The sequence below is a fragment of the Falco peregrinus genome, chromosome 6 (genome assembly GCF_023634155.1).
Source record: "Falco peregrinus isolate bFalPer1 chromosome 6, bFalPer1.pri, whole genome shotgun sequence".
Classification (NCBI taxonomy): Eukaryota; Metazoa; Chordata; class Aves; order Falconiformes; family Falconidae; genus Falco; species Falco peregrinus.
In genome coordinates, this window is record NC_073726.1 from 52,104,340 (window position 1) to 52,176,428 (window position 72,089).

Consider the following 72,089-nt stretch of genomic DNA (forward strand, 5'->3'; position numbering starts at 1 on the left):
ACTTGCATTGAGGGACAGAGTTCCCACATTACATATATTTGGTTGAAAACTACTTTGCATTTGCTAGTAGAAGAGGAGCAATTTACATGGTATTTTAATATTTGAATAAATTTAAACTGAGATGACTATTCAGAAGTCATAAAACAGCTACAAATATTGTCGAGTTCCCATTTATTTTCATAATGAAGAGAAAAGTGAATATTACTCTGTAGATAAAACTATTTCATTTTACCTATGCCAATAAAAAGTTATTTGAATATTAATTATTCTCTAGCAAACTTTTCACTGATTTGATTTTTATGCCAAATACATCTTGAACATCTGTTAGGGACTGAAAAATTTTCCTGGTCCTTTGGATATAAGAAAATCCCCTCTTCATGGCATATATAACCTGATACAAAGCAAAAGGAAATACTTTTATGGACTTATGTCTTTGGGCTTATGTTCATAATGCCAAAATCAGGTTACTTAAAACCTACCCTGGCAGCAGGATAAGAAATCTGAAAGTTCTTTTGTTTCAGCTTCCCTATTTTTTTGTTATTTGGATGATTACCCAAACAAGGCTTTTAAGAGGCTCTGGTCCCTCGCTTTGTAGTTACAGCTCAGAGAATTTAGAGGCGTGGGACTGAACTGAAAATATGTGGGGTATTCCCAGAGTTGCCAGTAATAGGTAACCCATGGAATGGGCCTTTGCTTTGTTTTCTTCAGGCTTCTGTGACTACTTGACTAAGGGAGGAAAGGGGAATTGTAGAAAAAGAAAAAGTCTTTTTTCAGATAAGCCCTTATTCTGGTAGGCTCCTATTTAATCACATTCCCCCCCCACCCCCACCCCCCACCCCCTGGTTAATAGAACAATTCCCTATTGTGCTGCACCTTTGGGCAGCCACATAAAGAATTTGCCCTGTAATATGTGAGAACCAAGAAAAAAAAAAAAGGAAAAAAGGAGTGATTTACATCTAATATGTACCTCTTAAATTAACTGCAGAAAGTAGAGAGCTAGGATGGGCTAGGGCTGTGCTGGGGACTTCTCACCTGCCTGCTGGCCCAGGGACCTTCACCCACCAGCATCAGCCTTGGGGTACAATGGGTGCATTTTCACCCTACTCCTGATTGGAGGAAGGGGGGGGGGGGGGGGGCAGGAGGGGGCGGGAGTTTTCCCTTCTGAAACTTTACTCCAAATGTCTCGTTCTCAGGGGATTCCAGCGAACAGGAACTGTAGTGTGAGTTCATTTCCCTTCTGGTGCAGCCAGCTTAAAATAATAACAAAAAGGTCCTGCGACGTAGCATTAGGAACTTTCGTGTTGCTGCCTCAGTTGTGCTCTGCTAGGCCACGCTTAAGAGGTTTTCAGAGGTGCTTTTAGTCTGCGAAGGCTTTCATGCAAATAGGTTATTTACTTAAAAATCCAGGGAGGGCAAAGGGGCCACAGCGGTCTGACTTTTTTCCCTTCATCTTCCCATTACTCGTCCAACACCTTGTAAAAAGGTACTGAAAAGGCAGGTTATTATGTACTGAGAACTGGTGTGGCAACTGTTGCTTGCCCTTCATTACCGCCAGTGTTCAGCTGAACGGCTTGACCTGAGGTGGCTGGAGACTCCCGGGGAAAGTTTCCAGTTCTTCTGTTTTGTGTTTTTACAGAGTTCCCCACTGGAGAAAACCCCTTTCTTGCCTATTCGATGGCTGGTGCCCTGAGGGTGACAAGCCTGAAAGTTTAGCAAGTTCTGTGCATAACTTCACATCACAGGAGCAAGTGCGTATTCCGCCCCCCCCCCCCCCCCCCCCCCCCCCCTTCTTTTTCCTGCTCCTAAACGCCTCCTTCAAGTTTGCAGCTGGGCAGGACTCCAAAGGTGCAGCAGCAGCAACAACCCGGAGTTCAAAGTTAGCAGTAAATTGCACAACTTCCAGCTCATCGCTACGCTCAGTGACTATTAACAAGCTGGAAGGCGCTCAGGGAAAAAAATAGGGGAGAAGGGAACACCCTCGAATTGTTTGGGGATCGCTGATGTTATGCTTCTGCCGCTGGGATCATGGCTCCCTTTGGAAGGAATTTATTAAAAACCCGGCATAAAAACAGGTAAAGTGCGTGGGTACGCGGAGGAAAAGGGAGGGCGGTATGGGATGGATTTCTTTTATACTTTGATTGTTGTTCTGGGGGGAGGATGCGTTGCCCCGGTCCTTGCCGCTCCCTGCAGCTGCACCGCGGCGCTCACCTGCGGGCGGGCGCCGGGCCGGGGGCAGCGGGCGGCGTGTGCGGAGGAAGGGGCGCTCCCCCCTGCCCCGGGCCTGTCTCGCCCCTCTTCGCTCTGTCTCCTTTGACTCTCGGGCAGTATTTTCAGTGAGGAGAAAGGTAGCTCTTCCCGACTTCAAACCTGCCCCGTCTAAACCAAGGCGGACGCTGGAAGCCCCCCGTGTTAACAAGGTGAGGCTCGGCCGGGGCTGGGAGGGAGGGCTGGCGGCCCTGGCGGGGGGGTCCTGCCTGCGGCCGCAGGGGCTGGCGGCCGGGGCAGCCTGGAGCCCCTCACCCGTGCTGGGAAGAAGCTCCCCGAGTCTCTCACGGCCGGGCCGGGCCGGGCTCCGGGCCCTTCGCCGTCCGCTTTCCCCCCGTTTCCCTGGGAGAGCGAGCCGCAGCCTGCAATCGCTTAGGATCGACCTGTCCCTGAATTCGTCCGCTGTCTATGAGCCTGGGAGGCAGGAGAGCACGGGTCTTCCAGCGTGGGCAGGGAGCATGCCTGCTTTGGTTAGCCTTTAGTCTGAGCTGGACTTGACTGCCTATGGCTTTGGTGTATTGTTTATTGGGGGGGTTGGTGGGGTTTTTCTCTTGTTGGTTTGGGGTTTTTTTGCCTAGAAAACTATTCAGGGTGAGACAGCTGTGGTCCCTGGGCTGGCTCCGGCGAAGTTCCTTCATGGGGACTTTGCCCCTCGTGTTGTGCGTGCTTCCACATGTTGTGCACACCAGCTGTGAAATGAAGAAAAAGAGTTATGTAATCAATTTAAGTGCTAGGATGGCACTCGATTTATAAAGACTGTATGTGCTTGGAGTGGAGTAGGTTTGCTTGGCCCCTATGGAATTTACAGTGGCTGAACGTGTCTAGCTAAGACTGAACAGAAACTGGTCACTGAAGTTTTAGCTCAGTGGGAACTGAAAAATCACTTGTAATCTCTTCCCCACTTTGACAGGTGCTCTCCACTGAAATTTAGTTTGTATTTAAGGGTATGCAAGGGAAAACCTTTTCCAGAGGGAATATAACTGGATCCTAAAAAAGTCTTGTAAAAATGTCCTGATTTTTTTCCATGTTTGGCTTTTGTTTTTCATATTCAATATAGTGAAAGTTATTCTGGGGCAGCTGTATTTGTTGGGATTGTGTGAAAATACTAACTTAGCTTGTTACGTGGAATAGAAATCAAAAAGACTGCGACAGTCACAGTTTAAAAATAGAATACTATTTTAGAATTATTAATATTGTAGGTTACTGATTAAACAGTGTATTTTGCTAATGTGTCTGGAAATAGGAAAACTTTTATGTATTTCCCATGTGGCCATTTTACGTTTAGAAGATCTGGAAAGGTGGACATGAACTTTTACATGGACCTGCTTTTACCAAAGCTGTAAATTTATTAGTATTAAACCAGAAATTTTGTTACTGCCATCAATTACCTGAACGGTGTTAAATCATAAAGCACAGTTCCACCCTGTTCAGCAGTGAAACTGTTTCTCTTTTAGGACTTTGAAAATATCTTCATACTAATTGCATGAATCTCACTTGTTTGCTGATGTGACATTATATTCCTCAGGAAAAGAAAGTCATAATCTAAAGCTTTAAATAGGTAATACAAATTAACATACCAAAGGAACCATTACTGTGAACATCTAGCACTTTCTTCTCGGTTCACCCTCCTCCCCCCTCCCCCCTGAAAAAAATAAATTAATGCCTTTAATGGCAGAGAGGTGTTGTGGTAATAAGAAGGGGCTGAAAGTCTTGTGACTACAGAAAAAGGGGTGGTGGGGGTGGTGGCAGTGTCAAGAACAAAGCAAACTACCAAATTCTAAGATGTGTCATTATCTCAAGTATTTAAATTTCTGTGTATTTAACATCAGCTTTTGATTCTGAATTTTGAGAATGAAACTTTGCTTATGCAGTTAGTAAAAAGGGTCTTGTATGATTGAAGAGCTATGGAATAACTTTTTTTTTCTTTATAATTGTATCTTTGTGAACTTGTTTGAAACTTTGAAAAGGAAGTTAGCTTAAAATCCTTGACACTGTTTAAAGCAGAAGTTGGGGAGTTGGAATTTGTGGCTCATTACTTTGTCTTGGTCTGCCTACCTGTAAAGAGGGACCAAAAAGGGACATACATATATGTATATCTTTAATCTGCTGCTTTGTTTATTAGATCTAGTGCTTGTACATCTTTTTGAGAAACTCGAGGTTTTTGCTTTTTTGAAGAAAGATATTAATGACCATTTGCTACATGCATATATAATTCTTGAGAGTTATCAGATAAGCAAATGAGGAATAAAATCTGTGCTTACAGGAGGAGGGTTTAAAGCTAAGTCAAGGCAGCAAAGGTAGTTGGAAGAAGAGCCAGAAGCAGAATGAAGACTTTACAGTCACTTGCTCAGGTAACAAGATGACACCTCTGTAATTAGTGCTTGTCTTGCAGCATTGCTCAGAGGTCCCAGATCAGGGCCCTGTTTCACAGTAGACTCTTCACATCCAGATCATAAAATGTCAGTCTCTACCCCTGAGACCTCAGAGTTTAAACAAAGAGGTTGGTCTAACTGTGTCTGTGTGTGTGAGGCATTTGAGCAGGAGGCGGGGGTACTTGCTCTGATGCCCCAAGCCTTTAGAAAAACTGAGATTAAATGTCAGGCAGACAAAACCTGTGCTGAACTGCTTCTAGTATTTGAGAGATCTTCAGCTAGTATTACTCTCCTGGGCTGCTGAAATCTCGCTCATGCAGAGGGACAGCACAAGGCCTAGGTAACCATTAGATCACCATAACGCCTGGTTTGGTTCCAGAAGAGCAGCTACTAGGAATGTGGCCCCAACATATTTTTCTTGGCCAGAAAGAGAAGAGTGAGATCTTGTTATCTTTTTCAAGAGTTATGAGGAGGTTTTGTACTGTTCTTTGACCTCCTGTGACAACCAGAAATAATCATAGTCCCCAGAACGTGTATGTGCTTGTCAGTGTGTCCCCTGGAGAGCAATACATGCAAGAGGTAGCGAGGCCATGCCGCACCCGCCTGCAAATCCCAGTGTGGTCAGCAGGGACGGGCTGTACCTCTGAGGCAGTGAAGGAAAAAGGACGGTTTCCTGCAGGACTAAGCCTCCATAACATGGATAAACTGAAAGGGATTTCTTTTTATACACATCTCTTAAAGGTGCTATTTGGAAGTGTGAGGAAAGCTCAGCTTGCATCACACTTTGGAAGTGCAGTGATGTGAGGAAATGCTCAGCCAAAGATGGAGTAAGGGGAAGGGCACAGACTGCTCTGCAGTTAAGGTGTAGTACTGATCTAGCACATTGTGCTGCACAGGGGCAGAAGAGCTCCTCATCCAAATACAAAAATAAATACAAAGCATATATACTTGTAGTGTTTACATACCAGGGTTTCACTTTGTATGTGATTTCCTGGTTGCTAAGTAGAACAGAAATTTATGCCCCATTGATTTTCTGTAAGATCAGGACTTCTCTGCTCTTGGGTGCTAGATTTGGTCACTTCTGAGAATGGGTCTTGGTTCACTTAAACACTTCAAACGTTACCCATCATCACAAGGATATCTGGATCTATCATTGTCTTATCTGCCCAGTGATGTCACGCGAAGAAAGCTAACTCCACTGCTATTTCTTCCACTGAGGCCACTTCCTTGGGTTTTTCACATAAACCTTACCCAAACTTGTCGAAGCTCTATTGTTTCGTGCAAGTTGTAGCTGGGGAAGTAGCAAACTGAAAGAAAGAGGGTATAGATAATCTGCCTTCTTCACACAGTTGCTCTTGATGCTGTAGGGCTGTCCTGTTTAGGCACAAATAGCTTGAGAAATATTTTTTGCCGGTGTAATTCATGCTGGCCCTATGTTTACCACAACCATTAGTATTCTCTGTTGACATACAATACATCTGAACCTGGAGTACTGTTTGATGATGAAACAGTTGTGTTACAAATCTGTTGTTATTTAAATGTATTTATTGTTTTTGCTTTTCCTTTCCAGTTTTTGACAGCTTTTACTGTCAATGTTTTAGTGCCATAGCAGTTAGCATAATGTTTCTATATGGGAGGCAAAGGTTTTCTTTGCCTACTCTTTATGTCCGCCTCTCTTTAATCGGCTCATCTCTGGTTCAGAGGTAGAAAGACAGACCATATATATCCATTCATGCGTACGGATATAGAGGGAGTTCTTCCCATCCTGACAGTCAGAGGCCCCTCCCCAGTGAAAGAAACATTCAATTATTCTCTCAGGTTTTATATTACAGTAGAGAGTAATGAATTAGATTAGAGACTTCATCTATCTGATACTGACCTTGCATTACCATGTTCCCTCCCTTCCTCCCCTCCTTCAGTAGTTTCTCATCACACCTGGTTAGCGCAGTGATTCGAGTATTAGCTTGAACATCTCTGCTGCTGTACAGTTGAGTACACTGCTGTACATTTTAAGCCTTGGTGAGGCAAAACTGAAAATGCTCAGCATTTAGGTTTGGACTGGAAAAGCTCTTGGAGATCAGCTGCTTATCTGAATGAACTGTGTATGACCTGCACTGTAAGTTTCATGGGATCATGTGAGATGTCTAATACTTGTCATCTTGGATGAGCATACTCGGAGAAAAGTCTATTTGAAGCTATAAAGGTGCTTTTTGATTCAGGACTACCAGGCATTTGGTATGTATGTTGGAGGGGGTAGATAAAACCTTGTTTAGAATCAGTGGTGCTATCTGTGTTAAATTTTTAGGTTGAAAAGATGGTGCTTGTTTGGTAATGGTGGAACCCATTCTTCTTTATATTTTTACTTTTCCTTGAGTGGGAGATGTATTTATGAACTATCAAAGGAGTTTTTACTTTTTGAGCCAGATTTCATGCATTACAATTTATTTTCTGGTCTTGCTTCTCAGCTTTGTCTCAGGGGTCAAAATGGTTGCATACCTTTTATAATAATCTTTGTACATATTTGTTCACTTTCAGGAAGAGCTTGTCATCTACCAAAACACAAACCTTATTTCTAAGGAGTTAATTATCTACTATTCCAGGAGGGTGGACAGCAATTTCATTCCAAAGGAGTAAATAAAACTAGTAATAGATGCATGTAATACTACACCATCTAAGGAAAGAGTATTACTTAGGTTAAGCTGAAGCTAATCTGAAACACTAATATGATGTAGAACCAGGCTGAGAAGATGCATTTCAAAGAAACAGTGGTGTTACAGAGGAAAATTCTTGCTGGTCAGTGAGGATTTTCTATTTTACTGATGAAAAATTAGTATTTTACCTGCAGGCAAAAGGCTCAGATGTGTTGCTGAATGTGTATTGATTTCAGCAGAGAGATGTAAGTTTTTGGAGATAGGGATTTTTAAAATTCTAATAACTTCTATTAAAGTTGGTGACAATCACAGAGTAGTACCTCTTGATTGACCTACACTCAGACAATCTTAATTTTTTTGTTTTGTTTGTTTTATATGACGAATAATGACAATTTAAGAGTATGGTCTTAAACATTATTATTTGCAAGCATTAAATCACACATGCTGTACAAGCCTTAATTAGTTCATCCAACTGCTATATTTAGTATGTAGATAAATCCTTATTAATGGCCACTGAGAGGATGATGCAAGATAAAGTTTTTCTTTAAGACCACACGCAAAGTGAAGCTTAGAATGGAATGTTGGACGTGTTGGAACCCAGTTGTGTGCATAGGTAACAGCTATTATTGTCGCTTCTATTGTTTCTCTTATGTGTTACGATACTCCTAAGATGGTGACTTTCTGTCTTCTGCAGTGTTACCATGCTAGCAATTCACCAAGTATCACACAGGACACAACAGATAAGAGTCAGATGGTTTCAGGATGAAGAGTGACCAACCAAATGGAATTAGAGGGGAAAATAGATGACTAAATTCATTTGTGTAACAAAGGCCAGAACCATCCTCTACAGAACACAGGTACTAAACAAATACAGTTCAGTGTAATTTCAGGTAGGTAAGTTATTGTATTACAGATGAATGTCATGCAGAGTTGTCTGAAAATTTCCATCAGATCAGTTTGCATCTGGTCTTTTTAAAAATCAAGTATTAAATACCTGTGTCCTCATTAGAAAAAAAAATTACTTAGAACTGAGTGCAGTACAGGTTTTATGAAAATTCTGGTGATGGCATTTTATCTTCCAGGGTTGTAAATTTTCCATGGACCTGCAAAACTCTTGCAATAAAAATCAGAAATTTTCATAAATCATTTATCATGCTTATGTGTTACAGATAAATATAAAAGTCAGGAGATGATTAGTGATTTTGGAAGTTGCATTTTTTTTGGAACCTTATCCAGAAAAAAACTTTTTTGAGCACCTTTCAGGAACTTGCCTCAAGTAGGCACCAGGTAGACCCACTAGTCGCCTTTTCCTGTCTCAACCTATCTAGAAACGCACTTAAGGTGCACGTGTTTTAATAGTGGTAATGATACCAACTCGTTTGTGACCTCAGACAACTGATAAGCATAGTTAGTTTTCCTTAGCTGTAATTTGGGTGATAATATTTACACGCCTCAGGAAAATAAATAGGGCATGACTAGACAGTGTAAAATCTGTAGAACTGCAGAGTGTGAAAGCCAGTTAGTGGGAAAGGTATGAATAAAATCTGGGAGTTCCTTGTTTCTAATCTTTGTACAGTCCACTAGAGCTGGCTGCTGTGCAGACAAATGAGAATACACTGGATTGTTTAGGTTTGATTTCACATGATTCGCTGTGGAATTTTAAATGGTCTAAAATTTTTCATAATGTTAAAAATGGCTTGTGAGGAGGCTTGCAATGTCACAGAGAGGGAAATATATTAAAAAATGCCATGTGTATCTTAACAGATTTTGAAGTGGTTTTGTGAGGTCAACATAAGGAAAGAAAGTTAATTTTTAAAGCTAAAAATCAGAAAGGAAGATTTTCACTGGTAATGATAATAAAATTGTCATGTAATTATATTTTTAATTCTATGAAACCTAAGTCCTGATATAATGTAGGAGGAATGAAAGACACTAAACTTGGAAGAAAATTTCTAGTGTAAGTTTAGCACACCTATCAAATGCACTTTATTTAAAGATGTGTTTTGCTCACCCAACTTTTCCCTGTTTCACTCCTGTCTGCCTGAGTATGTGTTTGCCTCTGTCAATTGGAATAATTTAATTTGTAGTTTAGATGATTGCTAGACATACATTTTTTGAGCATTAGCATTAGAGGAAACCAGGCTACCAAATTATTTCTTATGTTGTAATTTTGAAGGTGATGTAAACCTCTGTTTTCCTGGGTTGGGGTTGTTTTTTGGGTGTTTGGTTGTTTTTGGGTTTTTTTTATTTGGGTTGGTTTGGGTTTTTTTTCACATTCATCAGTCAGCTGCATAGTAATGCTAGAAGGAAAACATATTTATACAGAGGGTAGGTATTTGTTATAAACGAAATACCTAACCATAATATGTCTATTTTGACTGTCAAAACTGCCAGTCTGATTAATTATCTATCTTTATTTTCCAACCCTAGCTGTTCTCATTCATTAATGTAAAGAATTCCAAATTATGAATTTCTCACCATAATGGAAGATATAATCAGCTCTCTTGAAAAATAATATATTTATTTTGTCCTCCTTTTAATAATACAAAACTAACAAAGCTTAAAATAAATATGCAAAAGCATAACATTCCTGTGTTCAGGGACAAAAACAGGCTTAGAAAAATGTAATAATCTATTAGACCAAGTTGTGTTTTGATCAGGTATAAATATATTTACCTCACTTTAACTTGTAAGGATGCATGACCTTAGTGGAATGATGTAGTTGAGTGAAGACTACTAATTTTTAAGAGAGTCTGCCCTTGGGTCTTGAACCTGCAATTTGCTATGTGTTAATAGATTCCTTCATCCATGTGGAACACCTGACTTTGCTTTCCCCAACCTCCTCCAAATTCAAAAGCATTATTTTTACAGAGAGTAATTTCCACTTGTGGAAGCACATTTAAACTACAAAGTTTTTCAGAGCAACAGTTGGGGCACGGTTTTGATGACATAAAGGATGCCTCATTTGTCACAGGAAGTTACCAGATTCTGTTCACTTATCAAAGAGTGGTTTAGCGATATTTATAAATGCAGGATCATATGCTGATTTTCAGCTGCTTTTTTTTCTGTTGGTTTCATAATTTGTAAATTGGTGTTCTGAACTGTTGTTTCACTTGGGCATTGCCTGTTGACAGGTTCTGATTCCTACTTATTTAACTTGATTATTGCCTGTATCTCTCGGGGCCACCTTGTTGTCACTATCCCGTTTTACTGAAAAGCTCTGTACAAATACAGTTTTCTAACAAAAAAAATTAGGATTGGTATTGACTTTACTGCACTTTCTCAGACTTCTGGTACTTTAAGGTCTAGGTAGAGAACTAATCACATTTTTTTACTCATGAAGGTCACTACAGGTGTCAAAGATCTGAGTTATTTTTGGAACTGCAGAACTTATTTTTACTGAAACTCATACTGTTCATAAGATTCAGGTACATGGTAAAACACAAAAGTCAGGCCTCGTCTTACTCAACTTGAGCCATTGAGTATATATGTATCTAGTCATCTAGGTACTCTTTGTAGTTAATGGATACATCTAAACACTTCCAGAGGGCAATTCATTCAGCCTTAGACAAGCTTTCAGTATGAGACTAGTCACCCTTTTGGAGTTGCCTATCTTATGCCACTGATTACAGAGGAAGGTCAGAAAATTATCTTTGACTGCATATCTACATCTTAAATAGCTTAAAGTGGATGACATGAGCTCCACCCCACTCCCTTTCAAAGGGAAGGTCTTCATGGAGCATGCTCAGACTTTGTGGAGCACCTAATTAACCATCTTGTGCCATTCATTTTGGAAATTAAAAAGGGAATAGTGAATGGAGAGGTGAATTACAGGTGGACAATGTATGATTAAGGGAGAAGCATCCTAATAGCATGGATGTCTTCCCTGCCCCTGCCACAAAATTCCTACCTGATGTTGGGCAACTCACATAAACCACAGTTTACAAAAGTGTTTACTCACTGCATGTTCGCCATTTGCTAATTCAGTGTCCTGCAATCTGTTTTGCACAAGAGCTAAACAAAGGAAGTTTATGGATGTCCTGCTTTGGACATCTCTCTAGATACCAATTCAGTTAGCCAGAGTGAGAACTTTGAGTGGATAGCTTTGGCCTAAATCTTTTTGACATTTGATTTGTAAAAGGGAGTTCTCTCCCTACAAGAATATGTGGAGATAAATTCAACAGTGCGTCAGCTTGTGATGCAATTAATATCTGGTGACAAAAGACATATAACAAAAGATTAAATTAAAAAATGTGTTTTCTGTAAAAGGTAGTACCATACATAGGAGAGAAGATATAAAATGGGCACGTACTGAGCAAATGTAAGTAATAAGAGCTAGCTAGATTTATGAAGGAGATTTTGGTACTAAATGCCGTTGTAGGCACCTAATACAAGCTTTATGAATTCTGATGTTCACAAAAATACGATTAAACCTTTAGGTAGTAACATTTTAATGGGCAGCACTCCTCAGTCACCTATACTCCCATCATGTCTTCCACTGGTCGTGAATACGCTGCAGTTATGTGCCTCCCTTACACATTACCAAAATCAAGAAGGTGACATGAGGTCCCATCTCATAGCCCTGCTCAGAATGTGTGCAACAACACACAAAGGCATCCTGGTGGCCAAACACCCTGTACGATGCCCACACTAGCGTCTTCAACATATGTTTGTCCAGAAAGTCCAGTCAAGTTATTCTAAACTGAAATGCTTTCAGTGTTTCCTGTTGAAGCTGTCCCATTTTGTGCTGGCTTGTATGTGTCACAGTAACCCAGAGAAAGACGCGGATTCATGTTGAAGGTGTCAGGCTTTTGGTCATTGTTCTAATTAATATTGTATTCTTTTAATGCAGTGAACATCTCAATGCAGTCTAACAGTACCCAAGTCCCACACTTCTGTTTGTGTTTCTGACTAATTTAGGTCAGCTCCTGCTGAACTTGCTGGTGTCAGCAAATCCCGTTAGGAACTGAACTTTTCTGTAGCACTTTTTGTAGAAGTTTAGGTGTCCCAAGAGGGAATTATGAATTTCTGCAGTGGGGAAGACACCTGGAAATTGTAACACTTGGTGTCTGCAATGCCTCAGTACCTTCTGTGGATCTGGCAAAACTGAGTATGGTCTTCTGTATACATTCAACTGAGGCAGGGGTCTGATGTAATGGAAGGAACTCACCTTGCTGTGGATAAGCTGGAATCAAATCCATTTTCAGTGAACTAAGTAGCATGGTAAACTTTAATACCAGTGCTTAAAATTAAGCATATTTCTTTCAGCTGAAGTATTTGTGCATGGTAGCCATATATTCAGTACATAAATGCATATATGACAGTTTGTGTTGTATGTGATCATATAATGCATATGTATAGCACATAAGATAGTGTCACATATCTTATAGACCTAACCTGTATCATCTACATCTAACGTACAATAAAACATATTACAACCCCAAATCATCATATATATAAACAATATGTGCAGAAATAGCCATTTCTGTAGATTGCATACATATGCATCTACATATTACAAAACTGCATACATAAAAGAGTTCTTTAAAAGTCAGAAGCAACAAACAGAATGTGAACATGTCACAGAAGAATACTAAATATGTATATTTCTCCAAACATCACAGAATTGTTCTCATGGCAGAAGGAAGAATGCCTTCATTCAGCTGTTGCTGTGGTATTCGTTCAGCTTATAAAGTGCCTTATTAGAAGTAAACTGCCTTTTTATCCTCCCTGAGCTATGAAGTCATCTGCATTGCTCAGATGTTGAAAAGATCCTCACCTGCAAAGACATTTGGATATGTGAAATAAACACTGGATTAATTTGAATGTTGACTCAGTCTGACTTTCTGCACAGCAAAGACAACCAGCAGTTTGCACTGTCCTTGTGGTGTCATGGCCCTCTTCGGATAATCACTATCCTGCCATGGATGTGTCTTGCAAAACCAGCCCCATTATTTCTTGGCCCTGCCTTGGTCTTTAGCCACAGACACCTGGCCTTGTCTGGCTTCAGCTGTGCCTACTGCAGGTTTTTGGCCCACACTTGGTCTCACAGTCCATCACAAATCTTTTGCCAGGGGTTACCATCTTTTCAGCTGCATCAAATTTTTGAATTATTTCTTCCTAAACTGTTTAATCACATTCAGGTGGGTTATCTTAGATGGTTTAACAAGGCCTTTATCTTTATGGCCTAATTCATCATGACCTATGTAATCTGGAGGCCAGTCAAGCAGCTCTGTTCCAGTAGGAGGACTGTGGTGGACAACTGACATGGCTACAAGCCTCTTCAGGTGGCCCCAGCTAGAAACTCATTATCTCTGTTGTAGATCAGTTTTTGAGCTTAAGTCATGATCATTCAAATATTTTAGGATTCACATGGCTTTTTATCTGAATCATGGAATGTCTTCCCTCTGCAGTCAGCTTCCTTCATCTTCTCACAGCTAAAAATCATTTGCGTGTGCTGCTGGATGCTATTCTCTGCATATCTCTCTTGCCTACACTTTCTTCTTTACATTAATCCAGTGAATTTTCCATTACTCTTGATCTTTATGATCCAGCATTAACCTTGCTTCCAGACAGCAATTCCTCTCTTCTTGTCTTCACTGTCTCTATTGCTGAGCTGGCTAGAATGAGTTTCGCAAGCTCCTGTGCCACCTTTAGCATATTCCTTGCTAGGGCAGAGCACAGTCAGTAAGGTTAACAATTTATTTAATTTGTTCAGTAGCTTCTTTAGAGAGGATGTGGTGATATTTCAGCAACCCTATCAGCCTATGTATGACTAACTACATATTGAAGCATTAATTGATAAGCAATTTTAGAAAATTACTTGAAAGCATAAACTGCACAAATCTCTTGGATTGTGAATGGACACTAAAACACTTCAGGTTTCTTTTAAAAAAATTATGTCAACTCTTCTTGTTAGCATAATTATGTATCTAGTATTCAGTTTAGCTCTTTAGGGTGAAGATTTATGCAAAGTCCACTTAATCATCTCATCTTTTTTTCCTTTCATGTCTTCAGATGCTGTAAGTAATGGAACACATTTGTCACTGAATTATCTTCCAGAAAGTTCAAGAGGGAAATTTGGAGGGGGTGGGTGGGAAGAGAAAAATAACTGATTGTAAATGAGGTCTTGATAGAACCCCCTTTAGGTGACATCTTCAATATAATTTAATGAAAGCAAATGAAATGGGGAAGATCATACAGTACAATTTCAAAGTGGGGTGGTTCACTGTCTGCAAAATTTGTTGCAATAAATACAGAAGAAAATTAAAGCCTGTCCTTCCTTTCTCATTCCTGGCAAACTAAAGAGATACTCAAACTAGGTTTTATGATATACAAAAAAAGCTATTTTGAAAATCATTAGATGTCAAAAAGTTAAGAAAGGGTAACGTTTGATGAGTTGGCAGAACAGATCTAAAGCCTTGCTGTTGCACAAAGGGCAGTCCTCAGCCCCCTTTCCAGGCTCCTGACCACTCTCTGCCATTTCCTCTGCGCTGGTACTACTCTTACCTGATACATGGAACCCAACTCAGGGAGCACTGGTCAAAGAACAAAAACTGGGTTTCCTCTTTTTTTTTTTTCCTTTACTTTTTTTTTGGTTTTGTTGTTGTTGTTGTTGTTTGTTTGTTTTGTTTTTTCTTGTCTTTGTTTTCTGAATTAGCTTGCTACCAATTTATAGAGCTGGAAACCCTTTGGTTAAAGTAGCAGAGCTGGCACAAGCAAGGAGATGGGCATGTCAGGTAGACATCAGATTGCCTAAATTACTTAATGATATTTTAAGTCATAAAATCACTAAGCTATAAGACTAGATTTAGCAGTAAAAATAGTATTTGGGATGATCACTTTTCTAAAGTAGTAGTCTTGTAAATAATTTTGTGTGTTTTGGGGATGGCTCTGGGGATGTTAGGGTGTTTAAAAAACAGAAGATAAAAATACTGATTCCTACAATGTTCCTTTTCAGAATCATGAAGTACAGTGCCCAAACTCTGAAATTCACCACAGACTTCAGCTAACACAGCTACAAAAGTAGTTCCAATAGGTAGCCATCAGGAAAAGACTGTAAGGAAAGAAGAGATGCTTTGCTGAGCCTGAGCTCAGCTTGAAGATTGGTGAAAAACTAAGTCCATCTGGACTTTCGTTCGTTTCGTTGTACATGAGGTTAGCATCTGCCTCACACAGTGCCACCAGGAGTAGAGGTGCACTGAACTGTTTGAGCCATGCACGTTGTATAAGGGTTAATAAGGAGGTAACCATCCCAGCCTCCTTTAGCTCAGGGAGTATTGGAAAGGTGGAATGAAATCTTATTTCCTTGTCTGTATCTTGTTCTTTTCTTCAACTTACCTAATCATCACTGGTCTACAGGTAGTGTGCTTTATTCACGTTTTGGCAGTTCAGGCCCAACCTCAGAATGCTTTGTGTGTTTATTTCTTCACTGAGCAAAATATCAACAAACCCAGGGGAGGGAAATAGTATACATTTGCCTTTCAACAAAAGCTGAACTCAATTTCATGGGACAACAAAAACAATCATGCTTTCAGCCCTTGGAATTCCCCTCCTCTCTTTGATCTCAGAAGCTCATAAACAGCCAGGGTGCTTCTAAAACGCAATTATAAAAATTCTAATGGGAGAAGTTAGATAAACCAAATTTCTATTAACTGTAATAGCAGCTCTAGCTTTATCATTTGGAAGCCTGTATTCTGAATGTGACATAAAGTGTTCTGCTTCCTCTGTATTATTGCAAGTGTTGAAATTTTAGATGCATTCTGTACATTATTAATAGGAGCCCCATAAAGCTTGTACAGTGTAACCAGTGCTTACATTTGCATAGGCACTTAAATAGACACAGGAACAATACAGAGAATTGTATTTTTGCAGTGTAGCAAAATTCTTGTGGTAGATAAAAAGCAGCATCTTCTCTCTGTCTGCTAGCAAGAACTACTCAGTGCCCAAAATCAAGGTGTAACACTTGATGTATTGATATTCCTAAACTTTGAATGTTGCTTTCTAACACTAAGCTATTTGAAATTGCCCATCTTCCAGTTCCCCCCATTATGGTCTAGAGAATTACTGCCACTGAGTATGTCAGTGACTCTTGGTTCTGGAGTTTTCCCTGGATTTTCCATTCCAGTAGCACAGCTGCTTCCTCAGCAGCGGTTGCAATATACACATCAAAACATGTTTTCCCAGTAAAGCAAATTGTTAATGTTATTGTTGCTCGTCTTGGAAAATATTTTAGTGGACAGCTTTCCTCTGTTCTCAAACCTTTGCTGTGTCAGGCCAGCCACCACAAATACAGACCTGATACGATGAAGCTGTTACCTTCCATGGCATTTTGTGTACACAGAACGCTTGCTGATGTTACTGCAATTCCAAATATTTTTTTGACTAATATCCACTTACCAACCTTATGACTTTGAATATACAATGGAGGAATGATGATTTGTCTAACAGGAAGGCAGATTTAAAGTGTAGATGTAATTTATAGAGAATGTGTACCCTTAGGGAGAGAGGAATAATTTCAGATGTAAGACAGGAAGAAAAGGGCAGGGGAAGATGCAGTCTTCATCTGAATGGAGACTGCAGCCTTTGCTTTTGCGGGTAGATTAAGTGATTGGGAGCATAATCATGGTATAGGGTAGAGCTAATAAGTGGAGGACTTTGTAGCCTTTTGGTCACCTTTGCTGAAAATCTGCACTTGGGCTTTACAAATGAGATCTTGCAAAACAGTATCAGCCATGGGAGCAATGACACAGTCATGTCATTATTAAATGGGGGGTGCAGTGAGAGTACAGGGCAGTGTTCAGGAAAATCCGTCATAACTACCACTCTTATCTAGTGAGCATGATGTATAACTCTTCTTACAATGTCTTTTACTTCTTTCTGTTAGTGCAATGTTCTGACTTAGTGCAATGTCTTGGCTTATTTTCTACATCGTACAAGCTCTGCTATCCATCTACTTACCAGATGATAGAGTTATTACTCAGTCCTTGTTGCTTCTTCCTGTTGGCTTCTTTTATTTCTATCTGTTTGAAATACTGTCAGAGTTTTTTCCTTTTTTTATTTTTCTTAAATATCGGTGCCTGAACAGGCACCTGTGTCCAAGCAGTGCAGTTATGAGAATGAAGTGCATGATTTCCCATGGGATTTTTACTGGTCTGACATTTCAAGTCAGTAAGAGCTCTGCTGTGAATGACTTATTTGTAATAAAATAATTATCTTAGAGAATTATTTTTCAAAAACTGTCATAACTTTCATTTTATTTATTTTATGACAGAACAGTACTATCCCGTTCCGATTCTAATATAGTATAAAATGATTGATTGAACAGAAGTCTCAACCATAGGTCATTGCTGAATTATAATGTATGCAATTTTGTACAATATCTAGCTGAGGTGATGGCATTCTTTTGCAGAAGGGATTAAGGAACTAGTTATAGTTTTCAGTGCGCAAAATAATTGATATAGGACATAACTTTCAACAGCTGTTGCTAATTAAAATGTTTCATAAAGGCTTCCTGACAGTATGGGAGTCTGAGTTAAAAATTTATGCCTTTAAAAAAAAATTACAAAATGAACATAAACTTATACAAGGAGAAATGTGTTGTATGTAGGTAGTTAAAATAAACTTTGTTTAAATTGTTTTCTTGTTTAAAATATCTGAAATATTTCAATTAGAACATCCAAACTACTGTGTATATGTTTGAAAACTAGGAGTATCTAGATGCCTAATTTTTTTTTACTTTTAATAAATGCTTATGTACATTTTTGTAAAGGAGGAAGACTTATAGAGCAACATTAAATGGATACAAAAACAGATGGCAGAGAGAAATTAATTTCTTTTGGAATAATTATTTTGTTTTTGCAAGTTCTGTGGTGTTCTTTCCAAGTCCTCCTGCTGCATTGGGACTACTCTGATTATCTACATCAAGGCGTTTTATTGTTATTGTAGTCAAAGTACTAATCCTGCCTTGCCATGATGCTTTTCAACTAGACATTGCCCTGACTTTTGTGTGATGCAGAAGGGAAGAAGGACCAAGTTTCTGACATGTCATGTATGGACATTTCTATCTCCTACATAATGGACATTAACTGTGCCTCCATTAATACTGTTTTTGGGACAGGTGAAGGGGAATAGGAATGCAGTTAGTTAATAGGCTGTCTTGAATCCCTAAGGCTTTGGAGTAATTCCAGCTTCATAGGGTGCTTGATAGAGTAGATACTTCCTCATTGCTGCCCTTAGGAAACTCAGAAGCATGTAATCTACTTAGGCAGGAGGCATACTGAGTATAAGATTTGGCCTTTATTGCTTTTTGAATGACTTTACAGAAGGTGACAGAAAGTTGAGAAAAAAGGTGTATTAAATGTGGATAATCTGAATAAACTTAGTATGAACTTTTAATATGATCCATTTTTTTCTGAAAGGTTGAAATACTTCTGACCTTACCTTTCATATGGGCTGTGTAATTTTTTATAGCTTTAATGCTTAAACTTGCTGTACAAAATCTGTTTGGATCAAATTAAGTTAGTCTCTTCCAAGCAAGGGCTGCAACACATGGCGCCAATAATTTTACTTTTTTGCAAATTTCACAGATAAAAACCCCACAAAGCCAAAGTATCTTTTGATATTTTATTTCAAAATTATCATCGACTGTCTCATATATGCTTTTATTTTTATAGAGATATATATATAGTAACATGCTGAGGTTTTGAAAAATAAATAATGAAAGCAATATAATATTATCATTTATGTATGGAATGTGATGACTAATAAACTAATTAGCCTTTATACACCTTGACATGTAAAAGTCATTGGTATCCAGAGCTCTCAAATGACATGTAGTGTGTGTCCTGCACTACAAATGCAGGTTGTCTGTATGAAGTAGATATCCCTGTAATATTGACCTCTCCTTATTTCCAGCAAGTAAATAGAATTACAAGCCATCAGATTTCTTTGATAGGTAGCTATAGCCCAGATCTGACACATAGAGATAACAATGTTATTAGCGAGTGCTTAACAAGGCATGTGTTCTCTGGGCTCTTGCACATGGAAGAAACATCTATGGGTGCAGAGCAAAGAGAAGACCATAGCACAAATACAGACTTGCCAGGATCCAAGTGGGCAGATTTACATTCCCCAGCAGCATGCTCAGACACCACCCACCCCCTTGAAAACACTGGATTATTCAATGTTTTTGTGGCAGAAGTCTTATTTTCCTCAGATGTTTTATGCCATTGTGTCACACCTTTTTCAAAAGAGCAAGTGGCTCAGCAGCTCGGCATTCTTGGCTGGAAGATAGGTTCCTGCTGTGCAGCATGGTAGGCAGGAGATGAGGCACAGAAGTCTTGGTGATGGGCTGGGAGCGTACAGCTTGAGAAAGAAGGGGGAGCCTGTTGAGAGACGCAGGGAGTGCAGCCCTGCCTGGGTCTGCCTGAAAGTGTTATGTTTCTCAGTGGACTCTGAAAGTGGACTCAGGAAAGCACTGAGATTCCAGATACCAAAGAGCTAGGCAAGGACTCCACTGCAAGAAAGCAGTAGGCAGCAGGAGGGTTGTCTCTTAAAGCCTTTTTTTTTCCCCCTGGTTCTGTCACTTACCCACTTTCAGTTTCTCCATTGAAGAAGTGAATTGTTCTGGGTGGTATCGTGACGTAAGGTAGCAGTTTGCGTCTTAGAAGTTTAGAAGCACTTTGATCTTGCTCTGGGGAGGTCATGACAACAGCATACCTACCTGAGAGCTGTGGTCAGCTGAGGATCCCATCATGTCAGCCCATCAATCGTAAACCATAATTATCTGATTTGCTGTAGATTAGACTGTGTGTTCAAATGCACTATTGAGAGGGTTTATACTGTCAATAGGAGGCTGTATATAGATTATTGTTCTGTAGCTCTTCTTGCATTGCAAATGACTATCATGTCATACGGCTTTCTGTGTCTTCTGTACGTTGAAAGTACAGCATCAAAAAGAAAAAAATAGATTAAGAGAAGAAAAGATCTCCTCACAAGTACAAAATTTGATTAATTTGCTACACCAAAATGGTCTAAATTAGTTACATCATCTGCTAGCATAACACTAGAAACAACCCTTTGGACATAAAGAATTACTAATTACAGATTATGTGCCACTTACAGATGCAATAGTGAAAGAAAAAATGGTGACATTATTACGCTAAGTAATACAGGAATATTCCAACCCACAAACGTTTTTACTAACAGATATAACTTTATGCCGTCAACAGTAATTTAATTCATATATAATATGTAAAAGCTCTTCCATCTCTGAAAATTAAGACTATAAAATGTAATTTCTCACAAGAATTGGTGAAAAAAATGACAAAGATATTTCACACAAATGGCTTTCCAGAATGATCTTTTTGATGGCAAATGTATACATTATCAACAGTTGTACATATTTTCAAGAAAAAGATTAATGTATCGCTATGTGTGCTTTTATTTTCACCAGCAGATTTTTTATTCCCTATAATTTATTTTTTCCATATAGATTTATTTATCTGTATAAATTATTTCAGTGACTGGGAGGAGACAACTAATAAAATGTTTGTTCATAAACATAATCTCAAGTTTTAAATACCTTTCCTCACACAAAAACTTTGAGTTGGTTGCTCATGTTGACTTAAAATTGGATCTGTTGTTCATGTTGATTTAAAATTAGTAAAGGCATGTCCTGCTGTGAAATTTCTAGCAATTACCTAGGTATTTTTGAGTTACTCAGTTTCATTTTTCCTTGGGGGGGGTGTGTGTGGTGTGGTACATCCAGAAGTACGGTAATGTTGAGAAAATTTTATTTTCCTGTGGATATCTACAAAGAATTTATTACAGTGAAGGGGGAGAAGAATTTTATCTATGTTTTTTTCTCAGCAAAAACCAAATATTCTTTTAGTGTCAACAGCATTTCAGAAACACTGTGTTAAGCTGCTAAAAATGTTATATGTGAGTGATCTAGTCCCAACAGAATATTTACTGGAATTAGTAAGGAAAAATGAACATCTTATAGACATGAAGGTGAAATTCTAAAAAAGTAGGTGCATCCCCTTATCTGATTGGCATGATTGTTTGTAAAACTATATATCGAATATTTAGGAATAATGTTAAAATTTTTAGGAAAGCAAAAAATGTATGCGTTTGATATGTATGTTTTTGTGCTGGACATGCCTTAAATTTAATGAATATCAAAAGTGCCTTCCAGCATTTAAGCTATCTCATATTTTGACTTTGTGCAACATAAGTACATGTTTTTATTTTGTCTGTACATTGCTGGAATGTATTACCTTTCTTCCCTTAGGCCTGAATGGTAAATTAATGAAGTATATATCTGATGTGCAACAATCAGCTTGTGCTGAGGCAATCAAGACTTTGTGTGAGGTCTATAACATGATTAGAATATATTTTGGGGTCATCATGAAGAGAAGCAAAGAGTAGAAAGCATTAAACTAACAATAAAAACAAACAAACAAAAAAGATTGGAAATGTACTTTTGACCATTCTGAAGTTTAAATTTACATCTGTTCCTGAGCAACAAGTGACTTTGCAAAAAAAGATAGACGTGCATGTTGTTAACATCGAGGCTTTAAAATCATAGATGGATAAATGGAACATTTCAGTGATCAGTTCAAGGAAACAGAATTCAAGCCAGAACTGAAAGCTTTAAAGCCTGTTTACAGCAACAGCAGTAAACTTTTGAAAAAAATAAGTTGCCTAGCTAGTTTTGAAGAAGTTGCTACTGGAAATGTTTTTCAAGGAAGCCAAACATTTAAAGTGGAAAAACACTTTAGCTATTACAAATTCATATTACAAACTTTATAAGTTATTGAAAAATTATAGGTGTTTTTGTTCCTTTAGAAAACTCCAGGATGTGAAAGGCAAGGAACCAGTAAATATGAGAAGCTTGCCTCTTCATTAAAATGACTGTCTAAAAGCAGCTCTTGTTGCTGAATATTGACTATTTTACTATTACATCTCAGGGGAAAAAAAGTCGCTGCCAATGACCAACATTTATTCAAGACAAGGAGTTACAAACTGCATTACATTTTGCTTAGTACTGAAAAGACTTAATGGATTTCCATAGAAATAGTAGTAATAAATCGAACATCAAATGGAATAGTCAGCGTCTAAACTAAGCTGTGAAGTTGTAATGTGTAGGTCCCACAGTTATGTTTATTAAATCTACTGTTGTCTGAGCCATTCTTGCTAAATTTCTCTCAGATAATAAATGAGAATCTGACTGGCTTCCTCTCGCCTGTATGTAGCTACCTGAAAATGAGGAGTTTAGTTTAAGGGAGCCACATAGGTCTCCTGTAGTTAATGAAGGAGAGAAATAGCTTAATTTGAGGATTATCCCAATGATCATAAATGGTTTTGGCTGTGGTGGTATTCTCCTTGGAGGTCTACTCTCTCATGACAAAGAGGAACTTTAATGGTGAATTTATAAAGAAATCCTAACTTTCAGATCCCTGAGTGAGATGAATTCCACTTCATATATGCAGAATCTGCTCTCCACTTTCTATGAGGAAAGCACAGGTTAATGAAAGATGTTTCCTAGTATTAGCATCTTCTTGCATCCTGAAAGCAAGTCTTTAATAATTATTATGCTGTGACAGACACACTGAAGTTTCATTTATGTTTGGCACTACCTGAATTAACTATGATTAAAGAATTATACAATAAATTTTACTTAAAAGGTTCATGGTAGGCCACATCAGTTTACCATTTCTTTAGTGGAACATAATAAAGAACACTTTTGATTTTTTGGAAGGTATGAGAATTCCATGGCACTGTAGGATTATAAATTACTTGCTAATTCTTTTTGGTTAAAAAGAAAGATCAAAAATTTAGTGAGGCTACTGAATAAAAATGAACATAGTATAAGTTTTGACAAACACATGGAAAAAATAATGAAAGAATTTGCACTTTACAGTTCTGTTTTAATCCAAGAATTAGTGATGTTCAGAATTTTTTTTTCTTCTCACCTTTTCTGTAAATGTGACAATATAATTATAAGGTGTATGTTACATATGCTATATGTACATACATGTATAAGCTACTTGAGTTCTTTGTGTATCTGCACATGAATACATTATCCATTCATGCAGCCCCACTATTAGTTGTGGACTTCAGTATGTTAAATATGTTATAGATGAAGTAAAGAAGAATCCTTCCCCAAAAAAACAACACCCCAAAACACTGGGAGATAAACTGCTAAAAAATTATTGGTAACAGTAATTTAAGAACGTTGGCTTATATCCACATTGTTTGCACAGATCCTGTAGAGATTGCTTTACAATAAACAATGTATTTCCACCAGAAGATTCTTAACTCCTGCTGAAGTCCGTGGGAATTCCATTTAAAAAATGGGTATAATAAAAGTATTTATCAGTACACTAATACTATGGGATATTTAGAGTTTTTCAAATTTATGTGAAGATTTACTAATATCACAAAGAGAAACTGTCTTCATAAGAAAGCTTTAAAGGAGCCAGCAGGAAAAGAGACAACAAACTTCTGCTTAACTCATATAATCTGTTCACACTGAAAATATTGACTAGGAGAAAATATGGCAATTGACAAAAAACAAGAAAGAAAAGAAAGTAGGAAGAGTTTCAATGTGCAAACAAATTGTGTAGGGCTCCCAAAAGTATGGTAAAAGACTGAGATAACACTCTCTAAAATGTATTTATTGATTAAAAAAAACCCACCAAACCCAAAAACTAACCAGGAAAGACATACAGAATATACCGCCTTAAAGTCCCAATTTGATATTTCTTATATTTTTATGTCTTTTTTTCTTTTTTCATGTCAGTACATTTATAAATTGAAATTCAGTGACTGGTAATACACTTTTATTTCTAGGTCAATTATTTATGTATCAGGAGTGAATATGGTTTGAGACACTGCATTTTTGATAATTAATTTTACATAAATTTATGCTTAAGTTATAATGTAACTCTGTATTTTATTTTTTTATTCCTTTTATATCTGTAGTGTAAAAAAAGTTATTTTACAGCCACAGCTAACTTATGTTGCAATTGTCTATTTATGTAAGTTTTATTTAACTATCAATCCGTCAACAGATACAAATATTTCGATAGCATCATGTGTTCTGTAAACCTAAAACCACTTACAGATAGTGACTTTTAGCATGTGACATACTTAACAGTAATGCTGTTTAATCTCATATCATCTTTCACTCCCTCTCTGCTCATTTAAACTTGAATATTTCTGTTTCTTTGTGCCATTTTGCCATTTTCTATGTCTGTGACATATGCTTTCCTATTTTGAGAAGTAGTCTGTGAAAACATTGTTAATCTTCTGAACACCAGTTTTAAAAAATAATTACTGTAAAAATGATGGTCTGTAAGAGGGAGCTATTGAAGTGGGACAATGATGTCATTACTCAGAGTAATCTACCAAAACACAGATTTTACAGAGGAATGTTCCAAGACCTGGAGCAGCGCAGTCGGACAGAGATCTCCTGTGCGATGATACTAATAAACTCACTCTTGTAGGTTTTATTGGTATTCATTTGCAGACTCCTGTCTTTTGAGGATCATTGCCTTCTGGTCAGAGTGGCACCTAGAGCTGAGTCAATCATAGTTCAATTTATTAGATTGCAGTGTGTCTGTAGTGTTGTGTAATAATTCAGAAAAAGAAACAAGTTGGATTGCTTTAATAATCATAGGGTATAACCCTAATTAAGCCAGGTAAAACTCCATTCCTACTACATCTCAAAAGACTAGAAAAGTGCTGCAAATAAGCAGTCCCAGATAGAACCAAATGTCATTTTGCGCCCTTTGAATATTGTCCAAATTTCGTGAAAATTGTCATTTTCATTTTCAAGCTTTCTCTGTCAAACTGGGTTAAATCTCATTCATTCAGTGAAATGGAAGTGATATCGGAAAATCCAAAGAAACACCTTTTTCCTCAGGGATTTTATTGTTTTATCATTTTAGACAAGAGGCCAAATCACCAGGTTTGGGCAAGCGACAAATTATGCATGTGGAGGCTAGAGGGTGGGAATATCCTGGGTTTCGCAAGGCCACTCTGCCAATGTAGGCATATGGCGGTCCAGGGCTACTCAGAGGGGGAGAAACTGATGAGTTAACTGTGAACTTCTACATTTGGTCAGATGTATGGCTTTCTAGGCTCCATTGATTGTATTGATCAGACAGCTGCAGTAGCCGCAATGGGTTCTTAGACACCTGAAGTTAGGTATATCAGTGTATAAGAAGGCACTATCTGCTAATGTCAAGTTACACATTCATTGGAATTCATAAATAAATAATAATTAAAAAAAACCTTTATACATTTTCGGGCATTTCTGTATAATTACAAAGGTTATAAAATGGGGACCTATATAGGTATTCTCTTGCAGTTGGTATTCTCTCACAACTCACTGAAACTAAGGCTGTTTGGTACTTCAGGAAAAGCAACACATTTCTTGAGACTTGTCAGTGAAACATCACAGTAGAAAACAATGGTGTTTATGCTTGTATGGGTACAGGTGTGGCAAAAGAGCTATAGAGTTATCCTGTCATCAAGTTCTTTTAACTTAGATGTTCAGTTGTCTTTTCTCAGCCCATCTATGTGCAGTACATATTTGGAGGCATCGTTCTTTCCTTCAGAAGCCTCGGTGATATTAAGAGCTTACAAAAGTTTGTGCAGTGTCAGTGTGATGAGAACAGAAATGCAGATCTAAAAGCTATGTTATCCTAAAACAGTCTGGAAATGTAATGCAGATTACCAAAATCTATCACTGATTGTTAATAAACACTTAAGTGTACAAAACCTAAATTTGATAAATGACATTTTGTGTGAGATTCTCATCCAGCTGGACTAGTAATAATCTTAAAGCAGTAGCTGAAATAGGTGTGGTTTTCTGTTTCTTAATCCAATGATATTTCTTCATGTAATTTAAATAAGTATATTGTCTTGTAAAATAATATGGGAATTTTTCAACGTGGTAGTCATGTCGGAATTATTGTTATTATTCATACAGTTTGTGACATTGATATGTAATTTATATTTGGTCTCTTCTTGTTTTCCAGGTCTCCCAACAAGGACATGGCTTCAAATGAAAGAGAGATTGTGGTTTGGGTTTGTCAGGAAGAGAAGATTGTATGTGGCCTGACAAAGCGCACCACTTGTGCAGAAGTCATTCAAGCATTGCTTGAGGAACATCAAGCAACTTTTGGAGACAAAAAGGTCCTTTTTGGAAAACCTAGTGATTACTGCATTGTAGAAAAATGGAGAGGCTCAGAGCGAGTACTTCCTCCCTTGACAAAGATTCTGAGACTTTGGAAAGCCTGGGGGGAAGAGCAGTCTAATTTGCATTTTGTGTTGGTAAAGTCAGATGCTTTCCTCTCATTTCCATTGTGGAAGACAGCTGAAGCTAAGGTAGTACAAAATGTAGAAAAACAGTGGGATCTCAGTCCAGCAAATTACATGAAGATGTTGCCAATAGATAAGCAAAAGAAAATTGTGAGGAAGACTTTCCGGAAACTGGCCAAGCTTAAACAGGACAGTGTTCAGCAAGAGAGAGATAACATGGAGACACTGATTCATCTGATCATTTCTCAAGATCATACCATTCATCAACAAGTCCTTAGAATGAAGGAGCTAGATATGGAAATTGAAAAATGTGAAGCAAAATTCCATCTAGATCGTGTGGCCAATGATGGAGAAAATTATGTACAGGACTCCTATTTAATGATCAATCCAAGTGAGGCTGAGCAGCAAGGGAGTAGGCCAGATGATCAGAAAAACATGCATGACTATTTGAGCAAAAGTGATGGAATTTTACAGGTTGAAGAGAGACTGAAACATCACAAACAATTAATAGAGAAGCTATGTGCTGAAATTGAAAGAGAGGTACACGGTATATGCACAGAAAAAAGTGGAGACGATATTCACACAGAAGGAGCTGCTAATGCTGAACTGGAAAACTCAGATTTGGAAAGTGTAAAATATGAGCTGGAAAAAAGTATGAAAGACGGTCTGAGAATCAACTCATACCTGAGCTGCATTCAGAAAGAACTTACATACAGGGACTCACTGCTTCAAAAGAAGGAAAAAGAATATGAACTTCTTACAGAAGAATTTAATTTACTACATGTTAAAGACAACATCGAAACTAGGCTTCCATCAAATGAAGAACCATCCAAGGGCAGTGGCATGTCCAGTAACAGCATTGCTGTTCCTGACTTTGTTCATAGAGTGACTAATCTGGACATAAATGATACAGACTCTGACACTGGAATCAGCTCTACACACAGTCAGGACTCTGAAATAACTTCAGGGGACATGGTACTGTTGTCAACATAGTTGAAAACAGTCATGCATTTATGAAAAGTTATATTTTGGAGGATATTTATAAGAATTAGTAAACCTTGTTGTCTTTGAAGTTCAGCCCTTCAAGATGTTAAAACTGTGGCACCGCTTTAGCAAAGTAAACAGTGTCTATTTATGTACTTCAAAGTATACTTGTGCTAAAGCGCATGGGCAGTCTCATGGGTTAACTGCTAATAGGCGCAAGGTTGTTGACTTAGATAAACCAGGACAGACTGTTTAGACCTTGTAATGTTGATACTCAGTGAAACAGGAGCATTCTGACTGACTTGGACCAAAAGTCTGGAGATTTGATATCCCCTAATCTTTGGGTCCACTTCTGCGTCTCTTTAACTTTTTAGGAATGTGAATTAGAGATTAGATGAAACTAGACAGAGTGCTTGATTTTCTGCTCTGTTACATTAGCTTTATTCAGCTGGAGTTTCCCTGCCATGAAGCTGCTGTAAAAGAATATATAATCGAGCATATAATCTGTTAAAAATAGTTTTTATGATATTGTAGGACAAAAGAAATGCAATTGCATTTAAACTGTGTATTTAAATTTAGTTTTGAGTTATCAGGATGATATTTTCAGAAATACCCAAGCCCCATTTTAAAAATTATCTTACACACATAGGTTTTTAATTTCCAGTCTCTTTCAGCAGCGTTTAACTGCTTCTAAGATCCTTGAAACCCCTACTTATCTGTTGTTACTCTGTAGTTGCCCCAGTGATGCTTAAGTCCACATAGTTCCTGCCAGTGGGCATGTCAGAACTGCCTACATCCTGCTTGTGCTAGACACTTAAATCCCAAGCTCACACCTAACCCCAGGGGCATTTTCAGCGAGGCTTTCTCCTGCCTATCTCACCCGTCAGATCCAGTGTCAGGCCTCCTCAGATCATGACTACCAAATAAAGCATAACAGAAGGGACGGGCAGGAACCAGACATTTTTGGCTCTGGCTAGATACTGTTTCCCAATAGCCAGGTAGTTACCATTTTAACACAGCAGGTAGGTTGTCAAATCCTGCCTCATGCTGTTTTGGAGCAGGGTTATGGACCTGTAAATCCTACTTCCTCAGTGAGGACTTTGGGGTACAGCTAAAGCTGATCCACTTTATATAGCTAATTAAATATTGGGCCCCAGGAAAAAAAAAGATGGAATGCAAAACATGAGAATTTTACAACTATATGGTTAAGTCAAATAATTTCACTTAGGATGTATAGCTGGTCTCAGATCCTTCTCCAGCACATTGCTGTGAATCCAAAGTGAAGGTGTATACTCAGTTATCGAAAAGGATTTCTAACTGAGCTAGAAACTGTGCTAACAGAGAGTACATAAGTAATTTCTGGGTTGCCATGATTATATTTTGCAGATCAATCTGTTTCATGCTTTTGATTAAATGAATTCAACAGAGAAATAGTTACAGTGTTTCTAAACAAAAGTGAGCTCCAGCAAAATTCAAACAGATCCTGGATTTAAAAGCCTACAAAGTAAATGAACAGACAGTACCTAAAAGGTATAAATGTAAAATACTTTCAGATACACTGCTTTCCCTTTCTGTGTTTTTCTTAAATGTCTGTCATCCGTCTGTTTTCTAAAATGACCAAAGTGCTAGAACTACTGATTAGCACATATTTGATGCAGGAAAAAAAAAAAAAAAGTTAAAAAAAAGAAGGAAAAAGAAGAAAAAAAAAGAGAAAAAAAAAAGAAAAAAAGGCCTTTTCTAAAAGAGTAATTTTTGTGGGTTTTTTAAAGTTTTTTTTTTTTAACCTTGGATATTATAAATAGTTTATTTTCCAGGAAAGTGTGCTAGCTGCCTTAATATATTTTGTGTTGTGTTTTTGTCATACAATGTTATTTTAATACTTCAATAACAATATGTCATATTTAGACTCATCAGCTCCGATGGAAACATAAATATGTATCAAATATATTATCTTATCATCGTAATAATTTATTAACGCAACTCGGCATCTTTTGAACTCTGTGGTATCACTGACAAGTAGTAAGCTAAGAGCTTTGAACGTTGGGAGTAGGCTAATGTATTCTATGAGTTCTTGTGAATTTAGCTAACAGTTATGTCTAATGAGTTTTTTTTTAATAAATACTTAGGGGATAAAGTATTCAAACAGAATAAGCTGTGCAGGCTAGTACAAGACACGTGGGGGAATTAATTTCTACTCATACTCTATCAGATTTCTTTCCCTCATAGGAACTTGTTACTGGTTCTCAGAACTGATCTTTAACCACACTATGTGGTTGATTGTACATCCCCTGCAACATGTAGATCCTTAGAGTATTGCTATGTTTTAAGAAAATAATAAGAAAAATAGGTTGGGAGCGAGTATTTCTTCAAAAATAAAATAATATTAAAAAACCCAGTGTTTCAAAGCTTGTATTTGAAGCTTATACCTTGATATCTCAAACTTGTTTCTTCCAGAATTTAGATGAATGTGCCAGATGACTAAAGACTGTGTGCACTCTTTGCTGTTTATCTGACTCTGCACTTTCTATATACTTGTTAGACCTGGGTTTAGGATGCTAAAACTATACTTTATGAACCTTTATGCTCCTTACTTAATGATTCTTCCTTTGTCTCAACTATCTATCTTTTTTTTTTTTTTTTTAATTCCCATGAGGAAATGCGCAATCAAACACTTGGGCTAATTTCCTGACATTCTTTGAAGGCAGTTTCCTTTCCATCTTCACATTTTTGTTTTATCTTACAAAATTTTCCATGGACTATGTTATACTTACTGACAAAGAGGAAGATCAAAAAAGTCCTGCATAACAGGAGACAAAAATTCTACCCAGGGAGTGGAAATGTGAAATATTAAAGTGAAATGAAAGGAAAGTCAATCCATTACACTTGTCGGTTACAAAGGGGTTTTTATAGAAAGACACTTTTTGCACAGAGTCATGGAGTGGTTTGGGTTGGAAGAGATCTTAAAGATCATCTAGTTCCAACACCCCTGCCATGGGCAGGGACACCTTCCACTAGACCAGGTTGCTCAGAGCCCCATCCAGCCTGGCCTTGAACACTTCCAGGGATGGGGCATCCACAGCTTCTCTGGGCAACCTGTTCCAGTGCCTCACCACTGCCATAGTGAAGAATTTCGTCCCAACATCCAATCAAAATCTACCCTCTTTCAGTTTAAAGCTATTCCCCCCTTGTCCTATCACTACATGCCATGTAAAAAGTCCCTCTCCCGCTTTCTTGTAGGCCCCATTTAGGTACTGGAAAACTGCTATGAGGTGTCCCCAGAGCCTTCTCTTCTTCAGGCTGAACTACCCCAACTCTCTCAGCCTGTCTTCACACGAGAGGTGCTCCACCGTCTGATCGTTTTTGTGGCCCTTCTCTGGACTCACTCCAACAGGTCCGTGTACTTCTTATGTTGGGGGCCCCAGAGCTGAACAGAGTACTCCAGGTGGGGTCTCACCAGAGCAGAGTAAAGGGGCAGAACTGCCTCTGTCGACCTGCTGGCCATACTTCTTTTGATGCAGCCCAAGACATGGTTGGCTCTCTGGACTGCAAGTGCACATTGCCAGGTCATGCGAAGCTTCTCATCTGCCAACACCCTCAAGTCTTTCTCCTTGGGCTGCTCTTAATCCATTCTCTGCCCAGCCTGTACTTGTGCTTGGGGTTGCTCTGACCCACATACAGGACTTTGTGCTTCCCCTTGTTTAACCTCATGAAGTTCACACGGGCCCATCTCTCAAGCCTGTCAAGGTCTCTGGACAGCATCACCTCCGTCCAGTGTTTCAATCGCACTGCACAGTTTGGTGTCACTGGCAAACTAGTTGAGGGTGCACTTAATCCCACCATCTATGTTGCTGACAAAGATGTTAAACAGCACCAGTCCCAATACTGATGACCCCTGAAGAATGCCACTCATCACTGGTATCTAATGACATCGAGGAGTAGACCGCAACTCCATAAGCGCAACCATCCAGCCAATTCCTCATCCACTGGGCAAATGTGCCTGTACAATTTAGAGACAAGGATATTGTGCAGGACAGTGTCAAATGCATTGTGCAGTTCTAGGTAGATGACATCAGTTGCTCTTTCCTTATCCACCAGTGTCATAACCCCATTGCAGAAGGCCACTAAATCTGTCAGGCATGATTTGGCCTTAGTGAAGCCATGTTGGCTGTCACCAGTCACCTCCTTATTTTGCCTGTGCCTTAGCATAGTTTCCATGAGGATCTGCTCCATGATCTTGCTGGGCACAGAGGTAAGACTAGCCTAAGTTGCCTGGGTCTTGGTCTTTATTCCCTTTTTAAAAATGAGGTTTATGTTTCCCTTTTTCCAGTCAGTGGGAACATCACTGGACTGCCAGGACTTCTCAAATATGATGGATAGCAGCTTAGCCACTTAATCCACAAGTGCCCTCAGGAACTGCAGATGTATCTCATCAGGTCCCATGAAGTTGTATGCCCCCTGATTCCTTAGATGATATCAAACTTGATCTTCTCCTATTGTGGGCAGTTCTTCATTCTCCCAGCCACTGCCTTTGCCTTCTGTGGCTTGGGCAGTGTTGCTGGAGCGAAGCACTTGCTGGTGGAGACTGAGACAAAAAAACCTGCTGAGTACCTCAGCCTTCTCCATATCCCAGGTAACCAGGTCTCCCATTTCCTTCCAGAAAGAGCCCGCATTTTCCCAGTCTTCTTTTATCACCAATGTACCTATAGAAGCTTTTTGTTGCCCTTGATGTCGCTGGCCAGATTTAATTCTATCAGGGCTTTAGCTTTCCTAACCTGATCCCTGGCTGCTCAGACAATTTCTCTGTATTCCTCCCAGGCTACCTTTCCTTGCTTCCACCCTCTGTAGGCTCCCTTTTTCATTTGAGTTTGTCCAGGAGCAATTTGTTCATCCATGCGTGCCTCCTGGCATTTTTGCCTGACTTCCTTTTTGTTGGGACACATTGCTCCTGAGGTTGGAGGAGGTGATCCTTGAATATTAAATAGCTTCCCTGGGCCCCTCTTCCCTCCAGGGCTTTATCCCATGGCTCTCTGCCAAGCAGATCCCTGAAGAAGCTAGACTTTGCTCTCCTGAAGTCCAGGGTAGTGAGCTTGCTGTGCACTCCCCTTGCTGCCCCAAGGATCTTGAACTCTACCATTTCATGGTCACTGCAGCCAAGGCTGCCCTTGAGCTTCATATTCCCCACCAGTCCCTCCTTGCTGGTGAGAACAAGGTCCAGCACAGCACCTCTCCTCATTGGCTCTTCCATCACTTGGAGAAGGAAGTTATCATCAACACATTCCAGGAAACTTATGGATTGTTTAATCCCTGCTGTGTTGTCTGTCCAACTATCCAGGTGTTTGAAGTCCTCCATGAGAAATAGGGCTTGTGAACATGTGGCTGTTCCTATCTGTCCAAGAGGGCCTCATCCACTCAGTCTTTCTGGTCAGGCAGACTGTAGCAGACTCCCACTATAATGTCACCTGCCCCTGCCCTCCCTTTAATCTTGACCCATAAGCTCTCAGCCAGCGTCTCATTCATCCCCAGACAGAGCTCCATGCTCTCCAGCTGGTTGTTGACATAGAGGGTGACACCCCTCCCTTGTCTCCCCTGCCTGCCCTTCCCAAAGAGCCTGTATCCTTCCATTACAACACTCCAGTCTAGGAGCGATCCCACCATGTCTTCACAATGCCAATCAGATCATAGCCCTGCAGGCATGTGCACATCTCTAGCTCTTCTTGTTCATTCCACCATACCACCTGCTTTTGCATAGAGGCATTTAAGTTGGGCCCCCGATGAAGCTAACTTACTGGTTGGAGTGGCTGGAATTCCTCTGTGCTGCTCTTTAGGTTCTCTGCAGCTAACCTGTGATCCCTCTCCAGGCTCTTGGCATGTATTGCTGGCACTGGCATCAAACTGGTAGGAGTGGGATGGACTGAGGTTCCCCACTCCCCGGCAACTTTTATGTAAAGCCCTCTTCACCAGTGTGGCAAGCCTATGACCAAAGATGCTCTTCCTCTTCTCTGACAGATTGATTCCATCAGTCCCCAGCAGACCAGGCTTCTCAAAGCAAGTCCCACGGTCTAAGTAGCTGAACCCCTGACTGTGGCACCAGTCCTGTAACCACTCGTTGATTTGCTAGATTCAGCTGGCCCTTTCAAACCCTCCCTTCATCTGGGAGGACTGGTGAAAAAACTACCTGCACTCCAGAGTCCATTACCACTGCTCCCAGGGCTCTGTAAACCTTCTTGATATTCCTCAAACTGTTCCTGGTTGCATCACTGATGTGCATCTGAAAAAACAGCAGTGGCTAATAGTGGACTGTATGAGGCTTAGTAGTCTCTCAGTTACAACCCTGATATGAGGCCCTGGTAAGCAGCACACCTCTCTAGAGAACACATCAGGTTGGCAAAAGGGTGCCTCCACACCTCTGAGAAGACAGTCGCCTACCACTATCATTTCACCTTTGCCTAGTAGTGCTGGTTGTTCTATATGTAGCACATTGTGCTGCCCTACTGAGCTCCAGCACCTCTCCTGATGTGGTGAGTCTTTCCTCTTCAGTCTGCAGAGCTGTGAAGAGCTTCTGCAAGGGCACCTCAGGCTTTGGGGGAAGTCTCATCCTCCTACAGGTCCTTGCCATTGCAAACTTCCATTCTGAATTATTGCCCACCTACCCCACACCCCCTTCTGTATGTGCCAGTGGGAGAGGTTTTGGTTGGTTGGCTGTGTGTCCGCTACAGACTGTGCTTGGAACCAGCTGTCTCCTTGGTGCCCCTGATGTTACAGAAGCCTTCTCACCATCTCTTGCAGCTCAGCCACCTGCTGCAGGACAACCTCCACCGGGGCACAACTTTTGCAGGCAGGTCTGCTGCCTGTCCCTGCCCCAGAAGAAAGGTCCAGGCACGTCCTGCAGTCTGAGGTCTGCACTGCAGCCTCTTCCTTCAGCAGCTTTGGGTGGAGGCATCAGCCACTGCAGGGGTAGATGGTGCAGATCCTCCCGCTGGAGCTGCAGTCTTTGTTCTCAGACAAGTGCCCATCATTCCGCCTTGAGATAGTAGTGCCCTTGACCTGTGCAGGTGGTCACAGAACAGTGCCCTCTCTGTTTGCCTACTCTGTTCACAGTGCTCCTGCTTTTCTTCAGCGTAAGAGGAATATCGTGGTGACTAGGTGCCAGGCTTAGCCTGTATCATGAATGTTTTGGGTTGGGATAGGTTAGTCCCTGATGAGAATCTAGGCAGAGATCTTCAGTGACTGTCATTGGAGCGAACAGTACTGAAATGAGTGGACTTGCCTAATACAAAGTTCTTTGGATCCTACATACTTAAACAGTTTCACATATGTATTTATAACCAATATAACTCCAACAGTTTCCAAGGAACACAGTGTATACCCAGAAATCTCATGTTTCTGCCTGACTTTATTACATACTTTTACAAATTTGATGAAAGCAGATGAGTCAATTTAATTACCTGCTTCAGTTCCTTGATGACTCTTTCAAATATAAAACATAATTATCATTTGGTTATATATAAATTTACAGTATTTACCATCCATTTATGTTCCCAAAAATTACCGTGTAATTACAGAATTATTGCTCCCCCCAAAAAAACCTGAGCAGTCCCCAAGAACTTTATCGCATCAGACTTATAGATTATATATTTGTCTTCAGATTGCATAGTCAGGGATTGTTCTGCTGGTTGTCTTGTGCTCCATACGTACATACATACATACATGTTGCTAACACAGGGTATTGGATTGTATGATACTGACAGACTGAAATTCACAGACATGAAAGCTTCAACTTGCAGCTTTAGGCTGCTAAGATTAATAGCCTTTACATTTCTCTACATGCCCAGAATCATCACTTGTGAGTTTCTGCATATTTCCAGCTGTGTAGAGACACAAATGGATGCAATGTAACAAATCATTATTACAAAATTATATTGTTTCTATTTCTGATTGCTTAATTGTGTTCATCATTTTGGATGAAAATTTAGAGCAATGCACCTAATTCAGCAAAGTATTGATATATCTAACTTTAAGCAAATAGTAATTTGAATGATTTTGTGTGTGATTGAATTGGGTTTGCATGGCAAGGTTTTCTGGGGGACCTACAGGGGTGGGGTGGTGAAAACTTTTAAAATTGATTACTGCTTATGAAAAAGTTTCTGTCTTTAATTAGGAATTGTGTAACTTGGACAGTGAGCTCAGGGAGCTCAAGGGCAACTTTAATGAGCAGGTGGTGTTTGTCCTGAGCCCCCAGAACAAGCCAGATGTGGGCAGGACCATCCAGACAATAAATACTGTGTGCAGCTGTGTCATGACGGTAACTCTACCATGCTCGGGCATCTGGCCAACGTCCCTGGCGTGTGTGAACCTTACAAACCATGAGATAGTGCACGACTGCACTTAGCATAAACTTAAAAGTTTGCTTACACTAGATATGTAAACTGGTTTTGTTATTCACTGAGTATAAAGGTGGGTAAGCTCTGGGAATGGGATGCACCGTGTAGGAATTTTCCCAGTTACTGGCACCAGCTGCAACGGGGCTTCCCAGCTAAAGTGTGGGCCTGGATGATGTTAAGGTGGTAATTGGTGGTGTATAACACTTTGCAGTAATGATTTGATGCTTCACTCTTGCTGCTTTTTTATCATATTTTGCATAATAACTAGTACTGTTTCCTTTTATCATATTGCATGCTATTTTCCATTATTGTATTGTAATATAATAAATTGCATTTATTCTTGTATTTGATTTGGAATTAATTTTTGCTTGGTATCCAGTCAATCAGAAGAACAGGTGGCTTCTGTGAGAAGCTGCCGGAAGCTTCCCTCTTGTCTGACAGTGCCAATGCCAGCCAGCTCTAAGACGGATCCACAACTGACCAAAGCCAAGTCATTCAGTGACAGTGGTAGTGCCTCTGTGATGACATATTTAAGAAGGGGGGGGGGAAAGCTGTGCAACTGCAGCAGGAGACAGGAGTGATAATATGTGAGAGAAAAAACTCTGCAGACAACCAGGTCAGTGAAGAAGGAGGGGAAGGAGGTACTGCAGGCACTGGAGCAGATGTTGCCCTGCAGTTCATGATGAAGACTATGGTGAGGCAGGCTGTTCCTCTGCAGACCATGGAGGTCCACAGTGGAGCAGATTTCCATCTGCAGCCCATGGAGGACCCCATGCTGGAGCAGGTGGTTGCACCTGAAAGAGGCTGTGACCCCGTAGAAAGCCCACACTGGAGCCAGCTCCCAGCAGGACCTGTGATCCTGTGGAGACAGGAACCTATGCTGGAGCAGGTTTGCTGCCAGAACTTGTGGGGAATCCATGCTGGAGCAGTCTGTTCCTGAAGGACTGCACCCCATGGAAGGGGCCCACACTGGAGCAGTTTGTGAAGAATTGTAGTCTGTGGGAAGGACTCACACTGCAGAAGTTTGCGGAGGACTGTCTCCCATAGGAGGGTATCCACGCTGGAGCAGGGGAGGACTGTGAGGAATTCTCCTTGTAAGGACGAAGGAGTAGCAGAGACAACGTGTGATGAACTGAGTGCAGCACCCATTCCCCATCCCCCTGTACCACTGAGCAGGAAGATGTAGGGGATAGTCAGGAGTGAAGTTGAGTGCAGGAAGAAAGGAGGGGCAGGAGGGAAGGTGTTTTAAGATTTAGTTTTATTTCTTATTACTCTACTCTGATTTCATTGGTAATAAATTAAGCTAATTTCCACAAGTTGAGTCTGTTTGTGTGTGACGGTAATGATTGACTGATCTCTCCCTGCCCTTATCTCGACCCTCATGCTTTCCATTATGTTTTCTCTGTTCTGTCCAGCTGAGGTGAATGGTTTCGGTGGGCACCTGGCATCCAGCCAGGGGCAACTTACCACAGTGATGCATATTATATTTTCTTTAATAATACATGAACGTTCCTTGCTAAATTTTTAGTATTCTTGTGACTCTTCATTCTGTTAAAAAAACCCCAACACTTACTATTTTTTATATTCATCTCATGAAACACTGGTTTTGTAACAAAATATCTTTGATAATGATAAACATTTTCATTAACAGTGCAAGTGGAACATGCACTTAAGAACAGACATCTGTAATCCAAAGGGCTTTTTTCTAAACCTGCTTTAGACCCTCTTTTCTTGTCTCGCCAGTTTAGTTACCCTGAACATAAATGGCAGTTTTCTTCCAACAGTAACATGCTCATAATGGTTACACGCATAATTCTCCTAGAGCTGTGGTGTTTATCCTTCTAGGTATTTTACTACAATATTTAAAAGACAACTAGGTTATTTGGCATTTTATAACTTCTGAAAATTAAATTGCTGCTTGCTATCTTTCTCAGAGGTCCATCTGGCAACATAAACATACTCCAAAACAAATATGACTACATTTTCATTGTCCATAATATAATAATTTTTCCGTACATTGAAACTTTTTCCCTGAAATGTGTTTAAATGAGTATATATATTTTTAATATTGTGTTCGTGATAGTGTTTTGTGAAATGTAGTAGCCACATTCCAAAGTTTTTTGCTGTTTTTTTTAATATAACAAGCAACTCGGAATATATACTATGTGAAAATCACATAGTCCTTTCTCAAACAAAACTGTTTGAGAAAACAGTCCATGACTGAAATGATTATCTTCCAAAGAGAGGACTGCTGGTTTATAAAACAGATAAATCAAGATTTTCTTTCTCATGCTTAACATATTGCAATATATAGTTAGTATGTCTTACGTCAAGCATAGCTTTTCAGACAGGTGATTGCAGACTTCTGGAACCAGGTTTGTGGCTGCCTTGTATCTCCAACAGATCTGGTCCAACTGGAATCCAGTCACTAATTGCAATGGGAGCTGTTCATAATTTTTACAAACATTCAGGTTTACTTCAGGAAATATCCCCAGATAAGAACCTATAGTTATGATTGGGCATTATTTCACTTTTCCTGAATTATGAATTAAGTGCTTACATTTTGTGCTACATTAATTTTTCAGATGTTAAAAAGATAATATCCAAAACTTCATAACTGACTAGAATTCATGACAGTTTTCTATCTATCTTATTCATCTGGAATTTGAGGGGGTTTGCATTTAAAAAAACATATGATTTATCATTCAAAAACCAATTGATCATTATATTTTCAAAAATATTTACAGTAAGAAGTGTTAACTGCACTAGCTTTGTCAACTGAATCCCACATAAGAATGGGAAAATATAGTCTTTGTGCATGTAAATGCAGGTTTTTACTTATGAAGTTACTATATGCATATTTTGCTTTATTAGCCTGTTGGTTGAGATTTTAATTCACCCAAATATTTGAAAACTTAACTTTAATGTTCAATCCATTCACTGACATCTATTTTTCAGGAAGTAATAATTCTTGCTGGGGAGAGAGGAATTATTTTGTTAAAACCAATACAGGGATTATCTCGCTAGGATCCAGTTAAGATAAAGTAAAAAGCCCAGCTGGTACAAAAAGTTCATTGTCAACCAGAAGTTCAATTCAATCCTATGAAGTATCGAGGCTGGAGAGATTATATAATATTAACTGTGAGAAAGTCATGCCATTACTTGCGTTGATAAAAAAATTCTGTTGTTCCGCAGCTCAAAGCGTTACAGGAGTATGCAAGATACATAAGCATCTGAGCACTTTACCAGTGCATTCCTGAGAATACTACAGGCCAGCAACTCTGTTACAGATTACAGGAGGAAAGACAGAGCTATTTGCATGAGAAAGTAACTGTTAATTCCTTTCCATCTGTATTCAGAGTTTTTGCTAGGCACAGAGAGGGACCTTTTGATTTAGAGAGCTTTTGTCATTCATAACCTAGAAGTAGTGTGAACTCCTTTTGTATTAGACTATAGTGACAGAAAAATATACAGTGTTCATGGTAATTTTAATTCTTTTGCAAGTTGCCATAGACTGTGTGAATATAAAACTTATTTGACCATTTTCCCTGATTCTGATTTCACTCATCTCCATACTTTACCTAAATAATTACCAGCCTTACATATTTGCAGCTCCATGCAACTTCCATTATGTTCATATCTGCACTTTTTTGAGTTATTCAGTGGTTAGATCAGATTTTATTTAGAATTTCTTCCAACACCAAATATCATGCTCTTTTATTATATGTTCCTTGCTATTTTGCTTCAGATCAGCTGTATTTCAGTTCTTATATCTGAGTGCATGTATCTGTTTTTAACTGCAGATTATGTAGCTACTGCTTCATATTTTATTTTTCTTAAATATTCATGAAATAGGTATACATACTTTCTTGTGGAAGGAAGTTATTGCTGAAATCTCAGTTCACCAAGTTGATTAGCCTCTTAATAGTTTGCACAGAGCAAATTGCCCTTACTTTTGCTCTTCTTTATGTATGAAAAAGTTTAAGTGGATCAGAAGATGCTTTTATGTAACAGGAATATCTTGATTAAAATATTCCCTGCATTATTTATAGTTGCACTGAATTCTGACAGCAGAGGTGTTACATGAAAAAAAATCTGAACTGTTATTTCTTTTCTGGTATTTTATGTCAGCGGGGCCCGGTCAATCATAAACCCAGCCCTGTATTGCACTGTCACACATTTCTAGAATAATAGATTAGCAATACATGAATTAGCTAATGTTCACAAAACTGTTCTTGTACACTTAAAACTGAGAGCTGGAAATAGTTGTTATGAAACTGTTACTGATGATGACCCCAAGAGGCATAGTCTTCCTCTTAACATTTACCATTTTCAAGGTTGCTTATTTTTGCCATCTGGATGATTATTTTACTATGCTAACCATTTTGTTCTGTAGATTTGAACCTTCTTTTCTTTCAGGAGGACTTTGTATTAACAAGCAGATCTTTAGTTGTTTTTCATGTCTTTTTTTTGCAAAAACAGAATGTTATAAACAAATTTGAGCTCAAGTGTATTGAAATAAAAAAAATGTACTATTCCTTTTGTACAGATTAGTCACTTGCATATTTTTGCTGCTTTCAGTGTTCTTTTCTAAGACATATTTCATATATTTAGTTTTGATATCTAAAATTACAGGTTGAGAGTGTTTGTAGTTAAGTCAATATTTGAGCTATGCAACATAGGCATTTAGAGAAGGGCCAAGTCCTGTGCTTGTGTAACCATTTCATCGCTGTAAAATTCCATGAGATTCAGGAATGAGGAATTGTTTATATATGGCTGTGGAGTGGAAGAGAGCCATCTTACAGCATTTTCTGTAACATGAGTGTTCTATAACTGCATCTTGTTGAAGATAGCAAGAGAATGCTTTATGAACAGTAATTTCCTGATAAGAGAATTTCTTGAATCCTGTGGTTACGTGGGACTCTGCTTTCACTAGGAAAGTGAAGGGGAATAAACTTCTTGTTCTAGCTTTGTAGAAGACAGCCTGAAAAATGACAATGTGTCATTTTTGCTCAAACACAAGAAGCTAGTTCAAAACCAGCAAATTTTTCATTATCTTTAAGCTAAATCCATGGTCAGGAGGTCTTGATAATATCTTCTAATTCTTGGGTTGGTAAAACTGTAGTTTTAAATCACAGATTTGCCTCAAAAAAATTGTCCACCCCTGAATTTACTGAACCACAACAGAACCTTGGAGAAGTATATAAGAAAAGCATCCATCAAAATAGCATCCTGACATCTGGAACCTGAGAAATTGCTTTGATTCCATCATTGGACTCTCCCCTAAATTGTACACAAAACCCATAGGATTTTCCTCAGAAATACATTACACTCCTTATATTGAAGGACTGATACAGTAGTTCAAATTTATGCTGTAAGTAAATTCAGTGGAATAGAACAAGGAAAGAATACTCTCATCTGTTTTCTAAAAGTAGATTAATATCCTTATACTTCTGCATAAAAGCACAACAATTTGTTGTGATTCTCAGTTAATTTTCCAAGTTTTACAGTACTTTACTTCCTTTTTCTTTTTTAAACATATTGTGGTTTTTTTATATGCTACTGGATTAACTAATCTTTTTTGTTGCTAAGTAACAATCTTACAGTTTGTTTATATCTATACTTTGTTAATTAACATTTGCTTTTCCTTCTTTTTAGATTATAACTCTTCCTAAATGGCAATTTTACCCATAATCACTGAACACAGCTTTAGATGCTTCTGTTTGTTAGTGCAGCTACTACACGATTGAGATAGACTTTTTATCAATACTTTTAAAAATCTTCTTATGAGGCAAATCTATGATTTCTCCTATAACAGTATAGATTGAACTGGGAATGGAAAATCACTGACACATAAAGAACATAACTTCCTGTAGGAGTTAATTGTGAGAGAGATTGAGGGTTTTGTTCTTTTTTTTTTTTTTTAAGTATGGAAGTATGCTGGGAATGGACTTGTTATGACTTAGGCTTTTGTATGTATCTTTCTCCAATTTTATGTTTCCCTGTTACAGCACTAGTATTTCTGGCATTCACCATGTTGACAGTCTCCTACTGCATGATTCCATATGTCTGATGCAGTCAAGCAGGCTTAGATATGACCAGTTGCATCTGGTAGTTGAGGTCCTAGCCTGATTTATGCAGAAATCAGTAAGTTTATGCTTGGCAGATGCTTGGCTCGCAAAGCAGATAATTCTGAGTCTCATGACTGAATTGTGCTACCATAGTTTTTCTCCTAACACATAATATGAGTTAAAAGCAGTATCATCACACCACTGTCTGTTACATCCCATGACATACCAGATAATTCCTGCCTTCTCTTTTCTGTGGCCTAGCACAGCTTTTGTGAGGCCTGTGAGAGAAATTAATTTAAATGCGGTTTAGCATGAAATAGGATAAAAATAATGTAAGGGTTGAACTGGAGCCAACCATAATGTAAAACCCTTAAAATATAGTTATAAAAGGCCAGCAGATAAAGGGCATATGCAGATATAAAGTAGAATATTTTGTTCCTTGTTGTGGGTGTGACAAACCCTCAGGCCATACCCACCCGTATTATATGTCAGCCCTGTATTTGTTTCTGGTTCAAAATGAAAATTAGAAACAACTGTTCTGCATTGATAGTAATCATTCATTGCCAAGGAAGAAGGAAATTCATCATATCCAGTATTCCTTAAATTGAGACAGAATGTTTTTATGCTCTAGTAAATTGCAAGTTATTGGGCTTGACAGTATTCACTTACATTTTAGGGGAAGATGATATGTTCCACTACAAGAATTATTGGTGGAATTTTATAGCCTGTGTTAGGCAAAGATAAAACCAGATGATTCCTTATGTCTTAAAATCTGCCTTTAAAATTTACAGCTGCTCAGAAGCAAAACCTTGTCAGAAAATGATGAAGGGAAAGAGGAGGGCTGAACCACTGATCTAAATTTTTTCCTTATGATAAAAATTTCTATATAATAAGATAATATTTCCTTAAAATAATAATAAATAGAAAAATCCTTATAATAAAAATTAAAAAAAAAATGTTTCCAGAATGGGCAAATTTACTTGTTCTGGAATTATTATGTCCTCAGACTTGTTTGTAGCTGTAGCCTAACCGAAAAGTTCATACACAAAAAAAAACCCCACAAATGGTGAGTTCTCTATTTTCTCTTCTGGAAGTTGAAAGAAGTATTCTCTACAATTCCACAATGTATATGTCTCATGTCAAGCCATGTAGAGATTTACCTGCCCGTGCAATGACTATCTAAGCCAAGAAATAGCATCTTCTTACATGTGAGAAATTATGCTAGGAATGATGGGGTCACTCAAATTTGTGAAGTTTCTGTCAGAGCCAGGGAATAAATAGAATTAGGCATGGATCTATCATGCTACTAATGCTAAGACTTTCCCTCCTAGTTAGTTTCTGCCATCCTGCCTCACATCATGGAGCACTTTACCTGAGGAAGAGAAGCAGAAAGGTCATAAGGAATTAGACTGACAAAGCCCTAGCACTTGGTACATCTTCCCTACTTCCTCCTGCTAAAACTGTGATATGAGACAGGGCTGAAAGAGCACTGTGTGTGCAACACCTGAAAACAGGTGAAAAGAAGATGGGGAGAATAGATTAATGCAAAAGGAAAATCATTCGCCACATAAAATAAAAGAGGGGAAGAAATTTCTGACTTTTTCTTCAATGGTGCAAAAGACAGAGAAGGGAAAAACCATAGCCCAAAGGTACTAATTCTACCTTCTACTTTAGCTTTTAGCTGTATGCCACACCCTTTATTAGGATGAATTGTAAATTTACAAACTAATTCAACTTTAATTTTTAATTTTCCATTTACTATTTCAGTTTAGGCTTGGGACAATTCTGATACATGTGAGTACATGAAATAAAATTCTAAAAAATAATTTTGGTCTTATTAGGGTTAAAAACTGAGCTGGATTAGGCTGTTTGAACTTTCTGTCAAGTAATCACAGTCAAGTCTCTTTAACATATTCCTATAAAGCTATAGCTACAAAGATTACTTCTGCTTTTTTTTTCTTTTTTGCATTCACCATAAATCATGAAGCACACAAACAGAAGTGCTGTAATTATGTTAGGCTTGCACTGCCAGTTACATAGCTTAGTAAATTCTCAGTTTTTTGTAAGGTTAAGGAATAAGAAGTACATTACATGTACTTTGAACATATGTCAAATTCATAAGAACACAGTATCATAGGGCTTGGTATTAACATATATCCTTCTAAATTACAAACTATTGACCTGTTCTCTGGAGGTCACATGGAAAATAGAAATCTTGTGCCAGAAAAGGGAAAAGGTTTTTCATCTTTTTCAGGATGCTTCCAGCAGTTTATGCACAATGGACTCTTCAGGTGACCCCACCCTAGAAAACTGTAGGAAAAACATTCTTCCATCCCTTGTCCCTTTCCTTCCAGATACCCCTACATCACAAGCTAGTCATGGCTGAAAAGGCATCTAAGGTGTATTTCAGAGGAACAGCATCTGAAAACTGATCCCTGTTAAGAAAAGTGACAGATCAGAACACTGACCAAATGTGTGCGTATGGTCGAAAACTAGAAAAAGTAATAAAAGGTGAGAAACTTGGAGTGTTTGAAAACCTCCATTTACAAAAGCATGAAATTTGACCACCCTCAAAATCATGCTTTAAGGTACCTGATAGGACTATGGGCAAAGGAACTTAATCAATAAAAGAACAGATTGAGAAGTATCAATCTATCATTCTATATTTTAACAAAAACATCCTGTGGTATTTCTCACTCACGGCCAGCAAAGAATTTTATTGCACCAGCAGTGATTTAACTGAAACTCATTTAGTATCAATACCTGATCTCCCTTCCTTCATCTCTACTGATGTGTCTAATAGCTGTATTGGAAGCAAAAAGCCTTTAGTTAAAAGGGACAAAGTGAAGCAAACCAAAGTAAAATCTTTTCCATCAAAGTATAACTTCCTGGAGTTCAAAAAATAGGTGTTAGCAGAGTCTACCCATCTTTACATGATCAGCAGAATTTCCTTGGGACAGCAGGTTTTCGTAAACACTTGCTGAGGTACATCTTGTGATTATGCCTGTGCACTTAACCACAATCCATCATGTGATGTTCAGGTTCTAACACATGAAGGATTCGATACAACAGAAGTTCATTATAAGAAATTTTCAGTATAATTGCATCTATCTTGAATGACAAAAGTAGGATGAAAGATCTCATTTAAAGTATGAGAATACACCAAGTAGAAATGCTGCTGTGCATTCTTCAGCTTTAGTTTTAGCAAAGGCAGCAGCTAATAAAATTCATATGGTCCTGCATGAGACATCATCTAATTGCTGCACTCCATCTGTTGTAATGGGAATTGGATAATTTACAATATAACAAAGTTGATAGACTATTGGTGCAAATGTGCTTTTTTGATAGCAGCCTCTGGAAAGTAATTTTTCAAATAGTCTTTTATTAAATAAAGTTATTTGAAAACAGCCTGCTTCCCTGCAGAACTGTGTGGATCTTTAAATATACACACCCATACTGAGCAGCAAATTACATGTGAAAGCATAAGAACATCTGCAATTTAAGCTCAATTTATTCCTTAAAGGAATAGCTATTTCATATGGAGTTGCATGACTTTCCTTGCTAGTAAGTTAAATACACCTTTCCTCACCTAACTTGGCAAATGATACAATATTCTTGAGAACAGACAAGTAGAGACCAAAAGAGGAACAGGAATTGCTGCTTTGATAGCCTTTCAAAGCCTAGATGTACTTGGTAACTGTATCATGAGGCCTGCAAAAGCCATGAGGTTTGGAAAAAAGAAAGAATTGCTCGAGTGTTGTCAAGGTGGAAATAGTGATCTGACTTCACGTAACTGGCAAGGAACTTGGTACACTTAGTTCTCAAATAGGCAGGACTGAATCTTCAGCAAAGATCATGCTGCATCTTAAAGCAATTTCAAGGTTGATATAGCAAATACAGTCATGATGAATGCTATATGATGCTACAAGCATCAAGAAGTAATTTCTCTGTTATTCTGTGTGAAAGCATCATGTGTTTGTGCAGGATGCAATACAATACTCTCCCAGTTTAGGATGCGAATAATCCAGAACAAGTAATTTATGAAATTGTGTCATTTGTAGGCCTATACTGTGGATTTTTTGCTACAAATGGAAAACTCTGGTAGCTTTTCTTTCTTTCTTTCTTTTTAAATAATGAGTTCCTTGTATTTGCATAGACTGTTGGGTTTTTTTAATAAATGTCAGGAAATTTGCATGTGACTTAGAAGTGTAAAATTTCTCAAGAATATTGACAGTGAAGTCGTTCATAGCAAACTATTGCTGCCAGGCGAAAGAATTAAGGAGCAGAAGGTATTATATAAATAAATCAAAGAGAGGAAGTGCAAGAGAGAAAACTGGTCCCAGAACAACTATTCAAATCTAGTTAGGGCAATGCAGATTTAAAAGGAAAAGCATTTCACAAGGGAGAGAAGTAACAATGGTAAAATACTGAAGAATACTCACTCTTAGTTCAAAGTCTGCCTAACCTCTTCCGTTGCTATTTGCTTTAGACATATCGTCTAATCTTGTAGAAGGATATTGTTTAATAACAAGGTACTATGCAAAGGTCTATGTTACAAAATCTGGATCAGTTATAATCCAGACATCCAGCAGAGCACAGGCCTCTGTTGAACTCTTTGGTTGAGAGTGGATTTTGGACTGCAAAGAAGAAATGAGAAGGAGAGATGAGGGAAGGTGTACCAGTAGTGAACTTCCCTCCATACTCTTCTGCTAGCACTAGGATGTGGGAGAGGAAGGCAGAATAATACTTTTCACGTGGATTTATTTCTTTCAAAATGGGGTCCCTCAGCTCGCACAGGCAGGGAAACTGCGATTAAGACTTATGCGTAATGTGGCCGGCAGTGCCCCTGGTTCAGAGGAAGAAAAATCACTCTCTTGTCATTTTCTTCTAGAGCTAAAGCTGGCATTTCTCCATCTGTGGAGCCTAGTGCCTGCACTACAGCTGGTCATGGGCCCCAGGAAAACTCTGTATTGATTATCAATTAGGTATGGAAAAAAACCAAGCCTCAGCTTTAGAGCAGATCATTGCTTCCTCATGCCAAAGGCGTTATTGCACATTTTTCAGTGTTTACCAACAGCCATTTTCCAAAAACAATAGGAGGGATTTTGCCAAGTGTGCAGAAATTACGCAACAGTGTATTATATTTATAGAACTGCTTAGTTTTGTACTGCAAAGAACATGCTGTGTGTATGAGTTAGGAATAGCATGTAGGATTCACTTCAAATTTTCTGCCTTACAATACGTTGTCTGAGGCATGGTTAAGAGTTTCCTGCTGTGGCAAAAAATGATATAGGCTCTGCCATTGCTACCAAATTTAATAGGATATCATGGCTTTTTTTACCACCACAGGATCAAGTCTCGAAACATTTTCAAAGGAAAAGCAAGAGACAAAGCTACTAGCGTTAGTCATTGCCACTTGTGACTGTGACTTGGGTTGATTAAGCAGTGACTCTAGGGGATGTGCTCTCATATACTAGCTGGACAGAAACTGCTAAGAGATCCGAGTTCTTTTGTAGATATGTAATGAGGAGGCCAATTGACCCACAGGAGTGTGGGGATGGATTCATAAGCAAGTTTTTAGACATGCAAAAATTATGTATAGGTGTAAACTGGGGAGGAGGAATGAGGAAAAAAGGTAAAAATTAGAATGCATGAATTTTAATTTAACATGCAGCAGCAATTTAATTACATCTGACCATTTCAGTGACAGCTTTCAGGAAAGGATAGCTCTTCTAATGCTTTGCGTCTTGAGATCTTACAACACCTTATAAAATATGTTAATATTACAATTTCCAAGGTAAACCAAGGCAGAAGAAGAAAATGGAGTTAACCAAGATCACTTACCAGTCAGTCAGTGGTAGATTTAGGATTTTTAATGAGATCGCTGAGTCCTAGAATAGTCCTCCATCCATTATTTTCTACCCATTCCCATTTAGGGGAATGAAAAGATCCACAGTAACAGTTATTGCTGGGGCCAGCAGTTTTTAACTGTCTTCTTTCTGGAAGGTTTTTTCCTTCTAATCCAGAGACATAGTTAAGGGCAAATAGAACAAAGATAGTTTTGAGGGGGATTTCTGGGATTATGTAAAATAATAAAAATTTGTCTGTAAAGAAACCCAGGATTTCAAACACAAAAGTTTCTTAGCAACAAACTTATGTTAAATGATAATTTATAGAATTTATATGAAAAACAAAATAGCTACCATGTTGTTTTTCCCCTCTGTCGATGTGCAGGTACTGTATATGGAAAAAGATTTGTAACTTTTAAAGTAACATTTCCCTTTGTGTAATGGAAATAGTTCTTCAATCAATAACGTTTAAATAGTTTCCTATTTTTTTTTTTTTTCATTTTTGTGTTGTTTCTGCATGGAGATTACAGAGGCATAGCTTTTATTTTAAAATGTACCAGCTAAGAAAGCTATTTTAAAAACATTTAATTTAACCATGATATTAAGCATTCAAATATCAGGGTTAGTTTTCTTTCACAAAACGAATCCACTTCCTTCAGCTTCATGAATTACAATATGCAGGCACCAATCACATTAAAATATGCTATTTTTCAGCAGAACCCTCGTTTACCCAGTGCAGGAAAAGCTCTTATCACATAATGGATCACTGTTTCAGGTATTATGCTCTCCTGTTGCCTGTGTGGCCTTCTACTCTACGCATTGCACAGTATTTAAACATCAAGAAGACTAATTAATTCCCTTCTGGATTTCATTGTGGGAAGCATCCATCGAGTCAAAGACATAAAAGATTCACAAAGACTTACAAATTCCATGTTATAAGCCACTCTTGGAAGAGGGGAAGCTGAAGGAGAAGGAACTTAAACTCAAACATCTCCAGTAGTGTTGCATGTTTAGCAAGAGTACTTTACCACATCACTCACAGAATTAATGTACAGCCCTCAATGACAGGCATGAGTTCAAAGTCCTGGTTTCCACTGATTCAATTTACATTTCATTGAATCTTCAGGATGCCCTTTCATTAGACACTGGGTTCTCAGTAAAAAAGGTGGTCCAGCTGGAAGGGGAGAAGACTAATGCAGCTGTGGCACTGCAACTATATGTAATGCATAGGACAGGTATTAGGGACTATGTGAGATGGTACTGTTTGTAAGAGAAAGTAGACCTACCAATCTTCTTCCTATAGAATCTCTGTTTAGGAGTCAAGAAATGTAAAATCAGTAGTTGTCCCTGAAATATCTGTTTCATCATCATGTCAAAACCTAAGATTTGCTGATATTTCAACCAACTGCTTAAACCTTTTACTTCTGGTGAGCTCCCCAAAGCTTTTGAAGTAAAAAATCAGAATAAAATAAAATAAGATCAAATAAAAATCTAACCAAACCAAAACCTCAAAGCAAATCCATCAAATCTTTAGTTATTTTAAAATTAGATATTACAATGCATATTAAAAACAAAAACCAAAAACCCAACAAAAACAAAAAAATACAAAAACAGAATAGAAATAAAAAAAACACACTTGCTTTGCCCACTGTGTCCCTGAAGAGAGGTCCTGGCTTGCTGTCAGTCAATCATGCAACAAATGACTAAGTCCCTGTTGGTCCCTAGGTATTTTCTTACTCCATTGTCATAGAGGCATGTCTGTCCATTCCCTGATCTTCACAGTGGTTCATGCTCCCAGTTTCTTGCTGTTGTTTCCCTTCTTTCTTGTTCTGCTTTTCTCTGAAGTCTGAGAAACTTTCTTCTTGCCCATGATCTAAGTAGCAACCTCATATCTTCCTGAGGAGTTGTCCTGACCCTTCCACTCTATGATGGGGAAGATAACACACCAGTTGGAAACAAATAAATCAGGCACACACTTTTCTTCACAGCCATTTAGGAACTTTCAAGGAATAATCTGGGTTACAATCTGAAATTTCAGTTCTCTATTCTTTTCCTGAGATTTCCTGTTTAGTTTGCAGTCTTATTTGCTTTACTGCTGGTCTCTCTTTAATAAAATTCCTATTCCTCAGCAGAAAAAAATTAGTTAGCATCAGGAATCTCACGGTCACAAGGGGAAAATTTCCAGATCTGACCCTAAATCTGATGTTTTAGGTGAAATGATGCTTTTTTATCAGGGAAGTCAGGAGGCAGATGAAATTTTTTTGAAGACAAAATGGGGAAAAAGGAGGTTCTGTGATGTGGTTTCATATTGACACATGCATGGGTCAGTGAAATTGGAATATTTATATCTCTCATTTAAACCAATGGAATAAAAGGATTTAAGCTTATCAAAGCTAATGAACACAAAGGAATAATTAACAAATTTTTATCCTCTGCATGGGCAAGCCATAGAGGAGAATGAGCAATTTTGCTAGTGGCTTTTATGGCTATTCGCCCACAGAAGGGATGAACAATGAGATTATGGAGCTCAGGGCTCGGCTCCAAATGCCAGAGAAGGTGATGCTGCAACAGCACAGGCTGTTCCAGCATTATAGCTCATCCTCACGTTCCAGCTTCTCTAACCTAATGCCTGTTTCCCAGTTCTGCATCTTTCCCACTCATGTTTTCTTGTACCAGTCCTATTGTCCTATCCATAATATTTTATTTACAGTTCCTTGGACTTGTCCTTTTTATAACATATATTTTTTAATTCTCTCACTTAGCTTTTCCTTGTAGTCCTAGATTACTTCAGCCACTGCCAGTTCAAGTTTCCTGTTCCAACTGTTCCCAGTGCCACTCATATTCCCTGGTTATCCTATCCCAGTCTTCTTTGCCTAGTCAGTCCTAGCTATTGAAAAGTGTTGAATTCTTTTGTCTGGAGTTTTCCAGAAGAATTCACCCTGAGTCAGCTATGAATCATATGGAATTTCAGCCTAAATGTTTAAAGTCTGGAAAAGTTTTATGCAACATAAAAGAAGGTTTTTAATAATAAGCAGCACTACTAGCCAAATCTGTATAAATCCTAATCTGGTTCCCTTTGAAGTCAATGGTAAAAGCCCCAATGGGACCATTAATGTTAAAATTTCATAATACACTAAGCAAGTAAGTACATGCTTAAAGTGCTTTTGTGTATTGGACAGCAATTAAAAATGAGAATGTACCTCTAGTTACTATGAACGTGAATATATTATTTGCATTTACTACTTTCACTTCCGTTTTACGAATCTAACGAAATACGTGAAATTTCTCTTTGAAATTTCTCATTGAATAATGTGGTCAGATGTGCTGGTCTTCCAAATCTATCAAAAATTAAGAAAATTGTTAAACTGATATTTCTGCATATAACACTCTAAATGGTTTCCCACTACACTTTAAATGGTACTGTTCTTTGTTGTGGCTGTATTGGGTAGTAGCATTTCAGTTTGTAAGCATCTTGAGCATGTGTTCAAAGTAGCACGGGAGAGAAGAACATGATCTTTGCCTTTGTTTTCATTTGTTATTCCAAAGAACATGAAGGAGTCTTTCATGATTTTCCTATGGAGTGCAATGTTTTTGAAATTCTCATATAGGGCAGGTTACAGTCTAGTAGCCTTTGGCAATATAGCCAGAATAAAAGACCTCAGAGAAAAAACAAATGTGTAGAAAATAATTGATAAGGCTGGCAGGAAAAAAAAAAAAAAAAAAGGCAGTGGCAACATGTTTTAAGGTCGTGACATACAGGCTGTTTATAGAGTTCAAAAAAATGAAGGTGGAGTGCTATGAGTGTCATGAATTATGCAGATGAAGAGTTTCCTTTTGAGGAGAAACGCCTCAAACCCTGCAACCCCCTGTACACATCCTGTTTCCCAAACTGTACCTCAGAGGCCACAGACAATAACAGTCAAATCTTCCCCCTTTTCAAAACAGGATGAAATCTCCAGCAGTGCTTTCTGTGGATTTTGTGCTGTATTACCTAGAAAATCACCCTGTGAGCCACATTGCTTTAGGCTGGTTTTGAACTTTCTTATTAAAAAAACCAAAACAACAATACCCCAACTCTTCTTTTTGCTTCTATCATGTTTACCTCAGATATAATTTTTTGATGTATGTAAGTTAACATGTCATAATCAAGGTCATAATGAGAAATAAATTCTCTGGGTATACAAACAGTATAAACAGTACCTAAAAACTTTTTTTTTCCCCACACCTCTCTCTCTCAGTCACTCAGTCACTCAGTCACTCAGTCACTCAGTCACTCAGTCACTCAGTGACACACACACAGACACACAGACACACACACACAGACACAGACACAGACACAGACACAGACACACACACACACCCCCCACCCCACCCCCCCACCCCACCCCACCCCCCCCCACCCCCGATAGGAAATTCAGTTTCTCTGATACCCTTTCCATAGTGGACTCTTCTGAGTATCATAATTTATAAGAATAAGTAATTTTCTTTATTACCCACTCCTGACCAGTTCCAGGTAGGTCTTAAAGTTTGAATGACTTGTTTGCGATCTGACTTTTTCACTGGGAAACTCACTTGCAAGGTTAATCTTACTCATATTGGTGTAATTAAAATCAGAACTGGGTCCAAAGCCTTTGCTGCTTGTAGTGTCTCAGTTTCCCATTAATCAAAACACAATCCTCTCCAGAGCTCTCCTCAGTACAATATTGATTGATTTCTTTTTGTCAAATGAAATTGTTTCCAGGTTAAGTTGACCTAATTATATTAGACAAATTGTTAATTAATTTTCTTGTTCCAGTTTCTCAGGTATCACGGTACAAACTGAATTATTACCTACCTTCTGTAAACTGACCAGCTGATTTGTGACATTTGCACATACTTTTTAAATATATGTAAATTTCCTTGTTGCTTCTTGTTTTTTAAAGGATTGTTTTCTCTGTTCTGTTTTTCACTGACAGTACTTTCGTATTCCCACAAACAGTTGCTCTCTTGTTCTGTAACAGGTTTCAGATTATTTTCCTAGCTGTGTAGCACTCCCCTCATAAGGTGTCTGGTCCAGATTTACACAATGTACAGGGTTGTTATTCCTCTCTTTGGAAAGTCCCTATTGAAATTCAAAAGTGCTCACTTTCAAGATTGTTCCCAACAGTGCTACCACTGTTCAGGCAGCAGCAGTTTTTTGGGGAAGATTTTTCAGTCATCATTTGCTTCTGTGATAGAACTAAATGGAATGGCTCAAAAAACCCCTAGAGCCATGCCAGTTCATTTCTATAAGCTGATACTCCCTTCTCTCTCCACTTGTTTCTTTTGCCTTGAAGCTTTTTCCCAGCCTTAATAATCTTCTCGTATTGCCAATATTCTGCATGTATCTTTTCCTGCATAGGACAAGGACTGTCTTTCTTATGCTTTTATGTTGCAGGGCTAACGTTGCCTTTTGCTTAAGTGGTTCATGATGAAAACAGTTACTGCAGTATAGCACATAGGAGAAACATAAATGCTTACACCTGTAATAGAAAGTCTGTGCAAGTAACAGGTAGAGCTGAACAATTAATTCTCATGGCAATTGTAAATGGGACATCCTGAAGTACATCATATTATACAATATTATACAATTATACAACAAAGCAATGAGGAAACATCACTAATATCAAAACACAGTAACATAAATGCATGCAAACATGGGAATGTAACTCACATGCTAGCGTCCTGCTAATTTACTGGATATTTGTTACAGTGCTACAGAATATTAGGCAGAGAATACGTGATCTGTCATAGATACTGTAGAGGCATCTTCCCTCTGGCCTGCTGTACATAAGCATTACTACAGGACTGCTCTAGCATCTAATGAAGCCAACCAGCATTCTCCAGAAGCAAAAGCAGGCCCATCGTGGCACATATAGATAGATCAATATGCACATTTAATATTAGAATTTTTAAAAGATAGAAAGTAATATAAAACCTGGAGCAAATTACTACGCATAGTAAAGCCTATTAAAAATACAGAGCAGTTATGGCTTGCAAGGACAGGAAACTTGATGACACAGTGAAGTCATGCAACTGAGACTTTTAAGGTAGTAGTGAAACAAAAAAATTTCATGTGTTTATAGCCAGATCCTGAAAGATATTAGGGGCTTAAACTGAAAGAAGTTAGATTCTGAAATATTGTTCAAGCTAACTACTAGGTGTTTACATACCCAACTGCCTTCAGTTTCAATACATGTGCAGGTACTTCTAAGAGGTGAGGCCTACAGGACTGTAAGATGGATCTTCTACATTTCCAAGCAGTTTTCTAATTGATAGCTATCTATATATAAGGCACATGCAGACTTGTCAGGCAGATCTATGAAAGGCAGGCTGAGAGAAATCACATCCTGTGGAAGCTCTTAGTTTTAGTAGAATAGCACTGGTGTATGCAAAGATGAGTGCTGAAAACATTAAAGTGATTGTCATTCTAGTAAAACCAGAAATATGTGCATAATTTTGTGGTTTTTTTTTTCTCTATGGGAAGTTGATACAGATTTAGATTTTAATATGTGTTTGAGAATTTTCCTTATTGGAGATGCTTTCTGGTGGGAGAAGAAAAACACCACAGGAAAAGAACAAAAAAAAAACAAACCCCAAAATGTTTCTATCAGTTATCTGAGCTTTACAAATAATTTCCAACTTTAAATGTCTGAATTGGGAAGCAACTTTAATGGTGTAAGTTTGAAAACATACCATATAGAGAGGGACACAAAATTGGTTTTGGACCTTGTTCGATCTTGGTTATCTCTCAGGAATAAAAAGGAAAAGAAATTAAAAAATAAGTATATAGCAAAACCAGAAACATTGTAAGAGTTGAAAAAGTACCATGGGCAGAAAACCAAGGCAAGGAAAAAAGAAATAAATTTTAAATTCTTCAGTAAGAAAAGATGAAGAGTTTACAGATGTATTCTATACTTAGAGACTGAGTTTTTTCTATCTGTGGAGCCCTTGTACTTCTGCTATTGTAGCTTTTATTCAGCTCATTTACCTGGTAGGCATGGTTTCTTAAAATGTTCTATAAGCCAGTCATTGGGGAGTCAGATAAAAAATCAAAACAACTTCTGAACCTCTTGTTTAATTAAAAAAAATGTTGGCAATAAAGCTCTGCTAGTTTGAATCAAGTTATTTATTGCATATCAATTATTAGCATTTCACCATCCTGGGTGTTATATTCTACTGTTACGGTGCAATGTCTGAAGTTGAAAGAGTTGAAAAGGAGATGAATATATTAAAATGCCATGAATGTAAATTGACTAACAGAAAAGAGAGAACTGCAAAAAGGAGGAAAAAGGTGAAGTAGAAAGAAATCTATAGCAAGATGAAGATGGACTTCCAGATGAAATAAGTTTTAGCTAAGTAATTTAAAATAAAACTGAAAATGGCAGTATGCATTTAAATGGTTCAATATCTGTTTCAGCCATTGGCCAAATGAATCCACAGTCTAGCAGTTATTTTTATTGAAATATATCTTAAAATTCCCCTGACCGTTCATTATTCAACAGTAGGGTTAAAGTGATGTTAAACATCACTATTTAACAGTAGGGTTTGATATGAATAATTGTACTGTTTATATACAGTATTTCTTAATTAAGAGTGGTAGAAGTTTTGTGGTACCCTAAAGAATGCAGTGTCAACCTAAAATCAGTGTCATGTGATTATTTTTTTTTATTAACTTACTACTATTGCAAATTTAAGTTCTGATTCAGAAACTAAAACAGAAAAAAATAATCCTTTTTTTAGAATTGTGTTTTCAGCTGTGTTAAATGGAAGAATTTCTGGAAAGTCAGTAATTATATCCAGACCACTCTGGCAGTGTCTCGCCCTTCCTGTGACATTCTTGTACAAAAAAGTGAGAAGCAGCACATGCAGTTTCCTAATGCTGTGTTTGTTGCAAGATGCTAATTGTCTGTACAAATATCGAGAAAAACAGTTAATACTTCATCTTCCAGAAAATGTCCTATAAATATAGCATATAATGGAGGGGAGGGAGAGAAGGGGGGAGGGATATGAGGAGCTGGTATATGTGGCCATTTTCACAGGACAAAGTGGCCCAGATGTAGGCATCTTGGTGCTCTCTGGCTTTCCATCCATGTGAGTTGTAAGCATATGGTGCTCGGAGAAGCTGCCCACAGGTGGGGAGTTGCAAGGTTCCAGGTGAGCTGTGAGCTCTGCAGCCTTTGCAGACACTATTCCTTGAAGGCTAATAGGCTTCCCAGGAGACCCTGAGGAAATCTGCTGAAAATGCCAGTCAGTAATGCTGTTTCCGACCTTAGTGAATCTGAAATATTTTGATCAGATCTCAACTGAGATACCAGGGAAAGAAACTTCCTTTGATTAGCAGTGGCTGGATTTTATATAATCTACAACAGGAAACTCTGTCCTTTATTTCAATGTACATGTAAACAGAGCAGCAGCTGCTGTTATTTGCAGCTCATGGGGTGAACTTTTCAACAGTATCATAATCCAAGATCTTCCAAACAAGTCTTCAGTCACACAGCAATGATAAGGAAAATAGTACTGTTGGAAAAAAATTGTTTAACAAAAAGAAATCAACAAAGTTGGTGATTTCTGCCTTGTTTTATAATTATTTCAGCCTCTGCTAACATGAATGGTTAGGAGTCATACTCCAGACTAGCTTGTGTTTATTAATTCCATTTTGAGAAGTATTTGGATTTTAAAATGTTTTCATGTTACAAACTCTAACTCTACCATACAGCCAAATGCTTGGGTAAGGTTCTCCAAACCACAGAGCTCTAACACATTGCAATGGGGTTGCATTTTGCCAACAAATTTTTAATGCTATATGAAATAGAAAACATCCTTCCTTGGCCCTTCATTTTTAGTAAGTGTGCAAGTGGAATGATTTTTTCATTTGCCTTTGTTATCAGTGTAATTTAAAATTATTTTTGAATGGGAAAATGTATTGAAAAATACTTTCAAAAGGTATTTTATTAGTAATATGCTATATCGAAAATATCTCCAAGTGAAATAACCAGGTTAAAGGGTAGAGAACATTTTGTGTATTCATAAGATTTTACTGTTGCAAAGTCCATTTAGTTTTGGGTCTAACACATAATATTTAATTTCAATAGTTACTATTGAAAACTCCTGAAGTCCACCCCACTAAGAAATGGCACAGAGGAGCTGACAACACTGTCAAAAATGAAACCTAGTAGGAACTAGATGTGTCAAAGCTTGATGAAATGGAATACTAGTTAATATAGATGTTAGTGAGAAACTGTTTGGAGTCACTGAACAAGAAAACATGTTTAATACTGCAACATCTCTGGTGAACAACAATGGAAAGCATGAACTATCATTTTCTACACCCACAAAGCAATATGAACAAGAGAAGTTTTATTCTGCAATCTTTTGATTTAAAAAAAAAAAAAAAGAAAAAAAAAAAAAGAAAAAAAGGAAGTAGCTTGGCTGTCGACCTCTAAATTGAAGCAACAATGTAAAATGGATTTAGATTGAAAGGTACAAATCACAGGGCTTCTAGAGAACAACCACAGAAAAAGGTGCCTACCAATAACAAATAGGTTTTAGTTTGGCTTCCAGTTGCAAACTGTTCTCATGGAAAAATGCCCACACACATTTGAAGAAACAGCCATGTGGAAACTTAAAATACTTTGGGTCAGTTTTACCAATTATTTTAAAGGGAAAGGCTTTGCTAATTCCCTAGTAGACATACAGAAAAGCTACCTTACTGTCTAAGAATAGAGGAATTCTTCAGTTAGTGCAAAGGAGAATTGGATTAACAAAACTAATGGTCCATGGACACATGGTAATTCTTTGCTGCCAGAAGCCAGACTGGTTTCAGCTGTAGCATTCCTGCACTGGGTGATTCTGGCCCAAAGCCCAGCAAGCAGCTGGGGACCAGCTCCACTGGCGTCTCACCCCAACAAGAGCCTTCAGATCAAATCCTCTCTGCTATGGCACAGGGGCATGCTTGGGAAAGTGAGGCGTTGTAAATATTCTGCAGCTTGGCCCTGGTGAGCTCTGGAAGGTAAATGGATTACGGTCAGTCAGTCAGACTTTAGACCTGACAGTGAAGACACTGACGTTGTCCTGCTCCTGGCCATTCCTGAACAGCTTTTCTGTGCCCTCACTCACAGTTCAGGTGCAGGAATGAATCATCACTGGCATCCTGAAGCTGTTATCTGAAACTTTTCCAGGAGTGAATTTGCTCCAGTATCTTGGAATTTGTTCCTGTCACAGAGGCTGATTTCAGATTTAAATGAAACCTACAAGTTGACAGCAGCCCCTTAGCCCCTTGGCTTCTTTGTTCAAGACCAAACTCACAGGCTGTACAAATTCTGGCACAATGCTAAATTTTTTCAGACTGTTGTTCCTTTCTATTGTGTTTCCCTTTTCTAAAAATACTTTCTTATATGGAAAAAAAGGCAGAAATTCTGTTTAAAAATGTCAGTCATAACTATTATCATGTGTCAACAGGAATACAATAGCTGTTACATTACATAAATTATCAGGCATTGCTCTTTTAAAAATAGAGTCTGAGCAAAATAAATTTCAATAGTCTACATATTCACTTTTTTTCCTGTTATCATTGTTCAGAGATGGCAGGGATTATTTTATCAAGGCATGATATTCCAAATTAACTAGAAAACAACAGCAATTTTTTTTCCCATTAAATCTGTTGGGTTTATGGCTTAGATGCATTTTATGACCCTACCTGTCTATTCCCCTTTGGATAAAGACTTGCTTGCCTGTCTGTTTTGCTGAAGACAGGGCTTATTCAGTCAGCTGTTGTATAGCATTGATGATCTGCCTGTCCATTCTAGGCGAGTGGAGAGTACTGCCACTCTTGTCCTACATAGCAATCTATCTTCTGTGTGACAGCAAAGCAGCAATGGGAAAGAACAGAACCAAAAAAATGCTTGGAAGCCCATGGGGATTAACTAGGAGAATGTAATTTTTGTAAAAATGAACATCACTTATTTTATTGGATCTCCCAGGAGTTGTAACACTGCTCAGCTTTGGGGCTAATGAAATTCCCTTGTGAATCATGCTGTTTCAGCTATGTGGGGCATATCTTGATTAGCATCTGTTTCTTCTAAAAATACATTTTGAAACCCCCAGGACTTGCCATTTGTTTGCAAGCCATACTAGACTTTCAACATTGCATCACTGATTTTAGGTAAAAAACTTTACTTTTAATACTTGTGGAAGGAGATCTAGCTTTGTCTGCAATTCCTACCTCCAGTGAAAGCTTAGAAAGGCCATTAGTGCCCTCCAGAACACAGTAAAAACAAGTACATTTCTCAATGTGATATTGAAACAAAAGACTATGAGCTGGCCTTGACTTTAGAGAGTATGACTTGGGAACTGCTGGGGAGCTGAGATTTTAAACAGAACTCTCAAATACATTTTTTTAAAATTTTTTTTCATAAATGTATTTTTTTCAACTCCAGTCAATTTCTTTGGCATCTAGGGCCCTAGCTGTAAGGTCACAGGGGCTACTAAGGCAGCCCTGAGTCTAAAAAAAAAAAAAAAGAGTAACAGAATGAACATTGCTAGATCTTGTTCTTACAAATTTACTGTGTGTTGGCTGTACCCCATCCCTAGCTGTACACCAGATGCAAAAGGACAGCTAGGCATGTGTAGGCATACATTGTACCTAACACAACATTCTTACTTTGGGATTTCAAGGCATAAAGAACAGTCCTGAACTGTGAGCTCAATCCCTAATCATCCATGAAGCCGGTAAAGGCAACAAAAGTGTGGCTACCTATGCTTCTTTCCAGAAGGATCTTCAGTGTGCTTTCCACTAGCCACTGGTCACTCCTGGCAGCAGGGGCCATTCCTAGGATGGGGCAATGTGACTGCTCAGGACATTCCTCAGCAAAGAAAGCTCCCAGTGGTTGCTACCACTGAAAGACATGTATGCCACAACTTAACATGTTAGATTTCCCTTTCCCAGACTGATGTGCCCTTGTTCCTCAGCAAAGTCACTGTGAGGCAGAAATGTACACAGAAGACATCCTCTCTCAACATGACTCATCTTCCTTCAGTCCTAATCTAACCAGCTTTTCACACTACCTGATGCATCTTCTTTCATGCCTTGTAAAATGAAAAATTTCCTTTTCTTACGCTCCAAGTAGATTAGTACTTCAGGACTTGCCTTGACTAAAATAATGTTGAAAGAATGTCTAACAATAATTTTTAGGCATTTTTAAGCACAGGTTTTTATTAAAAAAACAGTATTCTGTGAAACAGCCTTCTCTTTGATCTGGATATACTATACTAGCAAATTTGATTGCAAAATAGTACACAGAACAGTACTGTACAAGATTAATCAGTGTATTAAACTGTGGCCTTAATCATGTAGCAGAACATGAGATGAATTATGGTCTTTTTTTCTTTAATAATATATAAAGCATATGCTGTAGTTGCATCATCTGTCTTTCAAAGGAATGAACCATAATGAAAGAAGTCTTTCACATACTCATATTGCTTCTAAGCATTGAGTAATGATCAACCTTCAGTGATTTAGCTAATGTTTTCTGCTTCTCATAGTTTTGTTTTTATTATTTTTTTTAAAAAAATCTTCAAATTTGTAAAATTAATTCACCTTACATGGTAATTACAGACCCAGAAAATAACTCTTCTCTGTGATATGTCTGCTTTTATTCCAGCATTTTCTGATCATATGGAATAGGCTTGCAGTCAACAGTTTCTTGACACTGGCCTGTGCAAAATGACTGTGTTTAGCTGTGTAAGGCATGGTAAGTCAGGTTTATATAGCTTGCTTTGGTTCAAAACATCTACATAGTTTTCTTTCACATGTAAAAACCACATCAGCACTTTCTTATAATTGTTAAAGCAGTTTGAGCCTGCCAGATGCTTAAAGATCATGGTTTAGTTTCATCTGCTGATGCATCAGGGAGATTGGTTGTGTCTCAAAAACTGCACTGATAATTGTGTTAAAGTATTCTCTTGCTGAACAGTTATAAAAAGATTCTTCTTGTCAGACTGTTTTTATGCAACCCTCTGCTGTAAATTTTGCAAATTTGCAAAACTGGTCTTTTATGCAATGTGATTGAAATTTGAAATTTTGAAATTAACATTCACTTGCTAGTTTTGGTGGGCAAACAGGCAGTCACTGGCAGCTGTTGTGCTGCCAGTGACCCTCCTTCAGGCTGGAAAGCTTCATGAGCTGACTTCTGTTTCAGATATAGTTACTCCTATCTGCTGTTGGCAAGCCCCATTTGGCATCACTGAACATATCTCCAGTTCAGGGTGACATTTCTGTGGTCCTTCTGTTATCTGTGCTCCACCAGCTTTTGGTTTGCATGGAGATTAGCCTTTAATCAATTAACACACCGATTCCATGTACACATCAGACTCAAAGACCAATTCTCCAGAGAACACAACATTTTTCTCTATGTATGCAGAGCTGGGAGTGCTTGAGATACAAGCAGCAATGCTCCAAAACCATTTATGAGTCTGCAAAGACTGCTACCTCTCAGTGTCTCTGTGCACCAGCTCACAGAACACTTTGCTTAGTGAGGCATTAAAAATTTTGAGATATTCTCCAAGAAGACTGTCAAATCCATGCCACAGTGGACTTGTATGTCTGTGCTAAGGCATAAATACAACTCTGTAATATTGCTAGTGGAACTGACTAGCTAACATAAGAATCCTATCTCCTGCACAGATAAATGCAGTAGTAAATGTGCACTCTGAAAACTGCTCTGGTTTCTTCAGAAAGGAGAAGGGAAACTTTCAGCTGAAAGAAATAGTTTTCTACAATCACACAGAAAAAATTGCATAGCCTCGTCTGAAAAAGGTTGGTGGTGTTTCTAAGTAACTATCCCTCATCCACTAGCTCTCCTTATGAATCCTTTTCCTTCCACATCATAAGGCATGAGTAAGCTGCTGTACAAATTAAAATAGATGTGTTCCTAAAAATGTTTTCTTAAATGAAGAGTATCTTGACAAAAGGGATGTTAACTCATGTGTGTTACCTAGAAAGTAATGGTGGCATCATTAATGGCATTCGTGTTCACAGTTTTTGCCAGAAATTTTTACTGTGTCTAGGCCTAGCACATGGGCATAGAGCAGATACAGAATTTTACTGTTTGTCAAAAATTCTAACTAGAAAAAATGCTACCAGCTGTGGGCAAAGTAGTGGAAGTTCCACTTGCTGAGCTTGTGCTCTCTTGCTGAGCCTTTTGCCTTCTGAGTGACTGAAATAGTCAGGGTAAACGTAAAAGCAACCTGATCCTGCAGCTTTATGCTTCTATGGATGTATTAATAATAATTATTTCTAAAAAGTCAGTCCTCTGACTATTTCCTAGATAAGGATAGATTTTCCCCTGAAAAATGTTTCATTTTACTCTTACAGTTAAAATAAAGCTTGTGGAAGTAACCAAGTTTTAGCAAAGAAAATGCAGAAGAAAGCAGTACTTCTTCACAAACTTTTGAAAGATTGTACTGATTACTTTATGTTTCTTGAGTCATAGATTTCCATTATATTTTATAATAGAACATCGTTTTCATTATCAGTACATTATTCCTAAAGCAAATATCACATAAAAGTCTTAAATAATTCTCAAATTCTTAAATATATATATTTTTCTAGTTTAAGTGAAAATAAAGAAGACTTTTGTCAAAAAGCCTGATTTTCAAGCTTAGTCAATTAGTTTAATAGCAGGCCAATAAATATATATATATATATACATATATATATATCTCCTCTCTAGTATGTGACAAAATTTCAAATTTGTATTTAATTTAGAAAGAGTAGAAGATCATCCTAGATCAATAAAGCATTTCAGATGGTATGCTTTCCATAAATGTGATAGAGCTGTGTAGTGTTTATAAGCATGTGGAGCTGTAAGAAAGAAAAAGGAAATATAAAAAAAGGACTTAAACCTAAGTACCAATTATTTAAAGAAATTTATCTGAAATTATCACCCAAAACACAGTTTTACTGAAAAAAATGTGATGATATCTACTTTTAGGTCATATTCTTGTTATTAAAATCTTAAGAGGCTCCATTTACTAACTGCCGTTATGCAAATGCAACCATTTAGCAAGGCAGGAGAGCATTCCTGTGGCATTGTACACATGAGAAAAAATAATGGATGATTAGATTGTGGTGAAGTGAAACATACCATATGAAACACATTTATCAAAATTAATTACTTAAATAGTCAGCTGAGACAGCCAAAACCATAAAGGAACATGAGCTATGTCCACAAAGCTGTGGCACTGACCAGTGTCTGGAACCTTGTGCCGAGCACTATTCAACAACCTGAAGTGGGAAAATGAGCTTTATTCCATATATAGCAACAACTTAAAAATTTTATTCTGTGCAGTGGTCCTCAAGATGATGTGGATGAATTCTGTTTCTCCTCCACCCTTGCTCAAGCAAGTTATCCTAGCCTGTCCCATACAAGCAAGTCCCAGAATAATCTCATGTTTCACAAGAACTATTACAAAGTCCTCGATTTCATATTTTCTGAGGTAGCCCTTTCTGAATTTTAGACCTTATTTTTGTGTGGTTTACCATTTCTTCCTAACGTGAAGAAAAGGAAAATTGCAGTGAAGGTTGATGACCTAGGGAGCAGAGGACTCCATAGTTCTGAACCGGCTATGCAAGGAAAATAGTATTTTGCTGCTTGAAGAATTTCCCACCAACAGAGTGAGAAGGTTGCTAAGTAGTATGCCACTGCCGGATAAAACAGGACCTGAGGAAAACTGAGTTTGTAATGAAGGCTACCTGTATGAAAGCTACAAACCAGCCAACCCAACCAGTGCGTTAACACAATGTCTAGCTGAATCAGTGATTTTGCCAGGAGAATACCATGACCTGGATATTCTGTTAATATCAAGTAAATACCTGCTATTATCATGTAAATACTTGCTCAGATTCTGTTATAACATGTGAATCCTGGCAGGAAAAGATGAAAATTAGGACTCTTGTTTCAATATAGTTTTCTGAGGTTGAGATTGATAAAATACTTGGCAGGCCACCCTCCAGTGCTTTTCCTTGGCCACAGCTTCCACTAAATCCTAGGCTCTGTGACCCAATGGGAGGTCTGGTGAGTGCTTTGCAGTGGTGATTCCTGCTTCACCACCAGAGGATGGATTTTCAGGAAAGGGTGAGGGCTATGTTTTAAGAATAAGTCTGTGTGAGTCAGTACCCTTTGCCAGCACCCTACTCTCACACTTGTCCTGCTTTGTTTCTCTCTGCCAGGGCTATCGGCGGTCAGCAGGAGGAAAAGGCTCTTTTAACTGGCAGCCCTCCAAGCTTTATTCCCTGATAGCTCAGCTCCAGCTAGGCAACGCTCCCACACAGCAACAACTATGTCACAGCTTGACTTCCCTCCAACCAAGACCAACAGACATAGTTGTGGTGCACTTTTGCTGCAGCCATGGCTGCCAAGGAAACCTGGGCCTAGCAACCCCCTGCCATTATTCCTGCAGGAAACAGATTACATGATAAGGCTTTAAAAGCAGTGCTGTAAAGGCTGGTACCAAAACTCTTTCCTATTGTTCAGAACAGCTAAAATGAGAAGGAATGCTATTTATCTGGTGTTACATCGATAAAGAGAAAAACCCCAAACTCCTCTTGCATGTTTCTCACATGTCAAAGCATTTCTAGTTGCATGCTAGGCCAAGTCACTTCTCAGTTAGGGTGGGCAGTAGAATACTGTGTAGCAGTTCTCACAAGTCTCATCTTTGTAAGAAAGGCACTTTAAGCACTGTAACATTCTTAATCACCACTCAGAGGTGGTTACAAAGACTCAGAATCACTCTCTGTCTGTCCTTTGCCTGCTTATCTGTACTTGCCAAACAGCATTTACTGAAATCTCAAGTGCACATCGTTGGTAAAGTTACACATCACTGGAGCTAACCTCAAGATCCCATCTTTCTTTGAAAGTTTACAAATGGGATAATTTCTCCAAAGCTATTTTACTAGAAGTCCTACCTTGACAACACCTATGGTTTTACAGTCCAGAAAGCCAACCATGTCCTGGGCTGCATCAAAAGAAGTATGGCCAGCAGGTCGACAGAGGCAGTTCTGCCCCTTTACTCTGCTCTGGTGAGACCCCACCCGGAGTACTCTGTTCAGCTCTGGGGCCCCCAACATAAGAAGGACACGGACCTGTTGGAGCAAGTCCACAGAAGAGCCATGAAAATGATCAGAAGTTTGGAGTACCCCTCTTGTAAAGACAGGCTGAGAGTTGGGATTGTTCAGCCTGGAGAAGAGAAGGCTCCAGGAAGCCCTTATAGCAGCCTTTCAGAAAGGGGGCTTATAAGAAAGATGGGGACAGGCTTTGTACCAGAAAGCTGGGATGTCAGGACAAGGGGTCATAGCTTTAAACTGAAAGAGGGTAGATTTAGCTTAGCTATTAGGAAGAAATTCTTCACTGTGACAGTGGTGAGGCACTGGCACAGGTTGTCCAGAGAAGCTGTGGATGCCCCATCCCTGGAAATGTTCAAGGCCAGACTGGATGTGGTTTTGAGCAGCCTAGTCTAGTGGAAGGTGTCCCTGCCCATGGCAGGGGGTTGGAACTAGATGATCTTTAAGGTCCTTTCCAACCCAAACCATTCTATGATTCTATGACTCTATGACTCTCTGAGTATATGTTAGCCTTCTCTCTGAAAAATTCCAGTAGTCCCACTATGGCCTCCAACCTCCACATCAGCTAGGAACTGCAGGGAATAGGGGTAGAGAAGAAAGGATGAAAAAATCATAGAATCACAGAATGATTTGGGTTGAAAATAATTAAAAAAAATAAAGGCACTCACAGGTTTTGCTCCATATACAACGTTAAAAATCTGTGAATACACAGATGTTTCTGTGGTCCAAAACTACCAGTTGAAACAAAGTAGAATAGTTTCAAGGGGTGAGTTATGAGAAAAAAGGTGATGGAAGTTTTGACTTTAGTATGTTCTTGTTGTGTAGGCTTTATATGTCTGTTGCAATAATATGTGATGTATTCTTTTTACTGTCGAGGTTGTTCTGCAAAATTTATTGCTCTCTATCCCTCTTCTCTCACACTCATTTTCACATATTGTTTCACCATGGACCCTATGCATAGCACAGTTTACTTCCACCTACGTCTTTCTTCAGCCTTTAGATGTCTCTAGAAAACTGTTCTGAATCCTTTCCTATCTTTACTTTCCTTCCATTAATTGCACTGTACCCCATATCTGCATAAACAACTGCTAAATTATTTTTTTTCCCGTTCCCTATCATCTCTCTTTGTCTAGAAGATTTTCAAGAAAGCTACTGTCATCTGCTTTGCAAAGTGTTTTGGCCACTTTCTGAACTAAACCAGTAATTTTTAATAATGTACTAAGGAGGAGTTCTACAACTCATTTTCCATTTGTCTGCCTGTCAGTATTACATATTTTATCTAGCTGGTAAGTTTGTCACTGACTCATGAATGTGTGTACTTCATATCACGTTAAACTAGATCACTGCCAAGCTTTTCCCTCCCTGATGCTATCTTGTGGTGGTTTAGATTAATTGAAATTTTTGACTAAGTGAAAGCCTGAGGCCCTTAACTAAAAAAAATTATATTAAGATAGGTTGAGTCTGTTATTAAGAACTACTAACTTAAAACGTCAGGTGTGTAGGTTACTCATTTTTTCAGCATACAGATATGATGACTATTTAAAAATAATATCTGGCAAAACTTTGGAAACTTTGTCACTCTCTGATCCCTTTTGCTGTTGGATATATCATTTGTGCATTCTGATTCCTAATACATTCTCTCTCTTCCATAAATTATATGTTTGTTCCACTAATTACGTGTTTTTTCCATCTCATCCAATCACAGAGCTGTTTCAAATCATTCCTGTTGGACTAAGCCTTGCATCCAAAGCAGACACAAACTAAGCATCCCTGCTGGTACATTTCCAAATACTTAAAACACCCGGTCTAGAAGTGAAGCCCTGTTCAGAAGTCCACATTGCTTAATTCATACAACCTCTTCAGCATTCTGTGGTAGGCATAGCTCCACCTCTCACCTTTGATTATAACTCTGATATAAATATTTAATTATTCAATGTTCCAGACTGTAAAAAAAAATAAAATAATAAAACAATATTGCACAATGATCATAGTTTGCTCTTTGATTGTGGAAAGCAAAATGAGAAAATTATTTAACAAAGATCACTGGCAGATACAAAGGTATTTTCAGTCTTCACAGAGATTTTTCACCATTTTAGGGTAATAAATATGACTGCTGTGGGATTTTGAGGAATAAGTTGCAATTCTATCCAGCTCTGTTATCCATGTCTTCCCTTTAACACCAGAGAAATCACTGAGACTGATTTTTTCTGTTTTCTCTTTACATCTATTTGCTAGACAGGAGCCAAGAAGGTGTTCAATGTGCTGGCCAATTATCTGGACAAGCAAAATTGATGTAAAATCAGCGTCTTGAGAAGAATAAAGTGGAGCATACTGCTTAGTATCAGAATCATGCTTCACTTTGAAGTTGGAGTTGACATTTAATGTGTTAGCTCAAGAGATGCCTGCAGGCCGAATGAGTTTGGGATTCATTTGCACCCTACACTGCAGTAGTACACTTGTTAGCTATCAATTGTGCTTTCTTTCTGATGATTTCAAATATGGAGTTTAGCCCAAACAAAAGGCAAGATTCAATAATTAGATACCAGATTACCTTACTGAATTATGGTGAATATCCACATTAAGAGGTTTAACACCAATCTGCTTTATATACAATCTTCCTATCAAAACATAATATTGGAATAGATGTATCTTGTTGGGTTTTGGTGGTGGTTTTTTTTTTTTTTCCTTTTCTTCAAAACATTACTAATGACTAGGAAATGTGTTACAGATAAAATGAGATGAAAACACTAACAGTTATAGTTTAATATTTCAGCATTTTCTAAGGTGCCGGTATCCAAAGGCTTTCATGTTCATATTTCTTTACATACACTTAACTCCAGCTGATTGCAGAGCCATGGTAGTTGGGAGTGCCAAGCTCCACAGGGGGACCTGAGGGTTTTTTGGTGCACAAAGTCCCTGTATCATCCTTTTGGCACTGCAACAGCATTAAAGCCCAAAATTTTCATTTAACCCTCACATGTCATGCACAGTTATATAAGAGTTATATGCACAGTTCCCTGCATATAGCTTACATCAGGATCTAGATATTTATGATTTCATTCTTTTATATGTCAAACTATTAGATACTGTGGCATCCAGTATCACAATGTCGACACATCTATGTTCTCAGGGCATAAACACAGTTCTTTATCAGGGCCTATGTATTACTGAAAACAGTAGAGGTAAATTAGCACTACTTGAAAATACTACCCTTGATATTAATGCTTGTTCCTCAGCCTCACTGAAAAGTTTTGTGATGAGGTCTGAACTCCAGAATCCTGTAAACATGTCCCAAGGCAAATTATATAGAGAAGTACAATTCTGCTTTCATAATTTTAATTTGCAAGTATATTTTATATTGTGGTTGCTCATGATGTGTATCAGTGTTCTACAAGAACATTTTGTGGGCATGCTGTACTTCTGAGGAAATTCAAAAGATGGAGAAAACTAGAGCAGGCACCATGAAAAAAGCTCAGGACCCACTTAATACACCTTGTAAGCACATACTTAATTCTCAGATCTACCTATGCTGAAATGTACGTGAAGCTGTTTTTTTGTGAGTTAAACTATGTCATTACCCCAGCCTAAACCTTTCTGATCAAATGTCTAAAATATGTGTCTTTTACTAGGTATAGTAATAAGATAGTACTATAGTAATGTACTTATATAGAAACTTACACACATTCCTTCACCTTAGACATATTTGTGCTACTACTGCTGGCTAAAATAATTTTAACCAAACTATTTGAACAAAATGTAGCACTTTAGGAAAACCTGGTTTATAATGTTTTAGCCTTTCCATCAAATGAAAGTTAAACATTCACAAAGAAAATGACAATGAAACAGGAATTATTAGGGTTTTTTTCCCAGTCCTATATAAAAATAATATAATATTATGTAATGCAATATAGTACAATATAGTACAATATAGTACAATATAATATAATATAGTATAATATAGTATAATATAGTATAATATAGTATTATATAGTATAATATAATATAATATAATATAATATAATATAATATAATATAATATAATATAATATAATATAATAATATAACATAATATAATATAATAATATAATATAATATAATATAATATAATATGATATAATATGATATAATATAATATAATATAATATAATATAATGTAATGTAATATAATAAATATAATATAATATAATATAATATTATAGAATATTATATTATATAATATGATATAATATAATATAATATAATAGGATAGGATAGGATAGAATAGAATAGAATATGTGATATAATTAATATAATATAATTTTCCCAGTCCTATCATCTATTTAAACCTTGTAAATTCTTACAGAAAATTCCCCAGTCCCAATCCCAAAATTGTCTTCCCTGCCCTAGCTGCAGTAACAAGTTAAAAGACAAGCTTACTTCAGAGTTCCCCCCAAAACAGACTGGTTACTTTTGGCAAAACCATGCAGCTTTATTCATAAGGAATTGTACAGAATCCTTTTCTGCCTGTAAATTTTAGTCTTGTCACACATGACGTGCAAATTTTAGTTAAGTCTAAAAGTTAATTAATTAAAATAGAAATGATTATGCTAATTTTTTTATTAAGCGGGTTTCTGTTCAAAACATTACAAACACAAATTTAGGAATAAGAAAAATAATTAATGATATAAATGAGCTATTATGCAAAATCATGTGCCAAATATTTGACTTGATCAATTTTTGAACAGCAAAGGATTACAAAAACTATTTGAGAAATATTTTCTTACAATTTAGTGAATAAACAGAATTAAAATGAAATACCAAATGACTATATGGACAAAGACAGTCATAATAACTATGTTTCATAATGACTTATTTGTATTTTTTTAAGTCAGGACTCAGATTCCTATTTCTAGGAACAAAACCAAATCCTTCTACAAATGTATTTAAAAAGTGGGAAAAAAAGGCAACAGAGTAAGCAGGAGTTTTTAGGATTGCTGTCAAGGAAAGTATGGTAATTTTACTGGGAAAAATTTACATGACAAAAATACATGGTATGTTACTAACTGGTCTAAATGCTAACGGTTCCTAACAGGGTCTGTTTCCAGAAACGTCACATAAAATATAAGAAGTTGTAAACAAAATGATATTTCTACTGGGCTGAAGTAAGTATTATAGTTCATATCCTTAGAAAATGCGATTCAAAATTTAAATACATAATAATCCTCAGCATCTATTCAGCAAATTTAATTTCTTCACTTTGCTGAGAGACAATAAATAAATAAATAAATAGATAGATAGATAAATAAATAAATAAATAGAATTCTGAGGGCAGTTGTGAATTGTTTTTTGAGATTCTTTTTTTGGTGGGTAAAGATATTTGCCAATTCTTAACATGGCTTTTTGTAATTTCTGATGCATGAAGGTAGTTCTAATGAGCCCATTAATCCATAAATAAGCTTCCAGAAGCTGTTCTGGTAAAGGTTAGAACTAATTGTGTTATTCCACTTTTTTCTTTTTTTTTTTTTCCCTATGGGGACATATATTCCAATCAGACATCCAGACAATCTTTAGGTAATACTTGTTTCTTGCTTTAATTTGTGATGCCTACCCATGAACAGCTGTAAATCATGTAACTTACTGGGAGACTTACCAGTAAAACTCACATGCACACCTAAAGGAATGTGCAATATGTGAAAGACATTCTTGAAGCCAGCGTGTTTTGCTGGAGCAATCTAAACTATCAATGACCTTCATGGTAAGGAATGAGTAGAGTAATAGCCTCAAACTTTCCAAGGACTGCTGGACAATTTAAAATATTACATAGCCCAAACTGAAGTGGGATATAGACTGTAGATTATGATAAATGATATGGAGGGGCACTGCAGTTTTCAGATATCTAAAATATCCTCAGAAATCTTATTTTGTGATAGTACATATTTTCAGCCAAGTGTACATGTCCATATGATGGCACAAATTCAACAGCCTGTGCACAAATTTCACCACACCACTGGCCCCTTATGTCTCAGAACCTCTTATTTACAGACTGTTTTATGGAGCTGATCATAACAGATGGGTGTATCTATCAAACTGAGGAGCAGGGGTGAGTATTAACATTTCTCTATTCTTGCCAGGTTCCTCATTTTCAAACTGACCACATAGCCAGACCTTTTTTTTTTTTTTTTTTTTTTTCTTTTTCCTGTATTGGGCCTTAATTTTTCTGCCTTTCCACTATCTGAAACAAGAGATCTTAATTTCAGGATGGATCTAAGCCACACTTCTTATGAAGTTTGTTTCTTTGATTTTGAAACATTCTCAGGATACGTTGGAATCTTTTTCCATACTAATAATCTTTTCTCCATTTCCTCAGCATGCCTCTGTAGGATTATATGTGTTTGTGGATTGTGTTGCACATCCTTTAAATGTGGCCGAGTTGAGCAGCTACAGCAGTGGGATCCCTTGGATAAAAGACTGAGCTTGTAATGTTCCTGCAGTTGGGTACGTGTTTCTAATTCTTGCTGTTCCCTGCTTTAAGTAAGATAGTATATTCTTATAGGTAGCATGAATTCCTGCAGATGTACAGGATATACATTACTTATTCTTAGGTAGTAGCTGAAGATCTTGTGAGACAGAACTTTGATATTCAGTTCTTGGTATGGATTCTTCTGTACAGTAAATCAATCAAAACTATTCCGTTGTCTCTGCCTCACAAATGAAAGCAAAGTGTTTGACCTTACCTTTTTATGTTCTGTTTATGATTATTTTCATCTGTGTTCATCACAGTCTCAACCACTCCTCAGTGGAGCAACGATTGCATTTGCACTTCAGAGAGGAGGCATAGTGGGGAGACGTGTGTAAGGTCACAGTCTCAGAATAAAGCACTGCAGTTGCCAGTTGCATAGAGGTTTAGGTCTGACAGGGAAAGACACTCCAGTGCTGGTATAAGAATATGTATATCCTGAAATGTAAAGAGTAGCATACTTTCACCAGACAACAGTTTAAGGGACTTGAAAGCATTTGTTTATCACAGGTGATAAGCATATCATTTGATCTAAGCCAGAA

General features: G+C 38.0%; 1 protein-coding gene across 4 annotated transcripts; it reads left to right on the forward strand.

Annotated features, from left to right (window-relative positions):
- Positions 1 to 1,801: 1,801 nt before the first annotated feature.
- RASSF9 (Ras association domain family member 9) lies at positions 1,802 to 28,777 on the forward strand. Of its 4 annotated transcripts, XM_027794246.2 has the most exons (3): positions 1,802 to 2,072; positions 7,983 to 8,145; positions 26,344 to 28,777. In XM_027794246.2, the coding sequence occupies exon 3, from the start codon at positions 26,360 to 26,362 to the stop codon at positions 27,617 to 27,619; it is 1,260 nt and encodes a 419-aa protein (XP_027650047.1). In that variant the 5' UTR covers positions 1,802 to 2,072; positions 7,983 to 8,145; positions 26,344 to 26,359; the 3' UTR covers positions 27,620 to 28,777. The 4 variants fall into 4 exon arrangements, with proteins under 4 accessions (XP_027650047.1, XP_027650046.1, XP_005242699.1 ...); XM_027794245.2 differs by lacking the exon at positions 7,983 to 8,145 and having other exon boundaries at positions 1,805 to 2,072; XM_005242642.4 differs by lacking the exons at positions 1,802 to 2,072; positions 7,983 to 8,145 and adding an exon at positions 2,165 to 2,417.
- Positions 28,778 to 72,089: the final 43,312 nt, after the last annotated feature.

Bases quoted from the DNA above. Each gene is read 5' to 3' on its own strand.
- RASSF9 (XM_027794245.2), top strand. From the start codon at position 2,026: ATGGCTCCCTTTGGAAGGAATTTATTAAAAACCCGGCATAAAAACAG. The intron at 2,073-26,343 runs GTAAAGTGCGTG...CTTGTTTTCCAG, and splicing joins AAAACCCGGCATAAAAACAG to GTCTCCCAACAAGGACATGG.